The sequence below is a fragment of the Camelus bactrianus genome, chromosome 12 (genome assembly GCF_048773025.1).
Source record: "Camelus bactrianus isolate YW-2024 breed Bactrian camel chromosome 12, ASM4877302v1, whole genome shotgun sequence".
In the NCBI taxonomy this organism is placed as follows: domain Eukaryota; kingdom Metazoa; phylum Chordata; class Mammalia; order Artiodactyla; family Camelidae; genus Camelus; species Camelus bactrianus.
The window spans coordinates 60,594,933-60,663,378 of NC_133550.1; the positions used below are offsets into that span (position 1 = coordinate 60,594,933).

The 68,446-nt window shown below is 48.2% G+C and overlaps 1 protein-coding gene across 2 annotated transcripts; it reads left to right on the forward strand.

The window, feature by feature from the left end:
- The first annotated feature begins 20,684 nt into the window (after positions 1-20,684).
- On the forward strand, positions 20,685-38,560 carry NCF4 (neutrophil cytosolic factor 4). 2 transcript variants are annotated; one of them, XM_074375484.1, is made up of 10 exons: positions 20,685-20,911; positions 26,545-26,629; positions 27,003-27,156; positions 29,411-29,481; positions 32,093-32,220; positions 33,575-33,632; positions 34,324-34,434; positions 36,504-36,634; positions 36,910-36,975; positions 38,186-38,560. In XM_074375484.1, exons 1-10 carry the CDS (start codon positions 20,880-20,882, stop codon positions 38,379-38,381), a joined length of 1,032 nt encoding a protein of 343 aa, XP_074231585.1. In that variant the 5' UTR covers positions 20,685-20,879; the 3' UTR covers positions 38,382-38,560. The 2 variants fall into 2 exon arrangements, with proteins under 2 accessions (XP_074231585.1, XP_010958667.1); XM_010960365.3 differs by having other exon boundaries at positions 20,689-20,911; positions 34,324-34,422.
- The last annotated feature ends 29,886 nt before the right edge of the window (positions 38,561-68,446 follow it).

Sequence of the window (68,446 nt, forward strand, 5' to 3'; positions counted from 1 at the left end):
TCAGAGGTTTCCCCACCCCCTAGAACGGTGTCTGGCAAAATGAAGCACTCAGTCAATATTTATTGAATGAATGGATGGATCCCTGGGAGGGTGGAGGTAACTCAGTATAAATGGTGTCCTAGGGCGGGACAATGGCGTTTCTGAGTGAAGGGAGATGCCTGGAGGGAAAGGCGGAGTTTGACCCCCAGCCCTCAGGACAGACGGGGCGTGGCTACTCCCACCACTCCTCACCGGGGTGCATCTGATACACTGTGTTCACGACTCCAAAGTTTAATTTAGCCGATGTCTTGGCTGCAAGCAAGAGCTGGTAAATTTAGTTGGAGGATTAAGGAACGTATAAGATGCATAGTTCCTTAAAAGGAGCTGGATGTCAGGGGAGAAGGAAAGCGGAGGCATCCCGAAGTTGGCCGTGAAAGGAGAGGCATGGGCCCTCCCGGAGTAGAGCCGGCCAAGGGACCCCGTTTGCTGAATCTTCTGAGCGGGCAGCATCTTCCTCCTCGTGGGGGTGGCGGAGGGCGAGAACAGGGACGCAGTACGTCCCCAAGTCGCCAAGCAACCCAGAGCTACCTGGTGACCTGGGGAGCGGCAGCTCTAGAGCCACCATGCAGCCCAGAAACCATAAATAAACGGGTTGACAAATTTGACTGCAGAAAACGCAAAACTTCTGCGAGACAAAAAAAAAAAAAAAAAAAAAAAGCCATTAGCAAAGTCAAAAGCAAACAACAAAATGGACAGAAGAATATTTGCAACACACACAATAGAAAAGGGGCCGGTTGGTGCTGATTTACAGAGCGCTCATAATGAATGAGAAAATGATGAACAATCCAATAGGGAAAAAAAAAAAAAAAGAGTCCTGGGACATTAAAAGGGAGGGTAGAAGGAAAAGAAATACAGATGGCTAATAAATGTATAAAAATCTGCTCAGCCTCATCTACCATCAGGGAAACAAAAATAGAAATGAAATACTCTTTTTACTTGTCAATGGGCAAGAATGTTAAAGTATGTTCATATCCAGCGATGGCAATGAAGAGAGGAAATGTAAATTTCCCTTTTAGGAGGGAAATTTGGCAATTTCTATCCAATTTAAAAAATGCACAAGCCCTTTGACCCAGAAATTCCACCCTTAGACCATTACCCTATGGTTACTTAGACAATTCCCTGACGGGAATGTTTATTCCAGAAGGTTTGGTAACAGCAAAAATAAACTATCAACAATTTAAATTTCCATCAGTGGGAGACACTTACGGATTAGCCATACAGTGAAATATACCATGGAGGTTTGTTTTGGTTTTTGGTTGTTTTTTTTTAACATGCACATCATTTGCTTTTATTTTAAAAATGTTTATGGGTATAATCTGGGTTACAGGGCGATTAACCTGTTTTTATTTTTGACTTTAAAAAACCCCTATCACATGTAATATAAGACAAAATAGAAAAGCCTGCACCTGGTTTTCAGCAAGCGGAGTACCAGACACGAAGTCTGAGGACTGCACCTGAATGACTGCCATTTGTTAGGCCGTGGGATGACTCTGGGTGAGTCATTTCATTTCCTTGGACCTCACTGGTTTCCTTTGTAAAAGGGGAGGAATAATTCCTATTTTGTACTGTGACTTTGGGCAAGTGATTTTATTTCTCAGAGACTCGGGCTTTTTGTCCATAAAATATAGATAATAATATTACTCACTTTATGGGGTGGTTGTGAAGAGTAAATAAAATAACATGTGTAAAGCATTTAACACAGCATCTAAGTGAGAGGTGCCTAGTTATGGGTGATGATGATGATGATGGAAGACGAGGAGTCAAAAAAGAAGACCAGGAGCAGAGGAGAGACCACGATGAGGTGAATAAAAAGGAGGGGGAAAAGGAGACCAGTTGGAGGCTCCTGAGTGCGGGCACTTTGATTCATTAGCTCATGCAGTTCTACTAATTATGCCACACATAAGGTGACCACTTCATCTGCATTTGATGATCGAGGAAACAGAGGTCACTGTTGTGACTTGTCCGAGGTCACCAGCAGCTAATAGTAAAGCCAGCATTTGCTTTGTAATTTTTCTTGATAAAGAGCCAGCATTTGAATATTCAACCCTGAAGACCTTTTTGGTTCTAAGCCTCCCTATAGTGCCCAGCACCATGCTTGGCACGTAGTTGGTGATCAATAAATCAGAATTTGTCTTTGAGTTTTTATCCCTCTAAATTATGCTGCGGGAGTTGCTCCAAGGCCTGTGGCCCATTTCTTTGTGAGCCCCCAATAAGGAAGGTAGTCTTCCTTCCAGAGCATGCTGGTTATTAAGCTATCATCTCAGCCCCAAACCCACCCTTTCCTGTGTTCCACTCTGTGGTGCTGGGGCTGGGACTGCAAATCCCTTCCTTTGCAGCCAGCTGCCTCCTGTTGGGCCCTGCCACTAGTGGGCGCTGGAGGGAGACTGCGAAGCTGGAAGGAGAAGGGCCTTGGGTTCTCCCGGTTGCTGTTCTGAGAATCACCCAGCCTCACTTCTGCACCCTAGCAATGACCTTTCATCTCCACGGCAACATTTTTTACCCTCTTCAGCTTTTTCCAGCACCCCCAAACCAGCCCCACTGCATTCCCTTCAGATCCCAGAGCCAGCTGGGTAGTATCCCTTCCCCAGCTGCGTGGATCTCAGCTCTCTGGAGTCCCTTCTCTGAACCTCTGGGTCCTAAGACCTGTCTGAACAATTCCCTCAAGTAAATTCTCTGTGAAAAGAACTGGTGTGCTTTCTTCTTTGGGGGCCCTGTGTGATGGACAAGGTAAATTTGATTTGGGGCAGTAACCATTCTTTAGACCCCACTCTTGGGGAAGAAGGAGGAGGAGGAGGAGAGGGAAGGGAAGGGGAGGGGGAGGGGCCATCTTAATACCATTTTGTGTCAGAAATGACTCCTGACCTTGAAGAAATGAGATAGGTTTTCTCATATGACTTACCGATCTGTCTCCCTCCTCCTGGTTTTGGTTTCTACCTTTACAACCTGACAGGAAGGGTGTGAGCAGAAGATGAAGGTGGAGCACAGAAAGTCCAATTTCCTCGCGGGTAATGGACAGGGCCTTCCCTGGAGCCTGGATCTGTCAACACCTTCACTCTGGCCTCAAGGTCTGGGAAGGGGATGTTGCGATCCCTTTACTCTTCTGACCCAGCCAGGGCCACAGCCGTTCTACATTTATCCTCAGAATGCAGGCAGAATCAGCCTGAAACTGTCAAAAGACTTCACTAAACCCTAAGGGAGGGCGGCTGAGAAGTAAACACAGAGAGGGCATGCATTTAGGCACGTCTTGCTCAGATCTTGCTCAGTGTTCGGAACCTGCTTGTGGTCTGTCAGTCAAGAGAATCCAGAGAAATATTGCTTTGATCATGTGCCCGTGATGCACAAAGCCAAACTCTGACAGCAGGTGTTTGCAGCAAAGTAAGAGTTTATTGCAGGGCGCCAAGCGAGGGAGTGGGAGACAAGCCCCAGATCCACTCCAGCATAATCTTTGATTTGGGGGTGTTTTTAAAGGGGAAGAACAAAGAAGCTGGGATTAATCGTCATCTCGGGACATTTCTTAATCATGGTTTTGGGGATGGGGGTGACTCTGGTTTATTAATCTCTGGCCAGGTGGTCCATGGCTTGGGGACCTGTGAGCCCATCTTGCCCCGGACAAACAACCTGAGTTTGTCCGTTAATGATGATATTGACAACAGCAATTTAGTCATCTGACTTTGGTTGATTAGTGTTCAGTTAGCACAGGATTAAGGTGGGAGGGGACAAGAAAGGGTTTGGATAGAGAGAGAAATCATAAACTCGGTAGGGGAACTCTATTTTGGGGGAGGCTTGGTTTCAGGTGATGAGGATAACAGTGAGTTAATTTACATATTAACCCACTTAACCACCTTCTGTGACAGACTTTATTCTTAGCTCCATTTTACAGATGAGAAAACTGAGCCACAATGAGATTAAGTACTTTTCTGAAGTCACTCAGGTGGTAGGTAGCATGCTGGGATTTGAACCCGATTTGTCTGGGTCCAGAGCCCCTTCTGAGGATGCCCGTCTTCTCCAGGTGGCCCACCCTGCAGGGCCCCGACCTGACTAGCAACTGCCACTGACCAAAAGCTTACTTCTTCCCAAGGCAGCCTGGCCCGTTAGAAACTTTTTATAAGGAGCTGGCATTTCCTTCTACCCCTATTTCTGGAATTTCCTTTTAAAGACACAGAGAATGAATCTTTGGTTCTTCAAAGCCAGCATGAGTCTCTTGAGTTTTCTCCTCTTCTCACATTGCTGAGGCTCATGCTGCCTCCTAGCGGTATGACCTTGAACTGGTTACCCACTGTGTGCCTCAGTTTCCTCATCTGTAGAATGGGAACCATAGGAATCTGTACCTCACTGGGTACTTTACATGTAAAGCCCCTGGAGCAGTGCTGAATGCCCTAAAGGTGGGCTACTTTTATTGTTCTGCAGCCTTCACATCCCCAGCCTTTCAAATGGGGATGATATTCAATCTTCCTCAGTACACAGTGGCTGCAGGGAATCAGCCAGGGATTTTGTGATCCTGCTTTCTCCCTGTCCCTCTCCTGAGACCCTCCCCTGGAGATACCTTCAGCCCACTACCTGATCTTCCAGCTTCTGGTCTTGCCCTGCTCCCCACCCTCCACTCCCCCATCTTCCCCTTGGCTTCCTTGGTGTTCTAGGTGAAACATAAATCCTATCCAGTCCCTCCTCTGCTCAGATCCCTCCCCAGCCTCCTTCGTTTGACTTTAAAGGGCCCCCTTGGTCTGTCCTCTGCTGACATCTCTGCTTCTCCTCTCCTCTCTCTCCCTTCCTGCTCCATTTTCAGCCAATTAACCAACTCCTAGGTCTCTAAGCTTCACCTGACTTTGAGCTTCACCTGCTTCCTGCCAAATTCCCCAGGGCCCAGCACAGGGCCTGGCACACAGCAGAGGCTCCTTAAAGCTTGGTCCATGGATGTGCCCGTGGGATAACGCAGAGTGAATGCTCTAAGCCAGCGTGGCATCCATGTCCGTTAATGTCATTATTTTTTCAGGGGTCATATTCAAAATCTGTTACCACACTTGTCTGGTCCACAGCAGTGTCCTGGAGGCTGCCTGATGTACCAGGCATTAACCCTTTAGTTGCCGGATTCTGAGAATGCTCTGGAGGTCCAGGGGGGAGAATCAGGAGGGGCAGGTCCACAGGCACGAAGGGGCAATGCTTTTTAGCTGAGTGATGTAGAAGTATATCAGTGTTGTGACAATGGCATAGCTGTGCCTACTTCTCTGGAAATCTCCTTCCCCATCTCTGGCCCCTGCTCCCTCCCGTCTCCCCAGCATCCTCAGGTCTTGCCCTATTGCTCCGTGGCCACCTCCCACCCATCACTATTTGGAGACTTTTATTTTGAAGACTGTACAGCGTTAGGGTGACCCATTTTTTTCTTACAGAGTTTGTCCACAGGGCTTGGAAATCCTCCCTCCCCACATGACACTGTGGACACCCATCTGGCCTGGTTTTTTAGCCTAAAATCCCCTCAGCCCTGGGACCACACATGCAGGCTGGGGGGCAGGGAGCTCGCAGCCCGCAGCCTGTTCCCCACCTCTCCCCAGCTCACACTAAACAAACAGCAGGATGGCAGGCAAAATAATGAGTTGCCACCTGAGTCCTCCATACAAATAGGTCTGCAAATTGGATTAGCCTTTGAGACACAGTTTAGTAACCACATTTTAAAAAAGGAAGGGTGAATGTGAAAACAAATATGTGTATATTTATGTATGACTGGGACATTATGCTGTATACTGGAAATTGACACATTGTAACTGACTATACTTCAATTTAAAAAAAAGGAGAAAAAAAAAAAAAAGGAAGAGGGTTGCCCCTCTGGAGGTGAGAATTGAGAGCTTTTGGGCTGATGGGAGCCAGTGACCTTATACCAGGTACTCAGCCTCTCCAGGCCTCTGGTCCCCTCGGGCCAGGGGAGATGGCAATCTCCAAAGGTAAACCCTCTCCTATGTGTCTGTTGCTTTATGGTCTCCGTGGCGCTCAATGGGTTAGCTTGTTGGACGCCCGTGGGTACATCGGGAAACCATCTTTGAATGTGTGACAAAGTTAGAAACGTCTGCAAGAGAAGCATCAGGAAATTGTTGAGGTCAGCCTTACGTGGAAGGGAATTGCCCTTTGAGGATGTGGAGTGTATCACTCTGGCTGTTCCGAGTTTCAGTTTCCTTGTGAATAAAACAGGGGCTGTTGCATGCAGCTGGCAGTGCTGAATGAGCCAGGTAAAGCACCTGGCCAGCACGTGGCCCCTGCACCTCCGTTCTCCATCAGATGGCGCTCTGGGCCCCCGGCAGCATGGTGTAGGGGAAGCAGCAGGCACTTTGAAATGAGAAGGATAGAACTCAAGTCCCAGCTCTGCTCTGTGACCTGGGGCAGTTCATTTTCCTCTCCAAGCTGCAGTTTCCTCATCTCTGAAATGAGAGGAATGATGCAGAGGAAAGAAAAAAAAATGCATTGCCAAATAAAAAAAAAAATTCAATAAAATGCCTGTTATGCTTTATTCCTGGAGGAGTTGGTAAAAGATAACTTCTTAAATACTTTGATTAATTTTTGTGATGTTGTTAGAAAGGAGAGGCCTCCCGGGCACAGCCTGGATGAAAGACGTTTATACACACAGAAAGCAATAAACCACTTTGTAGAAAAAGCTAGCAGCATTGGATTCTTCTCCCTCCTGAGCACAAGCTGACATTATGGAGAAAAATATATATAAACAGTATAATCTGACAAGGACAAAGAGAATAGAAAGAGGGCATCAAGAGATGAGAGATTGCAGCACTTTTAGAAGAGGAATTTGTTTGGGATGATGGTAACATATTTAGAAAGGCAACAGAAACTAGGGCACACAGAAGGGGACTCCAGAGTAAAGAAAACGAGTGAGCCTCCAGAACCCCAGCAAGGTCCAGGACTGAAGGGGCACCGTTGGAGAGGACAACTGGGTGAGTTGAGAGCCAGCAGTCGAGTGCTAACCCTTAAGCCTCCTGTAGGAGGTTCATTCTCTGGAGACCATGGAGGGGAGACTCTCAGGACACCAAGTCTACCAGCATGACAGAGGACAGGGGCAACACCCTAGGCTGTATATGGTATTAATTAGAAATCTGCATCCCAGATTGTCAGAACATCCTCCCGATTCTCCCACCCCCAATCCACTCTTGCCCACTCCTATATCCCAAGCATAAAGTCCGCTGCAAGACAAGTTACTGGAAAATTTGCTAGAGAGAAAGACTTACGCATGCTATCTTTGTGAGGGTTCCCAACAACATAGCTGCCTCCCTGTCTCAACACCCAAATGGACACCTGTCAATCCACAAGCCCTCATCCACACTTGCAGAGCTTCTGATCAGCCCTATTAGTGCATTTGTCTTAAATGCTAATGACCAAAGAGCATTAGACACATGAGGAAAGCCATTATTGGGAAACAGAGACATCAAACTGAAATATATATAAAAGAAAAAGAAACTGGAAGAAACACAGAACCACTAGCTTGGACTCAAGAATAAGTCATTTGTACCAAAATGACTCCAGTCAAGCCACAGATGCATGGCAAATATAAACTGTTTATTGTTGTGTGCCACTGAGATTTTGTGTGTGTTTGTTTGTTACACAGCAAAATCTGATTAATACAAACCATAAAACAAGAAGGAAGCTATGACAACTGAGCAGAGGACAAGAGAGAGATCTTGAAATTTAACATAAGGTAATCAAAATAAGAATTTCAGTAGCAGCTTTGGAAAATAAGTCACAGAAATGCTTTTGGGGGTATGATAGGAACAAATGGAGACAGAAAATAGGAGAGAGAAAAAGAGACAGAAAAAAAAAATTCAGGCAATCTAACATTTGACTTAGAAGAGTTAAAGAAAAAGAGAACAGAGAAAATTATCAAAGAGTAATTAAAGTTCCACAAAATGAAGACCATGAGACTCCAGATTGAGTAGGTTTACCAGATACTAATAAAATGAATGAGAAATGATCCACACCACAAATATCACCATGTAACCCCAGAAGACCAGAGAAAAAGAGAAGTCCCAAAAGCTTCCAAGGTGAAAAAATAGATTTAATACATTGAAACAAAAATAAGAATAAAGCTGATATTTCTGTTTCCCCCAAGATCTATACAGGATGCTAAAAAGCAGTGGGAAATTGCTTTTGATATTCTGTTGAAAATTATTTTCAACAAATAAATCTATACCCTGCTAAGCCCAATCAAGTGTGAGGATGGAGTAAAGACCTTTCCAGGCATACAAGGACTCAAAACATTAACCTCCAATGCATTCATTCTTAGGGAGATATCATGATGGAGAAAAGCCTCAGGAAGGAATGGGGAGGCTGAGAGAACAGCCAGTTAGGATATGGGTCGGCAGTCAGAGAACTTTGAGAAAAAAGTGGATTTGGTAGAGTAGATAATATATTAGGTAACATGATGGAGATCCTGGAAAGAATTAACAGTATATATTAGGAACATTCTGGCAAGTAAAAGTCAAAGCAATTATTAACTCCTGGAAAAACAAAAGTTGCCTACAAGAAAAATTAATCATAATACATATGATGAATCCTAAATAAGTAAAATATATAGTCATGGACTTGTACACAAGGATTATTATTTTAACTAAAAGTAGTTTTATAAATATTTTGGGATGGTGGGGAGAGAGAGGAGTATTGCAATGTATGTGTGTGGGTGCGTGCACCCATGCAAGAAAGATGAATTCTCATTTACCATAAGAGGGAACCAATATGGATTATTTTAAAATCAAGCAAGCAAGCAAGTAAGCAAAAGTAGCAATATAAGCTTTCAATTTAGAAATATAGAGGAATTTAGAGGAAATAATGGAAAAGGTTTAAGTAGTTCCTTTGGGGATGGGAAAGGGAGGGCAGAGGCTCTTCAAAATCTTCTTTGTGCTTGCATCTTTTGTTCATTTACATATCAGTGAAAAGAAGTAACATGTGCAGAGTCCCTGGGTAGGGAAGAGAATTGGAAGGGAAGGATCATATATAAGAGAAGATTGGTGCAATGGGCCATGCATCCAGCCAAGACAAGGAGTAGGCAAGGACCCCCTTGTCCCTCTGATCATGCCCACACCTTCCACCCTTCCATATAAATCTGTAAATATGGTTTGGGAGAAATGAGGGGCGGAACCATGCCCCTCATGGGACATTGCAGGGCCCAAGGGGCCTGGGGTACAGGTGGAAGGGTGTGGCTGCAGGAGAATAGAGAGATAAGATCTCTCTTCCTCCTCTTACTAGAGGAAGGGGGCTTTTGGAAAGAATCAGAGTTGGGAGCTGGAGAAAGTCTAGATCCTGCTGTTAAGTAAAATGAGGAAAAGATGACCTCTGCTCTCACCACTACACTACACAGGCTGCCAGCGGTCAGAGCATCAGTTGTCATCATGAGGATAAAGCCCACTCTGGGATCTGCATGAAAGCAGTAACAATGCCCATTGTCACACACCCAGGGCCCTAGGGCCCCCACCATACATAACAGTCCTAACTTCCTCGAGCACCTACTCTGTGTCTCGCGTATAACACATTTCTGATCCTTGTGGCGCCTTTCCTACAGAAGACACTAGAGTCTTCCAGGAGAAATAGCCGGTCAAGCTGCGAAGCTGTGGTCATGACTGGGGAGCAGCCTACATCGCGGGCTTTCATCGGGAGAGGAGACGCATGAGGCCAGTGCTGGGCTGGAGCCTGGCTTGAATGAGAGCAATCTGGGCTTCGTCTCCAGAGAGCTGGAAGGATTGGAAGCCTGAGAGTTAGATGTATTTAGGGAAGTGCTCCCTGGAGCCAGTGTGGATGATAAACTACGGGGCTGAGATGGTAGGACGACCAGTTAGGTAGCTGTTGAAATAGCTCAGGCAAAAGAGGCAGAAAGTGTGAATTGAGACTAGGCTGTAGGGATGGAAAGAGGGGGCCGCTGGAGGGACCCTGGGCAGTAAATTACATTCCTGACTGATAGGATGTAGCAGCTAAAGGAGGATGAGACAGCCACATGACTCCCACGTTCCTGGCTTCAGTGAATTCGGGGACAGAATGCCCGAGGAAGATCTGCTCTACAGAGAGAAGGAGGCTGGCTTCGAGGTGCTGGGGAGCATCTGGGTGGGGTGTCCAGGAGGCAGTTGGGACACAGGGACCTGGCGCTCCGGGGAGGGACTGGGGAACCATCATGGGAGTGGATGAAACCTGCATCCAGAGAGAGCGTGGAGGGTGAGAAGGAGGCTGAGGAAGCAGATGGAAGGGAGCCTGGGACGGAGCCCCCAGACTCCAGGTGGAGATGGTGGAGTAGGTGGAGCCGAGGAACCGAGGCAGCACCTTGGGCACCAGCAGAGGCCAGAGCTGGAGAAGGGGCCCTGCGGAGGCCTGGGGTGGGTGCACTGAGGGCAGCACCGGCATCCCTGGTGGGAGGTCGCGGGATTTCGGGGGTGGGAGCAGATTGCCAAAGGGTGAGAGGATGGAGGGGCAGTTACAGGGCTTCCAGGATCTCATGTTGCAAAGCCGTTCGTTTCCCAGCATGCATTTCCAGTGCGATGGGGCACTCTGGGACGTTCTTGCACATTGTGGGCTGGAAGAGAGGAAGCACTTCCCTTAACACAGAAGGCAGAGCCATGAAGGGAGGAGACACACCTCAGCCACCAGGGTCCTAGCCTGGCCCAGGGGGAGGGGAGCTCCCTGACCCGGAAGCCCAGTCCCAGGTGTCTGCAAGCCACTGACCTGCTGTGCCCCCTTCTTCATTCTTCCCCTCCCTCCCTGCTTCCCTCCCTCCCACAAACACTTGTTGTTCCTGTATTGGACACTGGAGATTCATAGATGAATATGACACAGCCCTTGACCTACATGTGCTCGTGGTACATAATCCTCAGCAGGAAGAGGTGGAAAGTCTAGATGAGGCTCTGATAGGGGACCCCCCACCGCCCCCAGGGCTAGAGAGAGAGGCCGTCCCAGCCTTCAGGGAAAATCTATGACAGCTTAGGGTAATGGAGAATTAAAAGGATGAGGAAAAGCCATTGAATCATGGAGGTGGGAGGAAGGTGGGGAGAAGGCATCACCAAGAGAGACCAAGTTGATCTGCAGGTTGAGGAACAGGCAGGAAACAGAAAGAAAACATGCCCTTGGGGCTGGATGGGTGGAGCCTGGACAAGGGAGGGGCTTCAGCGCAGCCCCAAAGTGTGAAGGAGGGAGGCGAGGAAGAGGAGCTCCTGAGAGGGGAAGCAGCCCTGGTTTCTGAACAGAGTGCCATGCGGACCCTGGACAGCCCAGAGCCATAGCTTTTCTGTTGGTTATATTTTCCCCCTTTTGGTGCCTTCAAGAAAGTTATTTAGAGGGAAGGGCAGAGGGGCAAGATAAGGGTAGGGTATTAAGGGGCACAAACTACTATGTATAAAATAAATAAGTGACAAGGTTATATTGTACATCATGGGGAATTTAGCCAATATTTTATAATAACCAATGGAAGGTAACCTTTCATATATAATATTGTAAATCAACTATACCTCAATTTTCAAAAAGTGGCAAAAAATGGAATCTGAAAAAAAAAAAAAAAAAAAAAAGAAAGTCAAGTTCCAGCATGGCCAGGCTGCACAAAAGCAGTCAGAGGAGAGCTCCTTTCCTGGGGCGGAGTTTTAGCTGAAGGTAGTGGCATCATGGCGACACCAAGGAGCAGAAGTGGACCCTCAGGGAGGAGGTGACCTTGGCTCTGGGCAGGGCCACGCCCTTGGGTTGCCTCATCCCTGTTGCCAGGGAGACTCTTGGCTCTGAACCCTGGGGGAGGGATCTGCAAACTACGGGCCGAGGGCCACGTCTGTGGCCTATTTTTGTAAATAAAATTGTACTGGAAGACAGCCACACCCATTCAATTATTTATTGTTTATGGCTGCTTTTGCGCTGTGACAGCAGAATCCGGTGGTTGTGACCAAGAGCGGCACCCTGCAAAGCTTAAAATATTTACTATCTGGCCCTTCACACAATACGTTTGCCAACCCTGCTTTAGCCTGCGAAGTGGGACACAGGCTCAGCTGCTGAAACGAAGGTCAAAATATCAGTGGCTTGAACACAATAGAGATTTCCTCCTTTCTCATGAACAGTCTGCAAGGCAGCTGTCTGGGGCTGGTCAGAGACCCAAGCTCCCTCTCCTCTGTTGCTCAACCGTCTTCTGGCCTCAGCCTCTCCAGCCAGCAGGAAGGGGAGGAGAGCACAGCCAGGAAGTTGTACCCACAGCTTCCCCTCCCATCCCACTGGTCAGCGCTTGGTCACGTGGTCACATGGAGCCGCAAGGTAGATTGGGAAATGTCACTTTTAGCTGGGTGGCCATGGGTTCAGACCAACTTCCTTTGGACTTCATTACCAAAGGAAGAAGGAGGGTGTGGGTTCTAGGGGATTTTAGCAGCCTCTGGTCAAGAAGCACAAAAGCAGGGTGGGGAGGGGGAGGAATTTGCGTTCCCTGTAGGGCACTGGAATAAAATTTGTAACACGCCCAAACTGAGCAGGTATCAGTAACTAATACAAAATGCCTCCTTCCCCCACTTCCTTCCTCAAATATTAATTGAGCCCTCACTTATATCAGGCTCTAGCTGGATGTCTTTCACAGAGAAAGAAACTGATGGTCAGAGTGGTCAGCTGAGTTATCCAGGGGCCTATTCTTCTGCTCCTGGCGTGAGGCTCCTCCTGTCTGACTGTCCGGCTTCCCTCGGGACATCCTAGCTGGGAGCTAGACTTGTGGCCTGCTAGGCTGGTTGGGTGTTGGGTAAACATCACACAAATTATTTTAGCAGTGAGAATTTAATATAGGGGATTGATTGATCATATCTTGGAGAACGGAAAAGGCAAAGAGGGACATTGAAGTAACCAGAGATAACTGAGGAAGGTAACTTCTTCCTACAGCTGGGGGAGCAGAAGGAAGAAAGTGGGATTTTCACAACCTAAAAGCTTGGAGGAGGAAGCTGGCATAGGAGATGTCACCCAGCTGATGCTGGTGCCTTAGGAGCTTGGAGAAGGGCCCTCAGGGAGCTGGGACTTAGAACTTCAGATCTCTGAGGAGGGGGTGGGCTGATCCTGGGAACATGGAAAAAAAAAAAACTAGAAACAAGAACTGATTGTTACTGAAACAGCTATGGCTTCCAAGGTAGCACTGCTGGGTACAGCGAGCAAATATGTAGGAATAAATGCCTTCCTTCTCTCCATCCTTCCATCTCCCTCTAGCGCCCCCTACTGGCAGAGACAAATGGGAATCAGTTGGCAAAGCAGAAACGTGGTTTGGAGACCTAACCCCAGCTCCAGAGAGCTGCGCGTAGCAGGGTAGGTCTGGAGCTGAGGAGAGATAAAAACTAGCCCAGGGGCCAGGGCTACATTTAGACCCCTGGTGTTTATAGACCTGGAGCCCCTGTCTCTGAGCCAGCAAGGACCATCTTCCTCCTGATGTGCTGGCTGGTGGGAAAGCCAAATTGTGCAACCACTTTAGAAAACGGCTTTCTCATGAAGTTAGATATGCAAGGACCACAAGACCCAGCATCCCACTCTTAGATATCTACGCAAGAGAATTGAACACGCATATCCACACAAGCCTTTACACTTGAATGTTAGGAGCTGCTTCGTTTTAATAACCCCAAACTGGAAACAGCCCTCACGTCCATCAACGTGTGAATGGACAACAAGTCGCGGTGTAGTCACACAGTAGACTGCTACTTGGTGATAAAAGGAATAAATGATTGATGCACACATCAACACTGATGAGTTATACCATGTGGAAAAAAAAAAAAAAACCAGACGCAAAAGATCACATACTCTACAATTCCCTTCATATGAAATTTCAGAAGTGGCAAAATAGAATGACAGAAAGCAGCCCAGTGGTTGCCAGGGCCTGGGGTGAGGAAGGGAGGAGATTGATCGCAAAGGGGCACGATCTTTTAGGGGACCTTTTGGGGATGATGGAAATATCCTACATTGTGATGTGGTGGTTATGTAATTGTCAAAAACTGTTAAATTATACACTTTAAGTTGGTGAGTTTTATTCTATGTAAATTATACCCCGAAAAAGCTGATTCTTAAAAACTGAGTTGGAATGCTGTCAGAAGGGGGCACGTAGTCTACTAACTTCCATTGCCACCTCCTGTGAGCCACCCTCCAAGCAGCAAACAAAGGGATCTTTTAAAAACGTTAATCAGATTACATCACTCTTTATTTAAACACTCTGGTGGATTCTCTTTCCTCTTTGAATGAAACCCAGAGGATTACCGTGGCCTACAAGCACCTCTGCCCTGCTTGCTGACCCCCACACTAGGGGACCTGGAGTGACAGGACAAATGAAAGCCCGTGTACCGTGTGTCTTAATATATGAAGCTGCAGATCGGGCCGACAGACGGCTGATAAAACAATCCTGTCCTTCTATCTTGACAAGCAGACCTTCATGATGAACTGGAAGGTCAGGTTCAAATCTGAAATTGGAGTCCTCGGAGCTCTGTGCCACAAGGTGATTGCGTGGAAGACAGATCCTAAGCCTCAGCCTGCACCCCGCTGCCTTGCCTTTCCATCCTGTCTCCATATGAAACTGTGAGGATACTTGCCAGGCCCCTGAAGCCTTTTGTTTGCAATCCCTGGGGGCTGAAGACAGCACTGGGCATGCAATCTGGGAAACTGGATTCTTAACATGTATTTCCTGATTTTTCCCCAAATTGGACTTTGTTTTGTAGGCACGTGCTTACACGTGCATGGGTGTATGCGTTTGTGTGTATGTGTATGCATGTCTCCATGCGTGTCTGTGTATGTGCACGTGTGTGTAGGTATGCGTGTGCATGTGTGTGTGCATGTTTGCATGTGTGCTTCAGCAGGAGTGTGAGCTCCTTGAAGGCAGCCACTGTGCCAGATTCGTCTGTATCCTTTCTCCCTGTGCAGATGGAGTGCTAAATGAGTTCTTGTGGAATGAATAAATGAATGAATGGGCCAGTAGAGCACAATGAGTAACAGTGTGGGTTTGGAGTCAGCCAGATTGGAGGTCAAAATCTTACTTTGCCACTCACCCACTAAGTCACTTTGCTCTCAGTCTCCTAATCCCGGAGAGCCTCGGTTTCCGCATCTCCAGACCAGGGATAAAAATATGACCTATTTTATGGGTGTTGGTGTGAGGATTAAGTAGCAATAATCAGAGCCACCATGTACTGAGCTGGATTTTGAGCCAGGCACTGTTCTAAGGGCTTTGCAAGTGCTAACTCATATACTCCCTCAATTTTATAGTAGAGGGGTGGTTAAACAGTAAACTCAGAGCATCTTGGCCATAATCATATGTATGATCAGTGGAGAAGAGATTCAGGATCCTTAAGCCTGATGGGGCATCTTCTCACGAGTCCTGCTCGGACTGTGACTGATGATGTGGTCTGGAGAGAACTGTGAGTTCCCGCAGACAGCGCTTTGCCAGGCCTGCTCACAATTTGACCCTCTGGTTGGACAAGTCCTTCTCTTGCTGTTTATAGCATTCGTCCTCTAGGTGGCGCTGCAGAGTAGGAACTGGACGACTGAGTCGCAGCGCTCCCTGGTGGTCAATTTCCGTCAATATTTTGATTATGTTCCGTGCCATTTCCACAAGTCAGTGCAGTGACAGTGGATGACAAATATGAAGAAAAAATAGAAGTTGGTGTGATAAATTTTAAGACAGAGAGGAGAAAAGTGTGCAGGGAGAGAAAGACCAGGAAGGGACCAAGGCATATTAGGGCAATTATCATCAATGATAACATTAACACCAATGATTTACTGCCCACGTTCCATGTGCCAGGTATGGTACTAAGCACTTGGCATTCACCGTCTTATTTAACATACCTCCAGAAAATATGTGTCATGAGAACAATGACTTCCATCGGGAGCTGGGCACACAGTAGGTGTCTGGAACACGGTAGGTGCTCAAACATTTTGAACACATGAATAAGGAAGTAGTCCCATGAAGCAAGTATTATCATCTCCATCTAGAAAAATGAACAAGGAAACTGATGGTCAGAGAGGTTACACAGCTAGTGCGTGCCTGAATCAGGGCACCTGAGTTCCAGACCCAGGTCTGCTGCGTGCTGGAAGGTCATGGAGGAGGGTAGGTCCCTCTGCCTTCAGGGAGATTGCTGTCTGATTGGCCTCACCCACACCCTCCCTGTCTTCAAATACTGCTCCTGGGGGCCTGCCAGGTTGGCTATTTATGGCTCAGGGAGGAGGTCCAGTGAAGCTCCCCTCATAAATTATAAAGAGAGACACATGTGGGTCAGGATTGGGGAATTCAGTGCACGAGGGATCCCCAGGAATCTTGCTCAGTCTAATCTGGGATTTTCCTTCTCTTCCCTAGCAGAGTCACAGACTCAGGCAGGGGGCATTTACTGTGTTTGCATAAGGAGCTCCTGGGGCATCTCCCGGTCCTGCAGGAGATGCTCGCCTCCTCCCCAGCCCCTGACCATCACCACGCTCCCTTTCCTACAGCTAGAGTTCCTAGCCCTGACTAACGGCTACTTGGAGGCAACTTTCCTTGCCTTATCATGCATACCTGCGGCATCTGAGTGAACAAGCTTTGGAAAACACTGTGCATTTTGTGCCTTTTAGATCCAGTCCTCATTCAGGCGCTGGCAATCCCTCAATATGTTCTAAGCATATTGACCCTTTCCTTGGAGACGTGGCTCTGAATGGTCGTTAGTAAACTATCATAATGCAGCGATGCCCCATCTCTGAACAACCCCTGGCATTTGTTTTTGAGTCCTTGAGCCTATTTATTTTTCAGCATTCCATCCTCTTTGTCATTGCCAGAATGTCACTTAATTGTCATTTGCTTCCAATGGCCCCTAGCAGTTTTCTCCCTCCTAATTCAGTGCTTCGAATCTCTGAGCTGGTGAGTTTGAGCGTCCTCTCTAAGTAACCTGGTGGGAAGGGAGGGCCAGCCTGCTTACTTCTGTAAATAAACTATATGAGTTTTACTGCAAGGACGGGGAGCCACCAATTTAGACTGTTTGATGGCTTGTGTGTGGGTTTATTCACAGACCGTGGAGAGAGCTGGGTATCACACGTCAGCTCTCCATATGCAAGAGGTCACTTCAGGCATCTTTTGGTACCTGCCCAGAAAGGCTCCGTACACACTTGCTTCCTGGTGTGTGTGAAGGGTTTGGCTCCTCTTCCGGTGATTCCTCTGCCTGACCTCCTCCCCACCCCACAAACAGCAGCAGCAGGAGACCGCTGGTGGGGGTGGGGGGTGGGGGAGAAGACATGGGAACCCAGCAGCCGCAGGATGGGAGCCCACAGCTGACAGGGTGTCTGGCCTCAAATTACACCGTATCAGAGCTCGGGCACAAAATTAGCAGCAGTGTTCGGTGTACGAGGAGCCAGACAAAATAGCCATATTCAGCAGAACCACGGGCAGGGCCAGAAGAAAGGGAGAGGAGTTGGGGAGGGGAGAGCTGCCCCATCGCAGGCCCTGGGCCCTTCCCTGGACAACCTCGTCCTCCAGGCCCTTCCCTGGACAACCTTGTCCCCCGCTGCAGAGGCGGCTGCCCGGTGGCGAGTCAGGGTCGCAGGAGGGTTCTTGGGGATGGAGGGAGTGAGGGATGGGAAGGCAAGACCTTGAGAAACCCGGGAAGATGGACTTGAGGACTTGTCCTACCCAACACACACACACACACACACACACACACAAACGGAAAATTTTGAACAAGATTTTAAAAGTCCCATGTCTAGACACTTTTCATTCATTTTTGTCATTAATTCTTACAAGAACCCCATTCAGTAAATCTATTTTACAGGTGAATAAAGAAAGGATCAAAAAAGACACATGAGCTCGTCCAAGTTCAGGTGCTGTAAGTGCGTTCACGTCTATGCTCCTTACGCGCCCACTTAGATTCCAGCATTTAAATACATTCTCTCAAACTCACGATGTCACGACTGTACAATCCCACGCTCTTGGACAGACCCAGCATAAACACGCTCACACTTGCCCAGCACGTTTATATGCAATACGTGTTTTCAGCTCTACCCATGTGTTGATACACACCATCACACGCAGGTGCTGGATCCCACTTTCTTCTAAAATTGTTGTCACCTCTTGTCATTCCCGACCAGCTCTAGGCCAGCGTCCTCCTCGGCCCAAGCCCCGGCTAGGTGCTTGCACCTCTTAGAACTCACAGGCACCTGCCACACCTGCCAGTTGTCACCCTGTCCCGTTACTGCTCGTTTGTTTCATCCTCCAGACGACGGGCCGGAGTCATCATTTGTATGTTTCTCGTTCCTTGGGTGTGAATTCTTCCATGTGCTGGGTCCATAAGCTGTCTTTCATAGTGGAGGGGATTCTTTTCACGATTTGTCTTTTGGGTCTGTGAGCCCACAGGGCAGTTTTGTTACTGCCCTGCAGGCTCATGGGCTCCAAACTATTTTGATGTAATGCTTCAGCCTGGGGTCTCTAGGGGTATATTCTGTGGGTGGCTTAGATCCTGGCATGACACCAGTGCATGTTTGAGGCTTGAGGCTCTGATCTGTACATACCTCTTGTTCTACCCATGGCCTGGGAACGAATCTCAATTCCTGCAGTGACCTTAGCCTGATAGCTGAGGCATTCTGTTCCTCTAATCGGTTCTGATACCCTGCTTCAGTCTAGGAGCTCAGATTTGAGCTTCCTGCCAACAGCAGGACCTAAAGCCTGGACCTAGTGCCAGATTAGGCATTAAAATCCCAGCCCTACAAACCCATATCCACCTTTGGCCTTCCCACTGGGTGTGGGGCGCCTCTCACTGGTATAGGTTCCCCCTCTCTTAGAATCTGAAAATCACACTTTCTTGCCTTTGAGATGGGCTCTATATGTTTAAGATACTTAAAAATACATTACATGGTGTTTTTCATGTGCCTTGAGTAGGATGGGAAATTTCAGCTTGTGTTCACCCTGTTAATTTATGTCCGTATTCCAAATGCCTCGCTCGATAAATAGCTGTTGATTGGACATCTCTCTCCATTTCTCTCCTTTCTTGTCCTCTCCTCCATCCTTCTCCAGCACTGTCCCTACCTCACAGGGAGTCTGTAAATGATCTTGGTTTCAGTAGAAGCCTTGGCCCTGGGCTGGCTGGCTGGCTGGAGAGGGCGATCCTCACTGGGTCAGGGCCGTAGTGCTGGGCTCAGAGCATAGACCCCCCTGGGGACTCTGGCTCGTTTCTGAACTCTATTTGGGGCAGGGGATCCCTTGGGGTGGCTGAGGGATGAGGTTCAGAGGAAGGGTTTGAGGCTGGAGCCAGACAGCCCTGGGGATCCTGAGAGTGGCTCCTGTCCCCAGTCCCTTCGTCTGGGAAATGACAATGAGAAGTCCTCGTTTCACGCTCCACCCGGCTGGCTCTGTCCCTGCAGACTCCTGTCCCTGTCCTGGGGGTTCCTAATTCAGCATGGGTTTGGGGAAGAGAGAGTCAGAAGGGCCCGGAAGTCTCAGTGGCTCCCTCATCTATATAGTCTCCCAGCTGCCCTTCTGCTTCACATCGGTGATGCATGAGTGAGTGTGAATGTGAATACGAGTGTGTGTGGGTGTGTGCGTGTGTGTGTGTGACTGGTTGGGGTTACTGCATGTGGCTGTGAACTTCTTCTTTAGAGAGCTCCCTTCAAAATGCAATAGCCATACCTGTTGGAGGAACCACAGAATCACCAGCTGGAAGCATTGTCTTCATTCGCTGAGCGCTCGCAATGTGCTAGGCGCTGTGACAGCTGGGAACATATAAATACACAGATATGAAATCACAATAGTTCCAAATGCTCTGAAGTAAAAGTACAGGACAGGGATCTGGCCAAGAATAGCATAGGGAGGGTGAGATATTTGGGGTGAGGGTTTAGGAAAGGCCTCCCTAAAGGGATGACTTCCAAGTTGAGCCTTAAAGATGGCAAGGAACAGCATTCCACCAGGGGAACAGCATGCACAAAGGCCCAGATGGGAAGACATCTTGGAACTTTCTAGAAATGTGGGAAGGAAATGGCCCAGGAAAGGGACTGGGAAAGCCAGCAGGGTGCCAGAGCTTCAGAGGCAGGCAGGGCTAGAAGTCTAGACTTTCTCCTAAGTGCACAGTGAAGCAGTTAAAGAGTTTAAGTAGGGAAGGGTGTGATCAGGTTTGCAATGTGAAGCTCACTCTGGTCGGCAGCTGGGTAGGGAGCATTGGCTGTGCCAGGCCCCGGCAGGCCCGGGAACCTAGGGATGAGAAAAGCACAGCCCGGAGCTCCAGGAGAAGGAGATGACAAAAGCATAAACCACCCTTCACAGCCTAATATGGCACAGGTGCCCAGGAGCACCACCCAAATTTGGAGAACCAGGGAGGCTTCCTGGAGGAGGTGGCATTTGAGCTGGGCTTGAGGGATGGCAGGCAAGGTGGAGGCCAACACTCCAGGCCTGGGAAATGGCTTTGGCAAAGTCTCGGCAGTGAGGGCGTGGGGGTTGAGTTTGATGAGCCGGTGCATGTGAAATGACTTCTCAAGGTTGTAAGTCCCCCTGGTGGCTGAGCCAGCACTGGGACCCCATCTCTGATGGGAGTGGGGCTCTGTGATGCCCAGCCGAGGCCTGGCACCAAGAACTAACACTGAGGAAGTCCCTGAAGCCCCCAGATCATTGGACTCCTGCACACCCAGCGTCAGAGGGTGGGCACTTCCCCAATTGTGGTGCAGCTGGGTCGGGGAAGAGGAAGTGCGGGCCACAGGCCAGACCCTGAGAGCCGGGAGGAGGAGCCTCTTCTAGAATCAAGAGGAGCCAGGGTGGGGCCTCCCCAAAGGCAGCTCCTGGAGGCTCCTGGGACCACAGCTGAGACACAGGGGGGCTGGAGGGAAGTGAGAGGAGAACTCAGCCTGGGTCCAGCTGAGCGAGACCCTCTGCCACCCACTCCCCTGGACCACTGGCAGCCATGGCTGTGGCTCAGCAGCTGCGGGCTGAGAGGTGAGTGTGGGGGCGCTTCCCTCCCAGGGCCTCCTCACTGCTCCCGGCAGGCCTCGGGGGATGGAGGCCGGCCCTCCCTCAACACTTATCGATGTCAAAAGTTGAGGGGCTGGAGATGAGTCAGAACCCAAATACTCAGAAATGAAGATTCTTAAAACTGTTTTGAGGAAACTCCGAATAGCGCACAGACCAAGAGGCTCAGAGAGGGGGAGTGACTTTCCCAGGGTCACGCACAAGTGGATGGCGGAGTCTGGATGGGGAACTCAGGTGTCCTGGGGCCCAAGCTGGGCCTCGCTGCACCGCATTGCTCAGTAATGGCTTTTCATCTTCTGTTCAGAGTCACAGAATCTGGCTCGTTCTCCCTTTTTATCCAGGGCTTCGCTCAAATGTCACCTCCTCCAAGCAGCCTTCCCTGACAGCTCCCTCTGAACCCTCGCCATGTTTCCTTTTCCTGTCGAGTCCTTACACTATGGCATAATATTTTATACACACTTGTTTGTTTTCTTTATCACTAGCTCCTCCCTTAGAAGCAAGTTCCACACAGTTTGTCTCTTTTGATCTCTGTTGTACCCTCCGGGGATTTGAGCAATGCCAGCCTAGACTAAGTGCTCAGTAAATGCTGCTGAATGAATGAATGAATGGATGGATGGATCTTTGAGCTGGAAAATGTCCTTAGATCCTTTTAGTCCAATCCTGTCATCATATGGAGGAGGACACTGAGCCCCAGGAAGAATAAAATATTTACTCGGGTTCACATGGAGTGAGAGGCAAGGCTGGGGCTTGGAGCAAGCCTCGCCAGGGCCTAGTGTGGTTTCTCAGGTCTTTTCTGAGTATGTCCTCTGTTGCCTGGCCTGTACTCTGAGCTTTGGGGGAACCCAAGGACACAGGGCTTGGCTCCTTCCCTCCTGGAGTGGAACAGCAGGTGACATCAGGGAAGGAGAGTGCTAACAGTGTGGAGGTTACCCGGAGGGTCACCGGAGATAGGTCAGGCTGGCCTGGGCCAAAGTGAACAGCAGGGGCCCATGGTGGAGTCTGGCGCCAGGAGTGGAGCCTGGGGTGGAATTCCCAAGGGTCAAATGGCAGAAGGAAGGCTTGTCAGTATGCACAGAGGCAGGGGCAGCAGAAATCACTATTCGGAGGGTGAATCAAGAATGGCTTCGAGAGCCACGGAGGGCGGTGCTGGGGGCCGGGGCGAGGTCGGCCCACCAGATCCCAGCCCCGCTGTTCCACAGGTTCTCATCAGACGCTGTTCCGGCACACGAGCCCGAGCCTCCGGGAGACAGCTGCTGTTTGAGGCTGGTGGCACTTCCTGTTTTCAGGGCACATGGGCCACACAGGGGATTCCCAGAGCTGGCCACCTGGACAGTGGGTTCCCTCCCTCCCACTCCCCATCCCTCTTCAGCCACCCTTGCTCCTTCACAGAAGAAAGGCACCCTGCTCCCCTCCTTCACGGGGGCAGAGAGCCAGGCCCTGAGGTCCCTTGGCCTCCCTGCGCCTCGGATGTCTATTTGAAGGTGGTCCCTCGATGCTTGAGGCAGAAGTGGAGGATCCGATGGAGGTTGGTGGATTTCGGCAGCAGGACTTTCTAAGACCTGAGACGTCTAAGATGGCAATGACTGCCACGAGGATAGTGACTTTGCTTCCAACAAACATGTTTTGAGCACCTACTGTATGCAGGAGGCACAAAACCTGAATGGGCTGTCGCCCCGTGGTCTTTCTGCCCCTCGTTCAGCATCTCTTACCCAGGCTCCAAAATGGACTTCTCATGAACAACATAAGCCTTTGGGCCCTGAGTTGACTTCAGCTTGGAGGGGTCCTGGCTCAGGTCTCTAGGGGAGCGGCTGGTCGATTCCAGCTGGGTTTGCTGCACCCCTGTCCTTGCCCTGCCCCAGTGCAGCAGCTTCCTGGCTCCAGGGACCCCTCCCTTCCTCCAGGCAGCCAGGTCATTCCCACAAAGCCTACCAGCGGACTTGCTGAAACGCAGATGCAGGGAGTGCCACTGGGTGGAGCGCCTACCAGTGCTGTTCTGGGCGCTGGGGATGCAGCAGTGAGCAGCACCCCTGTTCTCATGGGAATTCTCCAGCTGTGCTTTTACAGATGTGACCTCCGAACCTTCCGAGGATGTAACTACTTCTACAGTCCCCATTTTGGAGTGGGGAAGGGGCTGGAGCACAGAGAGGACTCTTCCCAAGTCTGCTGACCTTGGCAATGGCAGAGCGGGGACTTGGGTCTTCATCTTTCACCTGTGCCTTCCTGCTCTGTGACACACAGGCCCGCTGATGCCCTCCCAACATAACCCCTTCACCCCACCACCCCAGGGCGAGGCACAAGTGCCCTCTGTGAGCAGACCCTGTCTGTCTCGCTGGCTTCATCCCTCATAACGTGCCCCCTCTTGCACGACTGGGGCCTTTGCCCTCACTCTTTCCCTTGCTGTCATCCTGGGACCAAATCCTCTTTGTTTCTTCCATTGATCTGGTGCCACTTCTTCTGGGAAGCCCTCCCTGACCACCTTCGGTCTGAGAGAGCCTTGCCCTCCTACATGCACAGCATCTTGCTTCTCTCTTTGACAAATGTCACCCCCATCTTAGAAGTGTCTGCTTGCCGTGCTCTCTTGCCCACAGCCTCACTGATCCTTTGAGCGAATATAATGGCCAGGCTTCTGTTGTAGCTACAAACATCATGTGCTTTTCCTTCACGGCTTCTGTGACCACTGAAATTACATAATTATTTGTTTAGTGTCCAACTCCTGCGCTCAGCCATGAGACCCAGGAAGGCAGAGGCCATGTCCCAATGTTCTTAGAACAGTGTCTGAGCTACAATCGGGGCTAACAAGGGTGTGTGATTTTATTATTTCTTCGGATGGAGAAACTGAGAGGGGCTGGGATTTTTTTAATTGATTTTTTTTTTAATTCTTATTTTTTAGTTGAAGTGTAGTTGATTTAAAATGTTAGTTTCAGGTCCACAGCAATGTGATTCAGGTATACATATATATATATATATTTATATATATTTTTTCAGATTTTTTTTCCATTACAGCTCATTACAAGAAACTGACTATAGTTCCCTGTGCTATACAGTAGGTCCTTGTTGTTTATCTGTTTTATATGTAGCCACGTGTATCTGTTAATTGAGAGGCTGGGAATTTATCTGTGTTCACACAGCAAGCTGCCAGAAGCTTCCAACCAGGGCCAGTGCAGCAGAGTTTGGGAACAAAATTCTGGAGCCATATTCTAGCTTCTTGACTTCTTCGGGCAAATTCGTTAGCCCCTCTGTGCCTCAGTTTCCCTGCCTGTAAAAAGGTGACATTGTCTTAGAAGAGCACCTGGTGCTTGATGTACACCCAGGAAATAGTTAACTGCAGTTATTATGACCCAACCTGCCTGATTCCCTGTGAAGGGCCATTTCTACCTCTCTGGTTCCTTCCTGCCCCACTCGCATCCGATTGCAGATGAAATACTCATGAAATGCACCGTCTCAGGGGAGAAAGTGGAGGAGGAAGCTTCTCCCAAGGGGGTTACCGCAAGGCCGTGTGTGGAAAGTGAGTGGGGAGGTTACCAGCGGCCAGCACGTTGCCCTGGGAGTGCTGGGGATTTCCTCTGCCCGCTTCTGCCACCCTGAATCACCTCCCGCAGCAGCCTGGCGAGTTCTGAGGCAGCCCACGCTCCCGAGCAGCCCTGGTCACGTAGGGACCAGCAGGGGCTGGGACTGGGTGTGGAGACTTCAAACCCGATGTCTCCCGAGGGCCCCGCCAGCTCTGAGGCCTGGGTGTGGCAGCCCCTGCCCCCAGCTTCCACCCTGTTTCCCAACTGCTGCAACAGTGCAGTCACCATTGCTTCTTATTTCCTCTGTTCACAAGCAGCTGCACTCCTCGCTGCTCCTTCTCCATCTCCTTGGCTGTTTTCTCTCCCACCATCTGTCCCTCTCAGTTTCCCTCTCTGCTCACTGATTGCTCTTCTCTGGGGGTCTTACCCACCAGTCACTGGGCACATGGTTCTTATCTCTCCTGCTCCAGCCAAGACCCCCTCCTCCCAACCCCACCACTGCAGAACTCCAGAGCCACACACCAGCTTTTGCTGGATCTATAACTGGGTGCCCAAGAGACCTCTCAAATTAGCATGCCCCAAACTGAGTCCATCAACCCAGCTCCCCTCCCACCCATCCTGATTAGAATATGAGTATCACTCTTGACACTGCCCTTTCTTTCACCTCTGCATCCAAACAGTCCCCAAACCCTGCCGGTCACAACTCAAGAATAACTCATAAATTAGTAGTGTGTCTGTCGGAAATGCATAAGGCTGCAGGGAACAGAGGAACTGACAGTGACTGAAACAAACAAGGGCTTATGCTTTCATATAACAAGGAGTCTAGCAGTTGGCCTCATCTGGTTCTGCAGCTCAGTGACTTCAAGACCAGCATCCCAGAGACTCCTGTGATCATGCTCATGTTTTTGCCTCATGGATGCAATATGGCTGCTGCAGGTCCAGATGTCACATCTGCTTTCCAGGCAGACAGAATGGGGAAGGGGAGGACACCATGCTAGCCTTTTCCATCCTTCTGGATCAAGAAAGCAAACGCTCTCCCAGCGGCCCCTGCAGCAGATTTGCTCTTAGGTCTTATTTGCCAAAACTGGTCATATGGTTCTCCTAGCTACAAGGGAGGCTGGGAAACAAGAATGGGATTATTATGTTTGACTCAGACCCATCCTGATCTATCAACTTGGGGCTAGGCATTGAATAGAAATGAGCTTGATTAGCAGGAGGAAGCAAGGGACACAAAAATGGAACAGTGTCTGCCAAGGGTGGTGTCCCTCATGTTTGTCCTCTCCTCCTGTCCCCACTGTCAGGCGCAGGCTCACATCCTCTCTCAGCTGGACCACTTCAGGGCCTCCCAGTGGTGCTCTGTCCCTTTAGTCTCTGTCCTCATTTCCTCTCCACCGGCTGCCTGAGTTGACCTCCTAAAGCCAGGATCCTATTGTGTTTCCACTCTCTTCTGAAGTCTTATGTGGCTCCCAGTTGCCTATAAAAATCCTTAGCTCAGTGCTGGAAACCCTCTTCAGCCTGGCCTCATCCTCCTGTTCAGTCTCTGATCACATGAGACTGCAGCCACCCTAGACCTGGGCCCACTGCTCGGACCTCGTAACCTCAGGACATGCTGTTCCCTCTGCCCAGAAGGCCCTCTCCCCAGAAGGTCTTCCCCCTTCTCCCGTCTGACCTGGTAGACTCCTATTCAGCCTTCTAGACCAGACCTGGATCAATGTCACCTCCTCTGTGAGGATTTCCCCAATCTGGACAATGAGCCATTCTCTCTGCAAGACGTGTGTCAACAACTTTGTTTATCCCTGTGACCCAGGGCCTGGAACAGGGTCTGATATGGAGGGGGGGATGCTTGACACACTGTTCCCGGATGAATAACCCAGTCGCAAAGTGATTTGCTAGACTCTAACGTGGCGGTTGACTTATGGACCCGACTCCAAGTGCCTTCACTGTCTAGGTCGTCCGGTCTGTGTCATGGTGCAAGAGGGGTGTCTGATGGGGGGTCCCGGATATACCTTGGTTCCCTTTGCACACGGCCTCACCCCCAGGGGACACCGAACCCAGCAGGGTGATAACCAGGATTTCTTCTGCCTCCCTCAGCGACTTTGACCAGCTTCCCGACGACATTGCCATCTCAGCCAACATCGCCGACATCGAGGAGAAGAGAGGCTTCACCAGCTACTTCGTAAGAGAGCCACCTGACCTTTACCCTCTGGCCTCTGAACCTTGACCCTCTGACCTCTGAACCCCCAACTCTCTCATTGCTTCACTTCTATCCCAGTGGTTCTCAACAGGGCGATTCTGCCTGCCAGGGGATGCTCAGCAGTAAATATCCTGAGACAGTTTTGTTTATTACAACTTGGGGTGGGGCGTCTAGAGTGTAGAGTCCAGGGATGGGGCTTCCCGCCCTGCGGTGCACAGGACAGACCCCACAACAAAGAATTGCCCGGCCCCACATGTAATCCCAAGGTCGGGAAGCCCTGCTCTGACCCTAGACCTCTGGACCACCTTTCTGGGCCCCTGGCCTGCAAGGCCCCACCCACATCCTCTGTCCTTAGGTTTTTGTCATCGAGGTGAAGACGAAAGGGGGAGCCAAGTACCTCATCTACCGCCGCTACCGCCAGTTCTATGCCTTGCAGAGCAAGCTGGAGGAGCGCTTCGGGCCGGAGAACAAGACCAGCCCCTTCACCTGCATCTTGCCCACGCTCCCAGGTAGGCCAGCCGGCCGGCTGCCCCAGGACAGAGCTGCATCCACCTGCCTCTCCTCCCAGCTCTGCTGATGCCCTTCGTGCTTCTATTTTAGTGCATGTGAAAACTGTTCATTTAGTCCATGGCTCCCCTCCTGCCTGTTAGCGCTGCCACCTCTAGCTCTCTGGCCTCAGAGTCCTTGACCCCCTGTGCTCCGATGACCTTTACGGCTGCCCTGCTTCAGCCGTCCACCACTGAGGCCAGGTTTGGAGTGCATCGGCCCCCACCAATTCCCATGTCTCCCTTATTAAACACACAGACTCATCTTCCAGCCTCCCTCCGGCCCCTCCGTGAGCACTGCCTTCTGACTCACCAGCTCCCCGGGGCTCCCCCTCCTTCCTGCTCTGCTGGGATGCTGTGGGCGACACACTCTGCTTTTGGACAGTCCCCCCTCACCCTCTGCCTCCTGGCCTTCCTTCCCAGCTAACTCGCACCTTGGCCAGGCCCAAATCCCTGGCTTCTCAAGGCCAGCTCTCGTGAGCTCAGCAGAAGGAAGTCCCCCTGGAGTGGGGTGTAGGGTGGTCTGGCTGTGCTCGCCACACTCCGCAGGCTGCACACAAAGGGCAGACACTTCCTTTTTTCCAGGCTCTAAACCCCGCCTCCAGCTTGCTCTCTGCCTTAGCAAATGCCTGAGGTTCCCCACATACAGCCCCGGGGAGGAAGCTGTCTCCCAGGGCCTCACTGGTCCCCTCACTCCACAACCCCCCTCGTCCCTGGGTGCCAGGGAGGAGGGTCTCTCCTGCCCTTAGATGAGCCTCTCCTCCAGGCTCCACACTTTCCCCTGGCATCTTGTTCCGCGTTTTCCCTGTAGACTCACCTTCTCCTTTGTCTATTGACTCTGCCAAGCTTCTACAGGAGCAGCCTAGGTTCTCTTCCATTTTTAAACAAACATATGCCGGAAGTGAGCATTCCGGCCACAAGCTTCCTTGAGCCCCGAGGGCCCTCAAAGATCTCTCCTTCTTTGATGATAAATCTTTACTTGCTGTCTAACCAAAGCATCTCCCAGCCTCTGTTCAACCCACCAGCTTGGTTTTAGCTCTTTTTCCTCCGTTGAAGTTCCCTCTGGATGGTGACCTGTTCACTGATCCATGGCCACATCCCAGACCTCATCTTCGAAGTCTTCCTTCTCCCTCCGGGAAGCTCTCTCCAAACTTCTATGGCACCAGTGTCTCCCAATTCCCTTCCAACCTCACCGCTGCTCCTTCAGCTTCTTACAGAATCTGTCTCCTCTGCTGCTCCTTGGAAATTGGGCGTCCTCTGCACCATCGTCTTCCATCTGTCTTCTCACTCCCCCTCTCCCAGACAGTCTGACCTGTGCCAGTGACTCTAACTGCCCCTTTCTTGCCACTAACCCCTCAATGTCTAACCCAGATCTCTGATGCCACTCCCCTGCCACCGCCAGACACCAGCCCAGTGTGTCTCATGGGCACTGGGCAGCGAGAGCCAGACCCATTTCACCTTGGCCCTCCTGGGGGCTCTCTGGGGTGGTTCCCCCAGGGCCTGTGCCTGAGGGTCCTGGAGAGGACATCTGTCTTTGATCAGCTGCCGTCTGTCTTCCTTTCCTCACAAACACTCTACCTTGTCTACGTTGCTTTATTTATTTTTAATAGTAGTGTATATCTGTTAATCCCAAACTCCTAATTCATCCCTCCGCACCACTTTCCCGTTTGTGCCTTGCTTTTGAGGAATGATCCAACCATCCACTCCACAAATATTTATTGATTTGGGCATTATCCTACGCCGTGCTTCTTAACCTTGGCAGCATATTGAAAGTATCCTGAGACTTAAAGAATCCTGATGCCCGAGTCCCACCCCTAGAGATTCTGACTGAATTGTTCTGGGATGAGTCCTGCATAGTGAGATTTTAAACGCTCCTCAGGTGACACCAACGTGCAGCCAAGGGTGAGGACCAGTGTCCTAGGTGATGCGGATACAGCTGTGAGCCACGCTGTTCTCTTGGAGCGAAGAATTGTGTGTGTGTGTATGTGTGTGTGTAGGAACAGGTGGTAAATAAACAATTAAAACAGGACAAATACCAGCTGGCGATAGTACCACTCAGAGAATGCAGGTTGGATGGTGGCCACTTCAGTGCTGTGGAAAGATGTGGGGGGAAAGCGCTGAGCCAGTGGGGAGGGTTCCTGGCCTGGGTGGGCAGCTCTGAGCCCAGAGACCTCACTCTTGGGCCAGATTCTCAGGACAGCTCTTTGCATCTCCTCAGCCAAAGTCTACATGGGTGTGAAACAGGAGATCGCTGAGACGCGGATACCTGCCCTCAACGCCTACATGAAGGTAACAGTGGTGCCAGACCACGTGGCAATGAGGAGGGCATGGGGTGCTACAGACACGGAGGGCCCAGGTACCATCCCTGGGCCTTGGATGGATGCCCTTGTTTATTCCCCAACCTGTAAACTGTCGGCATCCTTAGGAGACAGGAGCACAAAGGAAGGAGCATCATAAGGGCAGAAACCAGGCTGGTCAGGAAAGGCCTTTCACCAATTAGAGCTGTGCAAAAAAGGGATAATGTGCCTCACGAGGTAGTGAGCACCCCGTCACTAGAGGCATACAAGCCGTGATTGATGGCAACTTCAGGAAACTGGGGAGGGAAGCTTTCTTCATAGCCCAGAGTCATCCTCGCAGACTCCTCTCCCTCCTCTTCTACTCTTACGGAAAAAGAGCACCGCGCTAGGAGTCTCTTTAGTCTTTGCTCTGACATTGACTGGGTGACTTAGGGCTAATTGCTTATTCTGTCTAGGCTTTGGTTTTCTCCCCTGTGAAACAGGGCAGTGCTCCCAGCTCTCTGGTCTCACAGGAGGGGAGTGATGTTGGGATTTATTGAGAAAAGGACAGGAAAGTGCTTTGTAAACTGTGAACCTGCTTTCAGAATGTGAGAGATTATGACTCCGAGTGGAGTGAGGGAGCAGGAGGAGAGCAGAAGAGGTGGGCGGAGGGAGGAGGTGGCTGCAGGAATCCTGGGCTCTGGGCTGAGAAGAGGTAGGATGGGAAGGCTTGTGGGCTCCAGCATTGGCGGCATCTCCCCTCCAGGGGGCGCTGTGACAGTGGCTCCTGCAGGGTGGCTGGAGGCTCCACTCTCCTCCAGCCGGTCTGGAGAGGGAAGTGGGTGCTGGTGGGAGGGAGGAGGGGCTGTGGAGCTGGAGCTTTTTATTCCACACCTGGTCTTAGCAACCAGCAACCTGGTGGATCCCGAATCTGCCTGTCTGTGTATGGGTGGGTTTCTCGAAGCCCAGAGGTCAATCAGTGCAGGAATCTGCTATGGTAACCCAACCCTGGGCTTGAAACATTCAGAGACGGGGAGCTCACCCCTGACCCAGGCCACTTGTCCATTGTTCGACAGCTATTAGGAAAGCCTGACTCCCTGTAATTTCTACCCACTGGTCTCACCTCTGTCCTCACGAAGAATATGGCTGCTGTGGTAATGACAATTGCTGGAACTATGGGGAGTGCTCTGACAAGCAACCAGGAGGTTCTTGATACGCATTTGTTGGATAAATGGATAGGCTTACTTAATTCCCTCAGTAGCTTGTGAGTTCAATACTCTGATCCCTATTTTAAAATGAGCGAATGGAGGCACCGAGAGGGAGAGTCACTCACTCAGTGTCACAGAGCAGTTAGGATGGGATTTGAACCCACATCTCTGGGACTCCAAGATTGTGCTCTTGGCCACTGTTCTGGGTTGCAATAAAAGTGACAGCAGCAATGATAATATCCAGCCTGGATGGGACCCTTGCTGGGTGCCAGACGCTGTGCTAAGTGCTGTGCACGTATTTAATTTAATCCTTACACAATCCCACGAAGGAGATACTATCATCCCCATTTTATTAACGAGCATACAGAAGCACATTTGCTCAGGGTCTCCCAGCAGGTGAGCGGCAGAGCTGGGATTCTATGCCGGGCACAGCCTGGCTCTGTCTGTGCCTTTAAATCCACCTTTGGGCTGCACCGCCCCTCCTCCTCTGCCCATAGGACAGACATGTTTCTTCCAGGCTCTGCATTTCCAGTTCCTCTGGGATGGAGTTCCCAGCCCCTCCCCATCCTGCTGTTCCTGTGGGATTCTCTGAGGGGATCTGAGTGCCTCTGGAGCTGTAGCCCCCAAAGCCAACCACGGGGCTCCTGGGGACCTGTGTAGTGGGCAGCCTGGGGGGACTGACCCTACCAGGTTCTGGGTATCTTTGTCCTCACAGCCTGAGGATTTTGCATCGTGGTAGGTATAACCAGCATCACACCAAGAGTCCTGACCCCACTGCCTCCTGGCTCTGCCAAGCAGCCCAGGCACCTTCTCACTCTGAGCCGCAGTTTCCCCAAGTGTGACATGAGATAAAGTATCAGGAAGTGGCTTTAGGCTGTAATACCACCAATTATTGTTAACTTGATTTATTTAGGGGAGCCCTCCTTCACTATTGTCTCCTTTTGACCTCAGGGATGGGCCTTGGTGGCAGATGGCTCAGGATGGCCAACTCTGTCACTTGCTAGGCTGTGTGGCCCTGGCAGGTCCCCTCACCTCTCTGGCCCTCACTCCTAGGTTATTGTCAGATGGAGCGAGGTCACACAGTGACGCTCAGTGCAGGGCGTAGACAGCCACCACCACATCACGTTACCCATCATCACCTTACTGTCATGTCTGGAGGCCTTTGCGTCTTTTTCTAAATGAACTGTTCTTAAGCAAGTTGGGTCCCTCCTGACCTTGAACCCAGGGGCAAGTCTTGTGAAATGTTACCATCATTTCATTGAGGGTTGAAAATATGTCTAGTTTCTGTGATCAGGCAGAGAAGCATTAGTAGAGAGGCGGCGACCAGTTTGGGGCAAGGGGATGGAGCAGCTGGACTGGGATGTCGGGACCTTTCTGCTGACCACCCCACATGCGCTGCCTCCTCCCCAAACGCAGCACCTCCTCAGCCTGCCCATCTGGGTGCTGATGGATGAGGATGTCCGGATCTTCTTCTACCAGTCACCGTACGACTCGGAGCAGGTGCCCCAGGCTCTCCGCCGGCTCCGCCCACGCACCCGGAAAGTGTAAGTGACCAGTCCCTGCGTTCCTGCCGGCCAGAGCCCTGGACCACTTGCCCCTAACCAGTGCTCTGTCCCAGAGGTCCTTGCTGCTAAGGCGCTTCTTTTCCCTGGAAGAAGAGAAGGAACAGAGACCAGGTCTATCCCTGAGCACTACAGGGTGGTTTGGCTTGTTAGGTGAGCTTGAACAAGCGTTGGTCCTACAGGGACAGACAGTGCGTGTGTTTTGATATGTGACAGTAAGAACGGGAGGACAGGCCTGGACCAATGATGGGGAGAGTTTGGTGCCACAGCAACCACTGGGGATGGCCTAAGGACTCAGTGCCTGGAGAGAGTAGGGAGTGGGGAAGGGGTTGGGAGCCACTTTGTCTGCAAACAGTCCTCCCAGCATCTCTGGGAATGCCTCATCCCTGGTGAGTTTTAGTTCCATGGGGCTGCTGTGGCTCCTAGTGTATCATGCTGACCCCTAGGGGATGCTGCTGCTCACTCCCTTATTCCAAAGAGCCCGCCACTCCCTCCAGCCCCCTCCTAAACAAGAAAAAAAATAATCGAAAATCCAAGCCACTGAAATAGAGCTGAGCTTCCAAATGTGAGGCTGCTCAGAATTCCAGGTACAGCGCTCCCGAGCCCCGCCCTCCAGCCAAGCCCCTCCCTCCTTCCTCCTGCCAGGGTCTCTGAGTGTCCTTGCCCTTGTGGTGCCTGGCTATTTCCCCTCTGCACCCAGGCAGGCGTGGCCTGAATTCCAGCCGTGCCTCACAGCAGGACTGGCTCCTGGAGCAGAGCAGGGCACTTCTTGAAGCCCATTTCCTCAGCTGAAAAATTAAGAGGTCTGATGTGGGGAGTAATAAGAAAGAGTCGGCAAGCTACAGAACTAAACAAGTGTGTCTCCCCATCCCCGCCTCCTTCCTGAGCCTCTGATTCGTGGTCCACAAAGCAGGGATACAATCCCTCGTCAAGGGCCGTGAGAACGAGGGGAAGTGTGCTGGCCAGAGAAGTAAGTGTAGCTGCATTTTTTCCTTTTTTTTTTTTTGAGTATAGTTGATTTGCAGTATTGTGTTAGTTTCAAGTGTACAGTAAGGTGATTCAGTTATACATGTATATACTTTTTTTCCAGATTCTTTTCCGTTATAGGTTATTGCAAGATAGTGAATCAAGTTCCCTGTGCTGTACAGTAAACCCTTGCTTGTCTATTTTACACATAGCAGTGTGTATCTGTTAATCCCACATAGCTGCCTCTTTAATACCTTCTCCTTTCCTCACCTTTCCTGCTGCTGCTGAGGGCCTCCTCTGGGCACAAAAGCAGGGAGTGGACCCTGGGGGGCACCAGGAGGGATGACAAGCCTCTCTTCTCTCTCCACAGAAAGACTGAGTCCCCACAAGGTGCCGGCTTTGACCGCATGGCAGCTCCACGAGCGGAGGTACCCCCGCTGGGCCAGGCCCTCCCACAGCACCCCTGGGCTGCAGCCTGGCTCCACCTTTCAGCCACTGAACCCTTCCTGCTGGCGCCTGCCGTGTGCCTAGGATGGGGCTGGGTACCGGAGGGAGGAATGACCCACAGCTTCAGCCTTGGACACCTGAGGCCCCCAGCCACCTGAGCGGAGGGGATGTGACGGGCACAAGACTAGAGCAGAGGGGAATACATCCATCAGTTATTCATTCCATAAGTTCTGGGTTAGCCCCGCGTTGGGGACTGAAGCCTCAGAGGTGACTCAGACAAGGTCTTGTCCTCAAGGGGCTCAAAGCTCCCCAGGGATGCAGACTTAGAAATGGATTTTTAAAAGTAGTGTGATCAGTGCCCTGGGAGTTATGGGGGCACTGGAGTCCCCAGTGAGGCCTGGGGCCCAGGGAAGTTGCCTGATCCAGAGAGTTTAGACCCTTCTCTCTCATGCTCATCCCAACAGGAAGAAGCACCCATTCTAGAGTCAGGGAGAACTGGGTTCTACATGCAGCTCCTCCACTAACAAATAGAGTGGCCTCAGACAAGTCACTCATCCTCCCTGAGCCTCAGTTTCTTCACCTGTTAAATGAGACACTGAAGTATGTAAAAAACTTCTTTAGGAACTCAGTGAATGTTTCCTCCTTCTTTCCTTACTCTGCTTTTCTCCCCAGGCCCTGTTTGACTTTACCGGGAACAGCAAACTAGAGCTGAATTTCAAAGTTGGAGATGTGATCTTCCTTCGCAGTCGGATCAATAAAGACTGGCTGGAGGTAAGGCTGGAGGTGAGGAAGGAGATGAGGATGGAAATGAGGTTGAAGGTGGGGATGGAGGGTAAAGGGAGAATGGAGGCAAGGATGGAGGTGAGGTTGAAGGTAAAGATGAAGGTGAGGATGGAGGCAAGTTTGGAGCTGAGGATGGAGTTGAGGCTGGAGGTAAGTTGGAAATGAGGTCGCTTTGAGTCTGGTGGGGAATCAGAGAATGAGGAGGGATCTGAGAAGGTCCCAGGGAAGAGATCTTATTCAAAGACAGCCCTGGAGATCTGGGCAGGTGGATGGGGGAAGCCTGAGAAAATACAGTTGTGTGTGGCTGGTGCAGAAGATTCTGGAGCCTTTGGTGCTGACCCCAACAAACGGTTGTTTTGGGCAAGCCAGTTATCCTTCCGAGTTTAATTTCTTGGTCTTAATCTCCTGTGACAGGGAATCTCAGCCTGTTCACTATTGGCATGTGGGGCCAGGCGGTTCTCTGCTGCAGGGCTGCCCTAAGCGTCCCAGGATGTTTAGCGGCATCCTTGGCCTCCATCCACTAGATGCCAGTAGCACCCCTCCAGCTGCACCAGTCAAACGTGTCCCCAGGCATTTGGCCCTGAGGGGCAAAATCACGCCCAGCTGGGAAACGCCATCTGCCGTCTGGGGTAATGTTCCTTGCCTTGCGGGCAGCGAGTGAAGAGAGTGAGGAAGAGCTTGCCTCTGGAGTCTGGCGTCACATCCTCGCTGTTTTTAGCTGGCTCTGCGACATTGGGTCCCTTGCTCAACCCCGTGGTTTCCTTTCCCGTAAATGGAGATTACACTGGCTGTTTCTTAATAGCTTTCCAGGAAGGGTTAAAGGAGGCGCAGCTATTCAGGGCTCAGCCCGCAGAGAGCTTGGATGTGAGGTGTCCGGCCGGTGCCGGGGCCCCTGGGGGAGTTTAATGAGGCTCTGAAGCCAGAACCTGTCTTGGTCATGCTTTGTCACTGCACATCCCTGCGCAGCCAGCGTGGCCCATACAAGGGCTCATGACTGGAGACGGGGGGAAGGGCACCGCGTGGGAAGCCCTGGCCTGGTGCCAGCCTTTTGGATTAAGTCCAGTTGTTATTAAAGATCTCCTTCTCTCAGGGTTCCTGAGCGGGTGTCTGAAGGAGGTTGTGGGTCAGGTCCTGAGGCAGGGCCAGCGCCCAGGGGTCCTGGGACCACTGAGGGGAGGGGAGGGTCCCTGGTGTCCAGGGGCTGGAGAGCAGCGAGGACCCAACGTGTGTCTCACCAACTTGGCAGTTTTGATTTTATCTTAGTCCTGGAGCTCCGTCTCAGGCACTCAACAGCCCTAAGAGCTTCCTGGGGGTATTGCTGGGGCATTCTCCAGAAACAGGAAACGTTTGTTGACTTGTTTTCTAGAAAGTTCTATGTATCAGTATGCTGGCCAACTCCTGGCCTCAGACTGAGGGGAGGGTTGGGGAGGAGCGAGGATATACTATTTCAGCCTCAGTATATCCATCTGTAAAAGGGGATGTAAACAATGTGTCTCTCCATAGGATCGAGATGATTAAGAGAATGTGGGACAGGACTTTAGAAGAGAGGCCTGGCTGGAGGGAGATTTCTGGCTTTTTGGTCTAGAGCAGGTGGTATCCATGGAATGAATGAATGAATGAATGGGCCCCACCCTTTCCCGCATTTTATTTTTCTCCTGAACACCTACCACACTCTGACTCACCACAAAGTTCACCCGTTTATCTCTGCACTGTCTGTCACCCTCCCGCATAGTGGAAGCTCCAGAAGGAAAGGCAGGGACTTTGATCTATTCTGAGTGCCCAGAGCCTGCCCCAGAGCTGGTGCTCAAGAATGAATGAATGACTGAGTGCGTGGTTAAATGAATGAGATAAAAGCAGCTTTCTGGATAAGTTCAGGTCTTGACCTGTTCTAAAATGGATAGCTCGGGATGAACAGCTTACTGACCTTGCCCACTTTTTCTCCTCCCTCTGCATAAGGGAACCCAGACCTCATCTGTCTTTCCCCATCATTATAAAGGGGCCAGGGTCCCGAGGCATGGCCCCGCTGCCTCTCCTGGCCCCGACAGGGTAATGCCTTCTTTCCCTCTCAGGGCACTGTCCGGGGAACTACAGGCATCTTCCCAGTGTCCTTCGTGAAAATCCTCAAGGACTTCCCAGAGGAGGAAGATCTCACCAACTGGCTGCGCTGCTACTACTATGAGGACACCATCAGCACCATCAAGTTCGTGGCCTGCTGGGAGGGAGGGACCTGTCCTCCCCGCCTGCCCATCCCCACTCTCACCTCTATATCACACTCCAGGTTCCAAGACCCAAACCAGATCGCATGCCCCCACCCCTACCAAACACACACACTTAAAAGCCTGCAGTGGTTCCCACCGCCCTCCAGACAAGCCATACCACTGTAAAGATGTCAAGGTTCCGTGTAGCATGGCCAGCCTCGTCCTGTGTCCCCCTTCTGGCCTGCTGCGTCCTCACCTGGGCCTGTTGTCCCCTTAGGGACATCGCGGTGGAGGAAGACCTCAGTAGCACCCCACTTTACAAGGATTTGCTGGAGCTCATGAGGTGAGGGGCTGGGGCGGGAGGAGGGCGGGAGGGCACCAGAAACCCCGGAGAAGAGAACAGAGGGAGGAACACAGCGCATTCAGGTGCTGGGTGCTTTACATCTATTTTGCCTTCTTGTTTTATCCACAGCCCAGCCCTGCAGGATGGGTATCTCCTCCTTGTATTAGATGAGTGGGGGGACCGCCGAGAGGTGAAGGGGCTTAGACGGGGTCACACAGTTTGTGAGCCTGAACTTGCAGCTAGAGCTAAAGTCTTTCTAGATCAAAACGTTGGACTTAGGCCCTCCACCACCAGGCAACTCCCACCTCCCAGGATTCAGTTTAGTTACGGGCAGTGATTTTACAGAATGGAAATAGCATTGTTACGTTTCTGACAATGAAAAGAATACCTAGTCATTATAGTTTAAAAAGGAAGGGAGGGGCCTGAAATCACAGAAGGGTATAAAGAAGATAGAGAATTCTCCTCCTTTCGTTAGCTGATGTGCATGTAGATTTTTTCAATGCACACCCCACCCCTCCCCGACCCCACAGCCCCATAAATCTTACTTTCGTTGGGTTCACGACATCATTCTGTGGATGCTCCGTAACTAACGCAGCCAGCCTCTTCTGTTGGCCATCTAAGTCATCTTCCACTTTTTTACTGCTGTGAACAATGTCGTGATTCACGTATTTGCTGACTTCCCTGATTGCTTGTCTGGAAGTGAAATTTTGAGATCAAGCTGTTTGCAAGTCTGACAGGCTGCTGACCCATTTTGTCAAATTACCTAAGAAAAGGCCTGATGGCTTTTCACTGTCACCAGAATGCCCATCTACCTGCAGCCCACATCGGACAGTTCCAGTCCTTAAGGAGTTCTGCTCCAGAGCCACACTCGGGGCTCTCCCAGGGGCTTTATTCTGCTCTACTCTGCGCCCAGCAAATCCCGCTCCTCTTCCCCACAATAGTCCTTGAATCTTCATCACATTTAGACACAAGGCATTTCAGGCTGTGCCACTAATTTCTTGTGAAAGTCCTGTTCTCCCCTGCAGGTCTCAGTGTCCCCATCTGTACAATGGGAGGTTGGACCACTCGGATGATAGGGCCGGTGTCAAGCCCTGACCTCTTCCAGATTCTTGGATCCCGGCCCTAAAACCCTCTCCGCCCCCTCTCCCTTAGGTCACTCTTTGGCCTAAGGCTGAGGGGCCTTTCCTGAACCCTGATCTCTCCCACTCAGGCGGGAGTTCCAGAGAGAAGACATCGCCCTCAATTACCAGGATGCTGACGGGGATCTGGTTCGGCTGCTGTCAGACGAGGACGTGCAGCTCATGGTGAGGCAGGCCCAAAGTCTCCCCTCCCAGAAGCGCCTCTTCCCCTGGAAGCTGCACATCACCCAGAAGGACGACTACAAGGTCTACAACACGGTCCCCTGAGCTGACCGTGTTCCCCGGGCAGTGCGGGGGCAAAGAGCCCTTGGAGGGGATTCAGACCAGTAAAGACTGGGAACACGGACAGACTTCCTGGTTTGGACTCAGATGGACCTGCTGGCCTTGGCTTGTATTGTCTCCACATTTGGTCTCTTGATTAAATAAACCATTTTATGTCAAAGGGCCAGACGGGGGAAGATAGTATCCTTTGAGGGAAGAGAGGCGAGGAAGTAAAATACCCATTAATGAGCATCGATTAGGGGTTGTTTAGATACAGACGAGGGGCGGGGGTGGTGCTGGCTTTGGGCCTCTAATCCAGCCACCCCAGACCCTCGCCCGGTCCACATGTATGGAGAAACCCAGCGACTCTCTTTTGCAGCCTTTTCTGGCACTGGCTATTGGCCTCAAGGAAGTCATCCTCCCCCAGGTGCCCTCAGGGTCAGGCCAATGCCAGGCCCTCTGCGTGACCAGGGTCAGAGTCTTCCTCCGCCCTATTATATCTGCTGTTCTGCAGAGGGGGCAGAGACCTGGGTCCTGGTGACTGCGGTCTCCTCTGTAAGCAGGGGGTGAGGGAAGGGCGGATGCTGGCCCCACCCGGGAGGAAGAGGAGGCAGAATGATGGGTCTCCCTCTGTGAGCTGAAGCTGTTCTCTCCTAACCAGCCAAAATGTCAACAGGTGTCACCTCCAGAATGGTGACATAAGGAGCCTGGTGGACCCTCTCTCCAATGAAACACCATTTAACTGATGAAAAATGCTTAAAGCCAACCATTTAAAGTCTCTGGAAATTGTTCTGAGGGCATACAGCAAATGGAGAAGCGTTTATTCTACGAAATCTCCTAAATCCCAGTAAGAACAATGAGTCTGTGGCATTTGAGCCTCCATGTGCTCCCATCCCCTCCCCACCTCCGGCTCCACGTGATGGAAATGCTACTCGGGATGCGATACTCTAGGTGGACACAGCCAAGAAGATGGGGGCTCCCTCTCCCCTCAGCCCCCTGTCTTTTGCCATTTCACCCTAGAAAGGGCTGGCTGCCAGTGCCTCTCAACCCCTCGGCCCTGTGTTGTGGAAATGCCATTCCAGGCCATCACAGCTCCTGACATGGCGTGCCAGGGCCACCATGGCAAAGTACCACAGACCGGTGGCTCACACAACAGAAATTTATTGTCACACAGCTCTGGAGGCTGGAAGGCTGATATCAAGGTGTCAGGAGGGCCAGGCTTCCAGTGAAGCCTGTTGGGAAATCCTTCTCTGCCTCTTCCCAGCTGCCAGTAGTTTCTCAGCATTCTGTGGCTTTCCTTAGCTTGTGGTGCCTCGCTCCAATCCTCTGTCTTCATGTGATGTTCTCCCTGCCTGTGTCTCTTCACATTGTTTTCCCTCTGTGAGCGTCTCTGTGTCCAGCTGTTCCCTTTTTAGGAGGACACCAGTCATACTGGATTACGGCCACCCTAATCATTTCATTGTGACTTGATAGCCTCTACACAGACCCTATTTCCATGAAAGGTCACATTCTGAGTTACTGGGGGTTCAGACTCCAACATGTCTTTTGGGAAAGCACAGTTCAACATGTAAGAACCCACTAGAACATTTGTTTAAGAAACATTAAACAGAAATAGACCATCCTACTCCCCTCCCCCCTGCCAAAAAAAACCCCATGATCAGAGCTGGGACCAGAACCCACAGCCCTTGGGAGGTTGTTCTGCAACGCAGAGGCAGTGCTGCTGTTAGAATGCTGAGTCTCAGGGAGGCAACATGGGGAGGCTGGACCGGGGGCTGTTGTGTTGGGTCAAGGCCTGAGGGTACGGGTTGAGGTAATCCTGAGAGAGTGGCATCCCTGCCTCCAAGCAGAAGCAGAAGAAAATCTCCTCTGGAGTAAAGTGTCCCCAGGTTAGGCTGACAGGAGTCTCTCAGATTAAGATGAGGCAAAAGCTCATAGTCAAAAATCACTGAATCTCTGAGTGAGAATAGGCAGTGACAATAAACGATAGCTTTAGCTCCCCCAGGGACTACAGATTATTGAACTGCATGGCTAAATGTATAAAGAAATAAAGGATAAAATCATACAAATGAACGAGCTAAAGAGAATGGCCAGGCAGATTGGCAAAAGAAAGATGGATTATATATTGAACTTGTACACGTACCTATATATAGGTGTATGTGTGTATGTGTACATCTGTTGAAACAGAAAATTCAGTGGATGATTTAGATAGTATATTACATACAGGTGAAGAGAAAGCTAGTGAATTGAAAGATAAAACCAAAGAAATTACTCAGAATATAGCACAGATAGACAAGTAGTTGGAGAGTATGAAAATGGAGTTAAGAGATATGAACAATAGAATGAAATTTCTTAAAAATCAGAATCTCAGAAAGAGAAAATATAAAGAATGGCGAAGAGGCAACATTTAAATAGATGGCAGATGCACTATTTCAAAACCAATGAAAAACTTAAATCTATGGAGATAAGAAGCATGTCTGATAAGCAGGATAAATAAGAAGTGGTCACAACTTGTTACAGTATTTCAAAACCACAGAACATGGAAGCCAAAGAGAAGATCTTAAAAGCAGTCAGAGAAATTGGAAATGACTGCAAAACAACAACAATTTGAATGAGAAGTGGACTTTTCAACAGCACCAATGGCAGCCAAAGCCAATATACTTATACCTTCAGATTTTTGAGGGAAAATAACTTTCAATCTAAAATTATATGCTCAGTGAAATATCTTTCAATAATGAAGGTGAAATGAGGTCAGGTACAGATGCAAAGTGAGAATTTGCCATCAAGATACATGAACTTTAAAGTCCATGCTCCAAGAGGCAGGGCAATTGCCCTCGAGGGATAGTCTGAGATGCAAGAACAAATGATGAACAAAAATGATGGTGAACATAATTTTTGTACTTGTGTTGACTTCGCTAAACTGGAATTATATTTCCAAGAATTTCCTTCGCTGCACGGATCTAGGTTAGCGTGGGCCAGAAGAGACATTTTGCAAGAGACATTTAGATAGCAGATGTGAAGCAGCGGCCAACCTCTTTTTAGCTCAGATAAGAAATGCTGTCCATTATTGTGCAAACAAGACTGCGTGGGTAACCAGAGAAATATTTTCTGACTGGTTAACAACCACCTGGTGCCAGTGGCTTACTCAGGGCAGGCATGCTCCAGAATGGAGAAAAACACTTGCGAGATGTCATCAGCATTCCTGGAAAACTGCTCTGCACACCCCCTCCCCCTTCCTTTGATTTCTCCCCAGTGGGACTTGTGTATTACAGTCTGTGTACAATTTCTGAGCAAAAATAGACACTTTTTTTCAGACTGTGTGCACTATAATCATGGAGTCTAAGCCTCCATCACTCTCAGAAGAGTTCAGTCTTAAGAACGTCATTTACACAATTGCCAACGTTTAGAACGATGCTGAAAAATCAACATTCACAGATGCTGATGTAGGCTCTGTCTGCAGTGATGTCAGTTCTCCCCACTGACCCACAGGTAGCCACGAGTTTAATTAGAAAATACACTTCAATAAGTTTTTTGCTTTTGTTGTTTTGTTTAGAGTTTCATAAACGTATTCTTAAATTTATATTTGAAGAGTAAACGACTTGGCATAGCCAATGTACTCCTGAAGAGAATAAAGTGATGAGACATGCCCTCCAGACAGTAAGACTTATTGTAAAGCAATGGAACTGAAAATGGTATGATATTTGCACTGGGACTGACAGTTTAGCAACGGAACAGAATAGAGAGCCCAGGAATACCATGCATATATGGCATATTTTATTCTTATTTTTAATTGAAGAGTAGTCGATTTATAATATTAGTTTCAAATATACAGCAAAGCCATTCATTATACATATTTATACATATATATTTTTTCAGTTTCTTTTCCATCACAGCTCATTACAAGAAGTTGAATGTAGTTGCCTGAGCTATACAGTAGATCCTTGTTCTTTAGCTACTTTATATATAATAATGTGTAACTGTTAACTCCAAACTCCCAATCTATCCCTTCCCCATCTATCCCCCAAGTAACCACAGTTTGTTTTGTACATGGTATTTTTTTAATTGAAGTACAGTCACTTACAATGTGTCAATTCCTGGTGTACAGCACAATGTCCCTGTCATGCATATATATACATATATTCATTTTCATTTTTTTCCATTAAAGGTTATTACAAGATATTGTTTCCTGTGTTACACAAAAGAAATTTTTAAAATCTATTTTTATACACAGTGGCTTACATTTTTAAATCTCAGACTCCCGAATTTATCCCTTCTCATCCCCTTTCCCTGGTAACCATAAGATTGTTTACTACGTCTGCGAGTCTGTTTCTGTTTTGTAGATGAGTTCATAGTGTCCTTTTTTTTTTTTTTTTTAGATTCCACATATGAATAATATCATTATGGTATTTTTCTTTCTCTTTCTGGCTTACTTCACTTAGAATGAAGATATCTAGGTCCATCCATGTTGCTGCAAACAGCATTATTTTATTCTTTTTATGGCTGAGTAGTATTCCATTGTATAAATATACCATAACTTCTTTATCCAGTCATCTGTTGATGGACATTTATGTTGCTTCCATGTCTTGGCTATTGTATATAGTGCTGCTATGAACATTGGGTTGTATGTATCTTTTCACATTAGAGTTCCCTCCAGATATATACCCAGAAGTGGGATTGCTGGATCATATGTACATGGCATTTGTTATATGATAGAAATTGCTTTGCAGACCGGGCGGGGAGAGGAGGGAAAAAAAATCAAAGAATAACACTTGGGCAAATTGCTCACCTATATGGAACCCCAAACAAAGGATATTGGACCCCTAATTCAAACAACTCCCAAAGGCAGTTTTAGATGCATTAAGTTGTGGGAGGGAAAATCAAAGCTTTGAGAAGATATATAGGATATTGTCTACATAATCTTGGATTAGGGAAGGAATTCTTAAACAAAACAAAAATAAATATTAATAAATTCGATTACATTAAACTTAGGAAGTTCCGTTCATCAAAATATGGAAGGGAAAAGATAAGCCAAAAACCAGAAGATATTTGAAAAATATATAACTTACAAAAGATTAGCATCCAGAATATATATAGAATCCCCACCTATAAAAAAGAAAAATACAGACAATTATATTTAAAATGAGAAAAAAATATGAGTGAGTATTCCACCAGAAAGGAGAAAATAAATGACCAATAAATACATGAAAAGATGCTCAGTAGTAATAAGAGGAATGCAAATTAATTGTCTCTGTGGAAATCCGTTTGCCATTATTTTGTGAAGTCGAACATCCATGTATTTTATGACCCAGCAATGAACTCTTGCATGAGACCAGGAGACAGCAGTTCTCTTTGCAATAACCCCCCACAAATGTTATCAACCCAAACACCATCCAGAGAATAGTAGGTTCATTCACTGATTATAACACAAAGGTGAAACATACATGACGACATGAATGATTTTTAGAAACATAATTAAATGAAGAAATCAAGTCTTAGAAAATATGATTCTATTTTCATAAAATTCAAAAGCTATGGACAAAAAATAGCAAACACAAAATGCAGGACAGTGGTTACTTCCGGAAGAGAGGGAGGGAGGGAGGGAAGACAGGTAGATACAAATGATTGGTGATGGGTTCTAGTACTTGGGTGTGAGTGGTGGGTTCACACCTGTTTGTTATGCTTTATAGCTTACATACGTGTTACACATATTCTTTTCTGTGCATCACTAAGCTGTTAAAGATATACTAGAGATTAGAAGTTTAGAAGCCAGTTTCTGTGGGAGATTCATAGTCTCCAGTTTTTGGAATTTTGGCTTCATTTTATGTGAATTAACCACTTAATCTATTATTATGCTAAGAGAGCTTTGGCTCCCCTCCTTGGGTCACTTTGCACCTTTTTGGGCATTAAGTGACACTGATCAGTTCTTTCTCTCCTGCTCCAAAAAGGGGCAAGAGGGGTGACATTTCCCATCTCTGTAATAATTGGAGGATGCCCGTTTTCTGAGCAGAAATGACTTCTATTCTTTGTAGCACCCAAGGCTACAATAGGCAATCCATGAATGTGACCTTAATATGTTGTCTTGAACCTCCTGGCTGAGGACGTGTTAAAAGTGGGTTTTTTCTGAAAGATAGGGTGGGATGAGGTTGTGGATGGGTGAGCCTGGCCTTGGAGAGGAAAAGCCAGGGCAGGAATCCAAGTAAACACTGTCCTGGAACTCTCTTCCCAGGCTGTAAACTTTGGGACTTTCCACCTTTGAAGTTCTGGTTAATGTTCCATTTCCCCATCAGCCAGTGCCGTAAACTTTCACAATAGCCTCAACTTGGAGGTTTTTCTTTAGGGGCAAGGAAGAATGGACAAAAGGAAGGGGATGGGGCAGATGAGAAGGGCAGGAAGTAGGAGGGGGAAGGAGAGGGAAGCAGCTGCCCTCCTGGAGCAGGCTCCAAAGAGACTGAAAGCAGGGACAGCATCTGATCCCGTGGGTGAAAACATCGGTTCTGTCTCCATCACTTCCCAGCTGGGTCACTTGGGTAAGAGACTCAATTTCCTCCTGCATCAAATGGGCTCACAATAATAGCACCTTTCTTTGTCTTACTGTGAAAATAAGGAAATATATTTTGTACATTGTTGGACACATGCACCCACCCCAAAATGCAGCCTTAATAAAAAGAAAACCACCTAAAGAGAAGTCACTAAGTTTTAACAGAAACTCTCAGCGTTTGAGCGGGGAACCATGGTCTGGCGGGGAACTAGGGCGCAGCGGAGTCTGGCTGGGGTCTGGAAGGAACCACAGACACTTCGACTGTACTTTTCTACCCCAGCCAATCCGTTCTATGAACATTCCCTCAAGGAAGGAAACTGCTCCTGTAAACATGAAACCATCCAGGGACTGTGCCTGTGATGCAGCTATTACCGTTAAGTGAACTTTCACAAACGGTGTCCCTTTCCTGTCATGCCTGTCGAGAATTCATCGGGTTTCCTGTAAGGCTAGATTGACTTTTTCCCAACCATCTGACATTAAACAGTGTACACTTGGACCCAAACAACATCTGCTGGGATGTTTGGTGATTTTGGTCCATGGCTTGTGTCCTTCCTGTTTGGAAAGCGGGTTTTTGAGATGCAATATTAGCTCTTGTGGATGCTGAAATCTCATAACCTCAGAAACCTGGGTCATTAGAATCCTGGAATCCCCATGACTGAGTCACAGAACATCTGAAGATCAGTGTGGAGTGAAGGGACAGAGTCTTCTGAAACAACAAACCAACATGGGACAGATGAGCTCAAAGTCACCCAAAAGGGACGAAACGGTTCTGCAACCTGAAGTAGAAAGTCACCTGGTGACGGCCCATCAGTGGTGCTATCTGTCCCCTGTCCCAGGGAAGGTGGAGGCTGTCTGGTAGGAGCCATTGTTAAACAGCTTTTTGCCGCATTGAAGAAGGGTGGCCCGTGTATGAAGCCAGATAAAGCCAGGTGCCCCACCTGCTTTCCTCTGAACATCTCGTCAAGGCTGTTGGGACAACAATACATTGAGAACATCTTTTTATGGTTGAGAATGTACTGTAACTGATTTAACTGATACTATCATTTAGTATTAAGTGATTTCCTATGTGTGTGCGTGCGCACACACGCTACAAAAAGCACTTCGAAGAACTTCCCAGTATAGATCCATGATATCTACGTATCTCCTTCAAATAAATTCCAAGAAGTGGACTATCTGGGAAGGGCATAAGAGTAGTTTTATTTAAGGCTGCTGATACTTACAACAAGTAGCCCCATGGGAAATTTAAAATAATTTACACGCTCACCAATAGTGTGTGAGAACTTGAGTTCCTCTTCTTTCACTGACTTTTGCCAGCACCGCGTATTACTATTCTTTTCAATCTTCGTCATTCTTATTGAAAAAATGGTACGCAGTTGCATTTTCTCGGTTAAACATTTTTTCACATTTATTAGGCATTTGCATTTCTCCCTTTGTGAATTATTGTTAATTGGCATGTTCACATTTTTCTTAGGAATTTGTAATACCACTGTTTATATTGAGATCAACTCTGTATCTGGTATGTTTTGCAAACTTCCATCCTCAGCTTATCACTTTCTGGCTGTCTCAGAAGGGCCTGGGCACGTCTTAGCACTGTGCAATTGTACAGTTTGGCTGGGTGGGGTGGGGGGCGTACTCTGCTTTTTAAACTCTGGAAGGCTTTCACTCAGGAGCTCTCAGAGAGCCAAGGGATTTCCAGATCAACTTGGCCACAGAATTCAGTGGTTTTGGAGGGGGTGGGTAGGGAAAATTTCTTTAAATTGTATCTCCTTCAGATATACAATAAGCATATAAAATATACAGGACAAAAATTGTCATTTTAAGTGTATAGTTCATTGGCATTAATTCTGAAATTCATCTTTTATTGGCTAACCCAGCCCCTTCCCAACCTACTCTCACCCATTTCCTTATTTTCCTCCTGTATCAATAACCTGCCTGTGCTGATTATTAAGCTATGGTCTCTCAGCTCCAAACCCATTCTTCTGTGCTTTGCTTTGTTGCGATGTTGGGCCTGGGACTCCTTAACCACATTTCTGCTCTGTCTGCTGGCTCCCTGTTAGTGTCTGTTAACGGGGACCCGGGAGAGAAGCTGTGAGGCAGGAAGTGGGAGAAAGGAATTGCTCCTTCCTGCCTCCTTGCAGTTCCAGTGAGCCTCACTCCGGGAACTCTGCTTCACCCTGGCCGCAGCAATTCTTTCCTATTGCAGCAGTTGAGTCCATTTTGTGCTGTTTTTAGCACTGGCAGAACCAGCTTCATTGGGCAACTCTACCCCTCACTTTCCAAGACATCAGCACCAACTGAACAGTATCCCCTCCTCAGAGGTCTCAGCCTCACCTTAATGGGGTCCTTTCACTCCATGTCTAAGTTTTTACAGTTCCAAACTCTTCCCTTTGTTCCCCCAGCCCTCGGGCTGGTAGCTATTTCCAGCAGTTGCTACATCCATGGTACCTTAGAGTTCTCTCTCTCTCTCTCTTTTTAACCTTTTAGTTACTTACTTAACAACTTTATTCTTGACATTTATGTTAAATTCTCCCTGGTCAAATAATTAGTGTAATTTCTCTCTCTGGATTTGACCTTGACTTACTTAAAGAATCAAAATAAGTTATTTCTATTTATTGCATTGTCATTGTCTGGGACTTGGAAGGTCTGGATTCCAGACCTGATTCCACCACTAATATATAAAGTGATCAGTATATAAAGTATATACTACATAAAGTAATCAAGCAAACAATCCCTTGACTTGTCCTCTCATTCTGCTCTCATCCCCTTGGATTACAAATTCTGAATCTACTCAGCTCACCTCATTTGCCTTTCCACCAAAATCCAACCTCCCCCTGCCCCATCACCCAAGACTTTCTGATGTGAGACACCCTATGTGTCCAGTCATCTCCCCCTCTCCCATGCTGATCACCTCAAGACACATGCTTACCACTTCCTCTGTTGTACTCAAGAAACTACCAATTCAAAAGAATCAAATTATGCAACAGAGACAGCAATCTAGAGATAGGACTGAAACCACAGTCTAGAGAAAAGCAGAATCTCATGTAGGACCCCAGGGAAGATGTGTCTGAAACTAGGAACAGAGTCTGAGCACTCCGAGTCATGAACAGGCCCTTGCCAATGATGAGGTGGGATGGCAGTTCCCAAGATGGGAAAGGGGGCCATGAGGGCCTTGATCTCCCTCCCTTCACTCTGTCAGCTCCATCAGTCAGTGGCAGTGTCCCAGATTCCCCATGACTGTGCAGGGTCCCAGCCTAGGCTGCCCTCTCTGAGCCCAGTACACCATACTCACTGTGCTCGACTGCTCCATCAGACTTCTGCCTTCAGAATGCCCTTGGTCAGAGGCAGCTTCATGCCTTGAGTCACATTCACGGAACCTGTTTGTCCAGGCCTTGTTCCAAGATGTCTCCCAGAGGTCCTTGCATTCTCACCTGGAATATGGCTTTTAACCCTACAGGACAGTTTTCTCAATGATGGTCTCAGTTCCTCCTTTCCCATTCACAACAGGAGGAATGAATGGGGTCACAACTGTTCCCCAGTCCTCCTTGAGATTCTGTTCTCACTTCTGGGTCCACCCTTATTTCTGAGAACCAAGGCTCATTTATGTCTGACAGTTGAATTCATACCTTCCTCTTCATGACAGATTCTCTATCTTAAAAAGCTCAAGATGATCCTCAACTTGATAAAGAATATCTACAAAAAGCTTACCACTAACATCATACTAGTGGTGAGAAACTCGAAGCTTTCCCACTAAGAGCAGGTACAAAGCAAGGATATCTCCTCTCACCACTCCTTTCTAACATTGCACTGGATATTCTAGCTTATGCAATAAGACAAGAAAAGGAAATAAAAGCTATGCAGATTGGGTAGGAAGAAATAAAACTTTGTTCACAGGTGACATGATCATCAATGTAGAAAATCAAAAGAACTGATCAAAAAAAATCTCCTGAAAATAGTAAGCAATTACAGCAAAGGTGCAAGATACAAGGTTAATATACAAAAGTCAATCACTTTCCTGTATGTCAGCAATGAGCAAGTGAAATTTCAAATTTAAAAACAGTATCATTTACATTAGCACTCCCCAAAATTAAATACTTAGGCATAAATCTAACAAAATACGTACAAGGTATATATGAGGAAAACTCTGATGAACGAAATCAAAGAACTAAATAAATGAAATGATAGTCCATGTTCATGGATAGAAAGACTCAATATCATCAAGATGTCAGTTCTTCTCAAATTGATCTATAGAGTCAATGCAATCCCAATCAAAATCCCAGGAAGTTATTTTGTGGATATCAACAAACTGATTCTAAAGTCTAATATGGAGAAGCAAAAGACAGAGAATAGTCAGTACAATATTGAAGGAGAACAAATCAGAGAACTGACACTATCCAAATTTGACTTACTATAAAAACTAGAGTAAGGGGGAGGGTATGGTTCAAGTGGTAGAGCACGTGCTTAGCGTGCATGAGGTCCAGGGTTCAATTCCCAGTACATCTGTTAAAAATAAAAAATCATTTTTTTAAAAAAAGAATCTTTAAAGCTCAAGATGGAGTCCTGCCTGTCCTGCTCACCCTACCTGCCATGACCTCGCCCCAGCTGACTTCCTAACCTTGCACCTGGTACTCCTGGGCCCCAGGCCTTGGGCTCCCTGATGACAGCCTGCCCCTCAGAACAAATCAGCTTTCCCTGTCACTGTAATCAGCCGCGGTGAGGAAGCCCTGACCCTGGGCAACTGCTGCTTGCCACTAATTTACTCGAAGCCTCTTAGCTCTGAACTCCACTACCCAGAGATCTTGTGAAACACTCAGAAGGGAGTGTGGTTTCTCACGCAGGGATTTTCTTGTATCTCATCATGCAAGGGCAGTTGTTTTATCAGTCTCTGCACAGATGAAATGCTGACAGTCTCTTATCTTTCTCATGACTCCAAACCACACAGTTGAGTTCCTGGTATCCCCTTCACTGCCTTGGCCTACCCTCGAAAAATAGCAGGTGGTTTCATGCTTGGGGGTCGGGGCCTCTTCTGCAGTTCCCCATTTTAGACTCAGGTGCCCCTGCTGGTGAGGAGATGTGTGTTGGGTGCTTCTCTGGCCTTGGAAGAGCTAGTGATCCAGGGCAAAGCTGTTGAGATGGTCCAGGGAGGGCAGTGGGAGGAGGGAATGAAGTCACTGGAACTCAAAACACAAATTCTCAGACCCCACGTGGCCACCCAGCTCCCCCTGCCAGAGAAACCGAGTCCAACCACAAGCCCTGAAAGAATGATTTCTGTGTGCAAGCCTCAGCTCTGGCCGAGAGCAACTGCCCTCGGAGGTCTCATCTCCCCCGAGACGTGCTCCTGCTTCCCATCCACCCACCCAGATATACTGAGAAACGCCTGGTGCCACCCCTCTCAGCCCCGTAGTGTTACACGATGATGTCATCCCAGACCCTGTGATCCTATCCTTTAAATGTGTCTAGAATCCTCTCAACCTTCTCTCCCCAGTATCACCACGAGAGAGTCCCAATTGGCATCATCTTCTTCCCGACGAGTTCCTGCCCAGTGGTGCCCCGGTCTCCAGCTTTCTCAGCCTGGCTGCCTGAATCACCTGTTCCAAAAGCAAATCTGATCATATCCCTCCTCTGCTCGAAATTCCTAGAGCTTCTTAGTGTCTGGAGGATAAGTCCCAAATTCTTACTGTGGCCCAACAGCATCCTCAGAACCTGAACGGTCACTGTATCTCACTCTCCTCACATCCCCTACTCTCCCTGGCTCCCCAGATATCTCATACTCTCTTAGGGAGATTGTTGGATACTCTTCCCTCCCTAACCAACTCCTGCCCACCCTTCCGGTCTCCGCTTAAATGACACTTCCTCTGGGAGCGCATCCCCAAATCTCCAGGCTAGATCAGGCAGCCATGCAATTTGCCTGCTGTAGCAGTTAAACTCTTCCTTTTACAAAGCTTCAAAAGGTCCATTGTACTTTTCCTTGTTATCTCTGTCCTGCACAGAACTTTGAGCTTCACAGAGGCAGGACCATGGCTGTTTGGTTCACAGCTCTGTTCTCAAAGCCTGCACCACATCCCAAACACTGTAGGAGCTTAATCTATTGTTGAGTTAGGGTTGCATTCATCTGCAATGATTTAATTTCTTTCACAGAATAGATGTGGAAGTGAGGGGGATTCCAGCGTTGGTTCATTGCCTTGATAATGTCAGGTCCAGTGTATGGTTCGTTCTCTTGGCTTTTCCCTCTTTCCTGTTGGTCCATGGCTGGAAGATAGCTGTGCTCCAGGCTTCAAACCCATGTTCAAGGACAGAGGAGGGGGAAGAAGGGAGGGCAAAAAGCTGTCTCCTCACAAGCCTATGTCTTTTTATTTGTGAAAAAGAGCTCTCTCCAGCAGACTACCCTTGTTGTTCTGGTTAAAACAGGTCAGATGTTCATCCTTAGGCCAATCACTGCCCAAGCAGAAGAGGTTTCCAAAACTGCTTTATTCAGTCATGACTCTTTTTTTAAAAATTGTGATTCTTTTTGTGGCTTGCAATAAAGACCCATTTTCCCTGAGCCCAAGGGATCTCCCCAACACCTGAAAAACCATGGTTCTGTTAGAAAAGAAGGTGGGGGGTGAGGAGGAATACATAAACTATTGCTGTGTATTGAATTACCCCAAAACTGAATGATTTAAAACAATAAACATTGTCTCACATAGTTTTTGAGGGTCAAAAATATGGGAGCAGCTTAGCAAGGTGGTTCTGGCTCAGAATCTCTCATGAAGTTTTAGTCAAGCTATCAGTTGGGCTGTCGTCATCTGAAGGCTGGACTGGGGCTGGAGGATCCACTTTCAAGATCCCTCCATGTTTGTTGGCAAAAGACTTCAGTTCCTTGTTATGTGGGCTTCTCCATTGCATTGCTCATGCCATGGCAGTTGGCTTCTCCAGAGTGAGTGATCTGGGCAAGAGGGTTGGGAGGGAGGGAAGGAAGAAAGGAGGAAGAGAGAGAGAGAGACCAAGAGAGAGTGAGCCATGATGGAAGATGCAGTGTCTTTCATAAATGGTATACCAACTTTTGCTCTTTTGGTCACTCAGACCAAGCCCGGCTCTATTCTACTGGTCACTATATGAATATGAATCAGGAGATGGGAATCATTGGGGTGATCTTATAGGCAGCTAACGCAAACCTGTAGAGTAGACAGCAGACCCTGGCTGCCATAGTGCATATTTGTTTAGTTGAACTGAGTTGACATGAAGGAAATGAGTTGAAATTACAAGTTCCTGTTTACAAGTTGAAGAGGAGGAAGAGGGTAAGAAGGCTTACACTAGGGGAGGGTATAGCTCAGTGGTAGAGCGTGTGCTTAGCATGGATGAGGTCCTTGGGTTCAATCCTCATTACCTCCCCACTCCCTGGGGGGGAAAGGGGGGAAAAACAGAAAAGAAAAAAGAAAGAAAGCTTACACTAATTTCATGCCTACTATATGCTAGCCATGCTGCATAGGTAATTCCATTGACTTTGTCCCAGAGCGCTGTGACAGGTAGGTGGGGACATCTCCATCATATGGATAAAAACACTAGAAGGCCAAATGTCAACATGCCTTCCCTGCATCTGACCCCATCTAAAGCCATCCTAACCCACAGCTGGCTATCCTTCCATGATACTGGATTAGTTGAGTCTGTTTGATTCTCTTTTGTGAACTTGAATGAAGAAGACTTGGTGAGAGAGTGAGGATCTGGTAGTGAGAACAGAAGCTAAAAACCACATTGTGGTGGACACCGACATAACACTGAGAACCACCCCCAGCAAGGAGGACTTATTACCCCAGGGCCTGGGGTGCTGTTGGCTCAGCTGGAAGCCCCTTAAGGGATAGCTGTGGAGTTCCACCTTGCCCAAGGTCATGCCCTTTCCCAGGGGAGTGGAGTTGGGGGGACATACAGTGACTAATGGATGCAGCATGAAGGCTTGGCTATCTTAGCCAGACTCCAGACAACTATGAAGGAACATTCTAGCTCCTATGGGATCAGCCAGAGCATTTGTGGTCCTGAATCACAGTTCAACTACTCCGTCTACTTAGTCCTTCTCCCATCCCCTCCCTTCCACAGTCTTTGATTCCAAGGTCACTCTTGAGTAAACATCCTGCATGCTAAACTGTCTCAGAGCCTACTTCCTGGGAAACCTGACCCGTAACACTCAGTGGCAGGAATGGTTCAAGACAGCAGGCACGAAGGTGAGGTTTTGGATCTGCCCAGCTGGCAGGGAGACCCCATCACTGGTGACACACAACATAAATAACACCCAGTACAAAGTAGCAGTTCAATTGTTCACACTTTCACCAGTGGCAACTTGTGATTGCAGACATTAATCTCACTCTTAAAGATCTTAAAGGATGCAGAGGTGGTGATCTGCATCATGACCCCACTTAATTCATCAGTTAATGGTCGCTGAAAAAATCACACAAATGGCAGGGGTCTACTACAAATTCTGCCAAGTAGCGGCAGCTCCAGCTGCAGCTGACATGTCAGATGGGTGTCCTTGAAAAAGTGGATGAACACGGCTTTAAGTCCATGGTATGTAGCCATTGATTTGGTGAAAGTGTTATTTTTCCATCCAATCAGAAAAGAGGATCAGAAACAGCTCACACTGGCATCAGGTGGACATAGCATACATTTACAGATTTTCTGTAGAGCTATGTTAACTCTCCCACCCTAGGTCATAAGATAAAGGACTTCTGGACTATCTGGACAGCCTGCAGAACATCACATTGACTCACTGAGTCAATGACATCATACTCATCAAAACAGATGAGGAAGAAAAGGCGACAATGTTAGAAGCTTGGATGTATCACACATACCCCAGGGGACAGGAAATAAAACTTATGAAAATTCAGGGGTTTCCACTTCAGTAGAAATTTTAAGGGTTCAGTGGTCAAGGAAGCACCGGGACATTCCACTCAGAGTAAAGGACAAAGCATTGCATCTTGCACGTTCCACCACAAAGGAGAAAACCCACTGCTGGGTGGGCTTCTGCAGAGCTCATTCTCAACCTGGGAATACTTCTCTGACCCATGTACTGGGCCATGTTAAAGGCTGCCAGAGTTGAGAGGGAGCCAGGGGTGGGAAGGGCTCTGTGACAGGGCTGAGATACTGTGAAGCAGCCCTGCCCCTTGGGCCATGTTGCTCACCAGAATCTGTGATATGAGAACATCAGTGGTGGGAAAAGATGCCACACGGTGAGATCCAGTGAGGGGACCACAACGGAGACCCTTGGAGCCCTGAGGCAAGGCTATGCCTTCTGCAGTGGAGAATTGTACACCTTTTGGAAAATAATCCTTTGCATGCCACGGGGTCCTAGTAGAGACACAATGCTTGATTATGAGACACCCTATGACCACATGAGCACAAGTGGCCATCATGAATTGGGTTCTGTCCAATGCACCAAGTCATAATGTCGGGCAGGCCCACAGTATTACATCATCAGATGGAAGTGGTCCACCAGGGATCAAGCATGAACAGGATGCCTGTCTGCACTGATGCCTCTCCCTTAGCTCATGCTTAGACCGCATGCTTAGAGCTCATGCTTAGATTGCATAGGGTGGGAGGGTTCCTTAGGATAAGCTGACAGGGAGAGAAAAGGCTAAGCTTGGTTCAAATGTGGGTCAGCTGGGTGTGTGGGTGCCAGCAGAAAGGGCATGACAGTCACACGGCTGTCCCAGGTAGGAGTGGTCTTGAAAGACAGTGGCATGAAAAATCTTCCCAATGAGCAGTATGGGGCAGAGCATTTGACCATCTACTTTGTACGGAAGGGAAACTGGATCGAGGTTAGCATATATATAGACTCATGTGCAGACTGTGGTTGGGTCTACATCACAGCCCAGCTGGTGCTGCTAGCCCTACTTCCTCTCCTTCCTTCTTCCAGGTTTTGATCCCAAGAACACATCTTAATAAACACCAACGACACACTAAACTCCATCTCAGAGTCTGCCTAACAGGGAGCCCAGCCTGTGACATAGAGAGAGAAAGCAGATGACAGGGACACTGCAATGGAAGTGGCTGACAAAGTAACCAGTCCCTACAGCTACGTCAAATTCTCAGCCACCTGCAAGTCCCCAGCTACTTTCCTAGTTCTGCAAAGTTTGGGTCTGTGGGTTCCCGGGGATGCCCATCATCCCGTGTGGGGCAGAGACTGCCCATTGTCCCCCAGTGTCTGTACTTTCCTTTTCCTAATAAAAGAATGTGTGCGGGATACATAGCATAGTGGGTTGAATGATGGCTCCCCCAAAAGATATGTCCACGTCCCAACCCCCAAAACCTATGATTGTGACCTTACTTGGAAAGAGCCTTTGTAAATGTAATTAAGTTAAGGATCTTGCTATGAGACCATCCTGGATTATCCAAGTGACCTCTAAACCCAATGACAAGTGTCTTCATAAGAAGAAGGCAGAAGGTAGACACAGAGAGAAGGAGGGAAGACCATATGAAGACAGAGGCAGAGATTAGAGTTTTACAGCCATGAGCCACAGAATGCTTGGAGCCACTAGGAGCTGGAAAAAACAAGGATGGATCCTCCTGAGACCCTCCAGAGGGAGCACAGCCCTAGGACATGACAATTTTGGACTTTGGCTCCTGAAACTGTCAGAGGAAAGAAAGATTTCTGTTGCCTTAAGCCACTAAGTTTGCGCTAATTTGTTACTGCAGCTCCAAGAACTGATATACACGGTTTTTGTGAATAAAGACTGAGTTTCCCAGTTTCCCTCGCAGCTGAGTGTGTCCATAGGGCAAAGCCCCATCCGTGGGAATAGGCGAGGTGATGTGTGCCTCTCCCAAGCTCTGCTTCTATTGGATGAGGCAACTTTGAGACTCTTAGAATCCAGGAAGAGGACAAAACACACCTGCAGAGGGATGCTCCCAGGAAGAGCAGTAAACCAGCTCTTCCCAAATTTGTGTCCAAGACCAAGCTCTCACCAGTCTGAAGTGTAATGAGGAAAATTCAAACAATTGTATTTAGTTTATAAGACTATTATTTATTCTGAGATTGTATCTTTTCCTTTAAAATATACCAACATTCTTTCTCTGGTGAAGTCAACAATGGTAGATGGTGTGGTGTCTGGTTTTGACATTTTTATCCCATAGTTTCTTTATTTACAGAACATTCTAGGAAGGGAACTAGAAGAAAGATTAGCATCCCCAATGGAAGAATTGGTAATTGGTGGCAAGTTACATGAGCAGTCTTGAAAAAAAAAGAACTGACTGACCTACAGTGGCTTTTCAAGATATCTTTACTCACTCAGCACCATCTCTCCACCCAAATGTTGGCAACACTACGGTGGTCACTATAATAATTTGGGGGAAACTGGGGTGGGAAATATTATCAATGTGTGACTTTGCAAAGTCTGAGACCTTTGAGGTGGAGCACAACGTAGGGCAGATGTCAAGGGCCCAACACCATCTTATTCAAAGAATTCATGGCTTATGTTTCTGTGAGGATTAAAGATGGAGCAAGATGTCTGGGTGTGGAATTCAGAAGGCTTCATGGAGAAATGAAATGAATTTGAAATGGGTTTTTAAGGAAGAATAGAATTTATATTTTTTGTAAATATTTTGAATAGGTAATACAATCAAAAATTAAAATGTATAAAACGATATTCAATGAAGGTTCTCACTTGATCCCATTACAGTCTCCCTCCCACCCAAGGTGATCCTTAAAAGTTGAGGTTTATGGTAATTTTTAAATTATAAAAGTAGTGCATCTCCACAGTAAAAATTTGGAAAAGTCCATCTAGTTAATATCTTTCTACCTCTCTTCCCCTCTACCCACCTCCCTACTCATTCCATTTTCCCTTGGAGGGGAGAGAGATTTTGTTTCATGTCTGTTTTGGAGATGTGGGAACCCTGGAGTATTATGCATGCCTCCACATGACACTACCGTGGCCACAAGGTCATGCTGGCTCCCAAGGTTCAGAAGGTGAATTTGCAACCCAGTGCTCTCTCCTTCCAGGGAGGAAAGCCTGGGAAAAGGGGGGCTATCTGGGATCATATCGAAGTGAATGGCAGGCTTATGATGCTGCCAACTTGCGAAGTCCTATCCAGGTTCTCAGCTGGACGTATTAAGTGATCAAGGAAAAGATGCCAAATTCCTTTCAGACCCACAGTTACTTCCTCGTAACTTCTTGGCTGCCAGTACAGAACTGAAAATTCCTGTTGTTTTTAGATTGCAAAAGGATGATAATCACAGATCACAACTACTATCTCATCACAGTGTTTATTACTGATCAGCTCAGACATTATGCAAAATAGCTGAGTGCATGAAAAACTTCAGATGCTAGAATCTCTTCAGGATTATAAAAGTAATAACACAGAATTTCAGGGAAATTTTTTCAAAACATTCAAGTTAAAAAATGGTGTCCCTTCAAATGAACTTATCTACAAAAGAGAAACAGACTCACAGACATAGAGAACAAACTTATGGTTACCAGGGGGTCAAGGGGGTGGGAAGGGATAAACTGGGAATTCGAAAATTCCACCTCTTGGGGAGTGATGGAAATGTTAGCTATCTTGATTGTGGTGGTGGTTTCATGGGTGTACACATCTATCAAAATTCATCAAATTGTACATCTGAAATATGCGTAGTTTACTGTATAGGAACCATGCCACAATAAAGGTATTCTTTTTAAAAAATGGTGTCCCTTAAGTGGATGCTGGCCAGCAGTAGTGCCCCACAGCACCCTTTGCACAAGGCTGTGTGGGAAGGCAGAGCTGCTGGAGGTCAGAGGCTCACAGAGGGGGTTGCATCTGAGCACTGAACACGAAATACCAAAATGTAGGGGGGAGGTATGCAGTATTGATCAAAGGCAGCAATCAATGATATAAAGCAAGAAAAAACATCAAGGAATTAAATAGGTAAATTCAGTGGTGTAGGCTAAACGGTTTAAGTTAAGGAGTTTAAGTCATTCCCTTGCTCTGCAGTCAGATCTTGGGGCAAACAAATGCGAAATGAGGCCAACAAACAAGCAGTCACTAAGGATGGGCTGATATTCTTCTGCCCTATAGAGTGAGAGACCCTGGAGCAGAGTTCCAGCCTGGCCAGATCGGGTCAGGAAACCCACTCAGGGCCTCCACAGCGGCTGCCCTGCCGGTGGTAATGGCATTACAAAGAGGAAAGTTAAACACATATGACAGAGACAGTAGTCAAGGGGAGGCACCATCTGGTCTAGGTCGTTACTCCTCAAGCTTTGATGAGCACAGACATCACCTGGAAATCTTGTTTAAAAATGTATTCTTGTTCACTGGGTCTGTAGTGAGGCCTCCCATCCTACTTTTCTGACAAAATGCCAAGAGATGCTGAGATACCACACTGTGAATTGCAAGAACCTGGTTGGCATCACCCTGTGGGAAGATCTGGGAGGGTTTGTAGAGCAAAGAAGGATGCCATGAAGGGGAAAGAATATATAGTATGTAAAATGGTGCAGTGGTGAGGGCTCGCTCAGCTGCAAGCAACTAAAAAACCACTGAAATTAACTGGGGTTTAAGACACAGTGCCTGGAGGTGGGACAGCACCATGTGAGTCAATGCAGGATCTCAACCTCATCATGAACCCATGTGCTTCCCCTCCTTCTGCTCCAACAGCTCTTTCTAATGATGGCTGGGGTGGCTTTAGATGTCACAGGCAGAGGACAATGTTCAGAGGTAGGAATGACATCTTTCCTTGCAAGGAAATGTTTCCCTTCGGGACTCGATGGTCAGATTGAGTGCAAATGCCTCTTCTTAAGCCAACCTCTGCCAAGAGGAGAATTTACCATGAGTAGCTCAGACTAGTCAAATTCTGCTGGACATAGGAATTTATCTTATATCCAAGATTTGATTATTCCAGTATCTTCGGTTCTTGGAGGTCAATATCTATTGTTTGTTGTTTCTGTTTACTCTCACCCATGGTGGCTAGTTTCCTTGTGAATATGGTTAATTATGGGCTTATGTGGCTGGATGGAGAGTCAACATGGTTTGGCCAAAAAATGGTGTCTTCTACCAACAGTCAACTAGAGCTTGGTACCTGAGATGCATTTGAGGGTCATCTGTCCCATTGTTCCTCCTGGTCAAGCTGGTGTTTGTAACAAGTCACATGGTTCCATGTCCACACTGTCACACCTGCTCCTTCTCTCAGCATGGCTGCCTGGGGGGAAGCCATGGAAAATATAAGCCCAGGAAAAGCAGAAAAGGATGTTCTTTCTTCTAATACCCTGTGTTGGGGTTCACGGTAATCTAGGCAACCTGCCTTTACCATGATTTCAGGGTTGGAAGAAAACAGACCATCACCATCAAAAATGGCCATTCACACCACAAGGAGGTCTCACTGGTGGTCCCTCTCCTTGGGCTTCACTTGTGACTATATTTCCAGGGTCTCTGCACCCCACAACAAGCCTTCTCCTATTTCTCCTCTTATCCTAGACCTTGAGCTCTAACCCAAGCCCTCCACTGCCTTCTTCCTGCTCTGCCAGGAGTCCACCAGATTCCTGAAAATTAGTGATGCTGATCAAGTTTCTGGCAGGAGGGCAGGGGCCTCACCTTCCCTAAACAACAAGGAGCCTGTAGATCTCTCCAGAGCTCAGGGCTGAAACATATTTGGGTTTCCCTGTGTGTATGTGGATGAAACTCTCTTGGGAAAGTGGCTTGAGATGAGCTGAGAGCATGGATGGGCCTTGGAAACACCATCACTTAAGGGTTGGCCAGAGAAAGAAGAGATGATAAAGGAGAAATAGAAGATAGAAAAGTGCAGTGTCCTCAGGCCATGACACAGACACGCGACAGGCACTGACTGTCCAGCAGCATCCTAGCTCTGTTTCTGCAGTGCGTAAGGTGACCCTGGGCTCGGCAATGGGGAAATTGCCAGAAGCAGTGTTTATGGAGCAGATTTCCCTGGGTTGAGGAGTAGGGGTGAGGCGAGAAGTGATGGCAGTAATTATAGACAAGACTCTAGAAATGGCAAGAGTCCCCACTGCCCGCGGTGGTGGACCTGCCCATGCCGTTTAGTACTGCAACCCTCTCTCCCCTCGCCCACCCAACCCCTTTACCATGCGCTATTTGTCCCATAGCATTTATCCCCTTCCAAAATATTACCTGCCTCTGTACTTCACTAATCTATGATGCTCCTTACTGATTGTGTATCTCCCCTGCGAGACTGAAAGAGTCCCAGAGACAGAGGCCCTTGTCACTTTTGTTCGCTGATACGTCCCAAGCGCCTAGAACATAGGGTTGGCACCCAAGCGCTGTTAAAAAAAAAAAAAAAAAAAGGTTGAATGAATGAATGAAGAGGGGAAGGACAGGTATTGAGAGCAATGCTGGGGCAAAGGGGGTTTTGTTTTTAAAGAGGCAGAAGCTTGATTATGTTTATGGCTTAGGGGACCTCTCAGTTTGAAAACAGAAGGGAGAAGTGGGAATTAATGACTCAACGTCTTAGAAATGATGAGTTTGAGAGAATACTTAGAGAAAGGGGTCTGGTTCAGGGAAGTTGTGAGTGGTGACATGTCAGGCTGCGAGGGTAGGTTCATGGAGTGTCTTAAATAACTCTGATGGGCTTGGAGTTAATGTCCTGGGTACTGGAAATCCCAGGGTCAGTGCTCTTTTTGAGCAAGTTGGTGACAGATCACTCTGGTGAACACTCGGGGTCACAGTGTTGCAGTGTCTCAGGAGACACCATTCACAATTCCATAGAGCACAATGGGAATGGTGCTTTCTGGAGTTGTGCAATATGGCAGCCCTGTGAGGAAGGGCTGGTGCTGAGAGGGGGTGCAAGCTAGGACTACTGGATAGGAAACTCTTGGGAGACATAAAAAGACTTGCTAGGGGATGGCAGAGGGACAAGTAGAAAGTCACAAAAGGCTGAGGTTTTGCCAGAACAGAATCAACACAAAGTCGGATCTACTAGCAGGTGGGAAGGTAAGAAGTTTCAGAAAATACTGAATATAAACTGTTTATGGAAAGACCTTCAGGACAGGGGCTGGCTGTGCTGAGGAGATAATGAACTGGGGTTTTGGTAGTTGCAGTTGCTCAAGAAAAAAGAAGGAAGTCACTTAGATATCATACAATGTTTTGTTAAAAGTATGATTGTAGATAAATCCCCAGACAAGACCCGTAAAGGGAATTTAGCACTTACCCAAAAAAGGATGATTCGAAGAGTCTGTGACCTTTGAGACTGATGCAGGGAGGCCGCCTGTGTCCCACTGAGATCATCTTCTGGTACATTTACCTTTCTTATTTGATTCAATCCCATCCTGTCCGCTCCATTCAGTTCAACTACATCCTAGTCCCTTCAGTAGACGTTAACTGTCTACAAGTCCTTGGCATCAGAGAGAAGAAAGAAATGGTATGGTCCCCTGCTCCTGACAAGCTGTCAGGCTAACACAGGACAGAGAAATGCAGGCAACTATAATAAATTGTGGACAGTGCTAAGATGAAGGTTCTGCAGGGGACTGGGGGAGGGCAGAGGCAGGAGAAGGTGGGAAAGTGAAGGCTCCTCCTCTCGCTCAGTTTCCTATGGATTTGGAGCAATGTTGAGCTCTGCTTGGTCACCTTTCTCCCCAAAGTCCCAGGAGCTGGAGTGTGCAGTGGGAGGAAAGGGTACAGAAAGCTCAGGATTTCACATTTGCTCCTGGGATCCCTTACTGTGCTCAGAGCCATCAGAGGTAGCATTGACCTCAACTCAGCCTCTAACCAGCTGTGACCTTGGGGTGCTGACTCTGAGCCTGGAAGTGGGGATGTGGACCCAGTCCTATGTGGAGGACCTCTTGACTGCTTGGTGCCCTCCTTAGCGAGCCAGGGACAATAAGTCCGAGAGCAAAAGCCCTCACCTCTAAGAAGCCTGCCCAGAGACCCTCTTCCTCTGCCTGGTAGAGCCTCCGTAAACTCCAAGATCTCTCGCTCTGTGGGCACTTCCTCTGGGGAGCATCCTCTGACCTCCCAGAAGATGCATCTCCGGCTTCCCGGTCCTTCCACCGTGAGTGGGAAGTCCTCACAGCGCTAGGAGGGAGAGGTTAGCACATCATCCTCCCTGGACTGTGAACTTCACGCAGCCAGGCTGCGGGTTCTACTCCTCTTCATTCCCTAGCACACAGCACGTGTTCAGTGCTGACTGAATGGATGAATACAAGAATGAACGTCAAAATCTCATATCCTCCTTCACTCCACAGAGCCACCGTCACTGGCCCTGAAAGGCTTCCCCGGCCTCCCTGGGCAGAAGTCATCTCTCTTTTCCGCATACTCTCATTGGATGCTCATGTATCCAGTCTTACATTTAGGTCTTTAATCCACTTTGAGTTTATTTTTGTATATGGTGTTACAGAATGTTCTAATTTCATTCTTTTGCATGTAGCTGTCCAGTTTTCCTAGATCCATTTATTGAAGAGACTGTCTTTTCTCCATTGCATATTCTTACCCACTTTGCTGTAGATTAATTCACCGTAAGTGGGTAAGTCATCGGATGCTCTTTGAATCTCTGCTGCGGAACAGGGGCGGGCAAAGGGTTTTTTGTTTTTTTTTTTTATATATATATAAAGGACCAGGTAGTAAATATGGCTTTTCAGGCCACACGGTCTCTGTTACAACTCGACTTTACCATGGTAGCGCAAAAAGGGTGGAATCATCAAGACACAGCCTCTGTTTCTTTAAATCATCTTTGTAAACTGACTATACTTCAATACACACACACACACACACACACACACACACACACACACATATATATATATACAGGAAAAGAAGGAACACAGACAACCTCTGGAGACAGGTGGACCTGTATTCAAATTCAAGTTCCAGACTCCCTCCCTCCTTCTCTTCCTTTCCTGTCCTTCCTAGGGGCTGCCATCACCCCTAGGTACCAAAATTGGGTGGCTCAAAGTGACCGTCATTCACTGGCTCGCAGTTCTAGAGACTTCAAGTCCAAAAGCAACGTGTGAGCAGGACCAAGCTCCCTCTGTCGGCCCTAGGGGAGACTCCTGCCTCACCTTTTACACTTTCCAGGGTTTACTGACAATCCTTGGGGCCCCTTTGCACATAGGTCATCACGACAGATATATGGCTCTCTGCCCTCTGTGCGCGTGTCTCTGTGTCCACATTTCCCTTTTATAAGCACACCCATCATATTGGATGAGGACCCACCCCAATGACCCCATTTTCACTTGATTATTTGTGAAGACCCTACTTTCAAGCTCACTCTGTAGCCCTTATTAGTATGATGTTCTTGTCAACATTTGGCAGTATTCATAGAACCTGAGATGTCATTGATTGTAAGACACAGTATTATTCTATACGCCTCTGGGTAAATAAAAACATGCCCAGTGAAGCTGACAAAGCGATTCTCCTCACTTAGCATTTTTAATTCTTATTGAAAGAGCTCTTTTAGATTTATTTAAATGTAGACCTTTTTTTTTTAATTCTATGTCACTCTATGGATTGTATAAAAGGAAAATTACAGGCAAGATGAATTGGTTGAAGTGTGCTTGAGATTTCTTCATATTTGGAAACTGGTGCTCCTGGATCATTTAATTCAAAGTCTCTGTGTCTTTGCTTTTCTCCCCAACAGCATCTTTTGTACAATCGAGGGCATGGGGGATGCAGCATCGCTTATGTGAGTGCTCCACTGTCATCTGCCTCCCACCACGCATCATTCTGTGTATATTCAGACTTGATAAATGAGGAAAACGAAGGAAGGAAGAAAAGAGAGATGGAGGGAGGTTAGGAGACAGTCTGTGACTACAAATTTTCTCCCTTTCTTACACATGTATTTTCTGTCTAATCTGATTATGCCAGTGTCTTTGTTTCTTGGGAGTCAGTATCTATTGTTTGTTGTTTCTGGTTACTTTCTCCAAGGTGGCTTCTTTCCTTGTGAGTTTGGTGATTGTTGATTGTGAGCTTATAGAAGGGAAACTGAGAGCACTTTCCTGCAGAGAGATTTTTTTGAATTAATTCTTTAAATTGAAGTACAGTCCCTTTGCAATGTTGTGTCAATTTCTGGTGTGTAGCATAATGTTTCAGTCATCCATATACATACATATATTCCTTTTCATGCTCTTTTTCATTATAGGTTCCTACAAGGTATTGAATATAGTTCCCTGTGCTCTACAGTAGGAACTTGTTGTTCATCTATTTTACATACAGTAGTTAGTATCTGCAGATCTCCAATTCCAAATTTATCCCTTCCCAACCCATTTCCCCACCCCCGGGTAACCATAAGTTTATTTTCTATGTCTGTGAGTCTATTTCTGTTTTGTAAATAAGTTCATTTGTGTCGTTTTTAGAAATTTGCATTTGTTTCCGACGGGAGGCAGGAGCAGTCCTACCCTAGAATCGGCTGCAGCCTCCTCCATGGCCCTCAGTCTAAGCTGAGAATCTTGAGTTCAGCTGTCCACGTTGTTGGGAGCCCAGGGCTTCCATTCCAGTTGGTCGGAACTGCTAATCAGCACTTGAGCTGACTGCAAACTCGACACGACATTTCCTGTTTGCTTAATATTCAGGTTTCAGCTCACTATTTTTGTTGATTTTATTCTTTGTTTTCGGTTTTTGTTTGAAAAGAGGGGGTGCCTTCGAGAATCCCTTCTTCCCTTGGGAATCCAGCAATGCATTTAAAGACCACGTTTATCCGCGATCTAGGGGGTTTGCGGTACACATCTAGTTCATCACACCGAGTGAAGTCATAGACCTTCTTCCGCCGTTGGGCACTTGACTCACTATGGGAAGTCACAGTGGAGCAGTGGAGACGGGCCTGACTTTTTTAAAATTTGATCTCCTGCAGGGGCTATGCAGGGGCCTCGAGGGCCTTTCCCCAGGTTTTTGCAGGACGTCTACTTTGACTTTTGACCAGCTCCTCTCCACGGTCAAGGGTACTTCTGTCCCTTGAATTCACTGACTCACCCTCTTTCTCAGTATTGCTTCTGGCTGAAGGGCAGCCTGCTGGCCTCTTCCACATGTTCCTGGCTTCTGCATCGTAAAATCGAGAGCAGGTCACTTCCATGTCCTCCACTGGTAGCTTTGGTTGCTACTGATATGTTTTTGTCCAATTTTCTTTTTTTTTTTTGATTAAAGGATAGTTGATTTACAATATTGTGTTAATTTCTGGTGGGCAGCATAGTGGTTCATTTATACATATACATGTGTATTCTTCTTCACGATAGGTTGTTACAAGTTGTTGAATGTAGCTCCCTGTGCCATCCAGTAGGACCTTGTTGTTTATCTATTCTGTATCTAGTAGTTTGTATCTGCTAATCCCAAACTCCTAATTTATCCCTCCCCCTGCCCCTTTCCCTTTGGCAGCCATATGTTTGTTTTCAACGTCTCGTCCGATTATCTTAATGAATTTTGTGTTCGTTTTGATTAGTATCTGGAAGACAGAGTCTACACTTCTGCTTCACTCTCTCACTTAATCTAGAAATCTAAAATCTGCATTCTAAACAGCACCTCAGAAGTTGTAGGTGGTCTTTAGACTAGAATTTGAAAGTCAGATATGGGGTTACCCATGGCGTGAGCGAGTTCAAATAAATAAGCAGAATGAAGCAGGCTGTGGACAACACTGAGGTCAGAAAGCCTTTGCCTATCACTTTAATTGAAGCCTTTAAGATGCAATTAAGTATCAAGAGATTCCTTAACAAGTGAAGTTCAAAAACAGAGGCAATGCAGAATGACAGTTCCTCAGTCACTTAAACAGGAGGACTGTATGGCCATCAATTCCACTTCTGGGAATAGTCTCAAAGGAAGTGAAAACAAGGACTTGAATAGATATGTCTACTTCAATGTCCATAGCAACATCGTTCACCAGAGCTGCCATGGACCCTGGTGTCCATTGATATCCATACAACGGAATATTACTGAGCCTTAAAAAGAAGGAATTCTGACCCATGCTACAATGTGGATGAACCATGAAGACATTATGGTAAATGAAATAACCCAGTCACAAGTCGATAAATACTGTGTGATTCCACTTCAATGAGATACCTAGAATGATCAAATTCACAGAGACAGAAAGCAGAATGATAGTGTCAGGAACTAGGGGGTGGTGGGAATGGGGAGTTCTTGGTTAATGTGTACAGACTCTCAGCTTGGGCTGATGAAAAATGTCTAGAGATGGATGGTGGTGATGGTTGCCCAACAATGTGAAGGTACTTAATGCCACTGAACTGTACAAAGTGGTAAAAATGGCAAATTTTATGTTACATATATTTTACTACAATTAAGCAAAAACAGCTAATTTACAGGGAGAGAAATCAGAGCAGTGGTTATCTTTGAGAGACCGTGACAGGGTGGAGGCTCAAAGGAGCCTTCTGGCATCTGGGAACGTTCTATATTTGATTTAGTGGGGGTTATGTGAGTGTATAAATTTATTAATACTCCCTACACTGTCCATGTAGGATTTGGGCACTACAGAGTATGAAATTTTAAACTATTTTAAATGCAGATATAGTAGAGAGCTCTTGACTCACTGTGGGAATTTTAAAAAATTATACGAGCAAAATTTCTTAGGTTCCAGGCAGAAAGGAGCTGGGCTCCACGACATTCATTCATGACAGTTGTCCAAGAATCACGGAACCGAGAAAAGCAAGCCTGTGAACTGGTGGGGTCCGTGCATCCCCCACCCTCTCATCAGAACGGAGTTGAGTAACCGCGCGCCTCATCCCGCCTCCTGGGAGCGCACAGCCACGTCACAGGGACTCAAGAACGTAATTAAGCTTCTCTTGCTTTATTTTTGCTTGACTTTTTGTTGCTTGTTTGCCTGTTTTTATATCATTGGCAACTTAATTTTCAGAGGCTGACCACTGTTAACCTCGGATGTTCCATTTTCAGGCCACCTCGCTGCTGAGTTTGGGTCCGACGTCCCCATCAGTCAGTGCATCACACAGGGAGCCGGGAGGCTGAGGTGAGGAAAGGGTATGACCCTTGTCCGGAGCTCAGCTGAGCGGGGAGAGAGAGCTGAGTGCCCAGATGTGGGAGACCCGATTATTATAGCAACAAGCTGACAACGGAATCACTTCCTGTGATGGTAGATGATATAAGACCCTATAAGCAAGATTGCAAAGCCCAAGAAAGCACCGACTCCCTGCCACCCTTTCCCTCTTAGGGTCCTCTCACTGTTGAAGCCAGAACACAAGGTTTCTGCCTTTTTATGGACCTTGGGGTTGGGGGAGGGCTCGGAGGGGAAGAGCACAGGGTTCTGAGTCGGACTGGAGAAGGGTCCTCCGGGTGTCCCCCCTTTCCCCCATAAGGAGGTCTCTGCCCAAGGCCTCAGCTAAGAGGCCTAGGAATGCAAATATGCAAAAGAGCACGATGTGGCCGGCCAGGCGCCTGAGTCTTTGACCTTAGCCGCTTCCTCAGAGCTGCCTTGCATTGTGTGCGCCCCATTGGGGGGTGGGGGGAGGGCAGCCATGGAAAGTTTGTGACTGCCTGTGGTTAGGGCTGAAAAGCACACAGAGGTTTTTAACCAGGAGCCAGGCTCCTAAGCGGTGTGGGTCTCTTGCACTCTCTAGGTGGGAAGTGGGGGGTTCGCCCTTCCCTGAAGTGACAGGATGGAGCTCCCCATGCTCCCGGAGACCAGGAGAGCCCAGTGCTATGTTGGGCTTCTCAGGTCCCTGAGCTCAGTCCAGTGATGAGCAGAAGGCAGAAGAACGCTGCCCCATCTTGACCTCTGGAAGGGCCTCTCTCCTCCCTCTAGTGACCAAGCCTGGGGGTGGCCCCTTCCGGGTGGGGTCCCCAGACCCCAGCCCACAACCAAAGAGCACAGCGAGGACGGGGTGGGTGGGAGCCCCTGGGAGAGAAGAAAGACCTAGGACTTTACCAAGATCCTCCTCTCCAGCCCAGGACAGAGGCCCCCACAGACCTCTCCCCACCAGGCAGGGACTTCACAGGGGCAGGAGCGCCACAGAGAAGTCTGGTCCTGCGGCCACCTCCCTGCCCTTCAGCCTGAGCTGTCCCCGCCCTGTGGGGCATTCCAGGCACTTCCCAGCCAGGCCCTTCCTGGCAGGAAGAAAGCAAAGAACAATCAGATCAGGATTCCAGTGGCCAGAAATCCAGCAGTTACAGGTTCTCCCAGGGGCCCCTGCCCTGTCTTCGCTCAGGAGAAATTGTACTGCCTGTTCCTTCTGCCAGACTCCAGTCCGGCTCGGCGTGGCATGTCACCAAGCTTGTCTTTATCTAAAATTTCATATTTTGTTCATCTTGGATTTTTTTTTACAATATTGCATTAAAATATTATCTTGATTACTGAATATTTGGGTGCCTCCTTAAATTTTGTGCCCAAAGGGGATGCTGTACTCATTTGGTCTTAACCTCAGCCCTGCTGTGTTCAGGGAGTCATTCATTCACTCATTCATGCATTCATTTATTCCACAGAGTCACTAAGGGTCCCGTCTGTGCCAGGGCACGCGCTGGGTACTAGGGAGAGAAGGGGAACCCCACACAAGACAGTGATGGAGAGAGACAGCCCGCAGCCCCAGGACTGTGGGACAGTGGGGCCAGGAAAAGGACAAAGCGGTACCAGGGGAATCAAAATCGTTCCAGCTAACCCTTGGGGTTATCGCGCACCAGGCTCTGAGCCGCTGTC

Bases quoted from the DNA above. Each gene is read 5' to 3' on its own strand.
- NCF4 (XM_074375484.1), top strand. From the start codon at position 20,880: ATGGCTGTGGCTCAGCAGCTGCGGGCTGAGAG. The intron at 32,221-33,574 runs GTAAGTGACCAG...CTCTCTCCACAG, and splicing joins CGCCCACGCACCCGGAAAGT to AAAGACTGAGTCCCCACAAG. The intron at 36,635-36,909 runs GTTCGTGGCCTG...TTGTCCCCTTAG, and splicing joins GACACCATCAGCACCATCAA to GGACATCGCGGTGGAGGAAG.